The sequence below is a fragment of the Euphorbia lathyris genome, chromosome 6 (assembly GCF_963576675.1).
Source record: "Euphorbia lathyris chromosome 6, ddEupLath1.1, whole genome shotgun sequence".
Lineage (NCBI taxonomy): Eukaryota > Viridiplantae > Streptophyta > Magnoliopsida > Malpighiales > Euphorbiaceae > Euphorbia > Euphorbia lathyris.
In genome coordinates, this window is record NC_088915.1 from 32,536,452 (window position 1) to 32,608,540 (window position 72,089).

The 72,089-nt window shown below is 41.3% G+C and overlaps 1 protein-coding gene across 6 annotated transcripts; it reads right to left on the reverse strand.

The window, feature by feature from the left end:
• Nucleotides 1–9,839: 9,839 nt before the first annotated feature.
• Nucleotides 9,840–13,197, reverse strand: LOC136232299 (scarecrow-like protein 14). 6 transcript variants are annotated; one of them, XM_066021365.1, is made up of 3 exons: nucleotides 13,002–13,197; nucleotides 12,620–12,810; nucleotides 9,840–12,530 (listed from the first exon to the last, which is right to left on the reverse strand). In XM_066021365.1, the coding sequence occupies exon 3, from the start codon at nucleotides 12,431–12,433 to the stop codon at nucleotides 10,154–10,156; it is 2,280 nt and encodes a 759-aa protein (XP_065877437.1). In that variant the 5' UTR covers nucleotides 12,434–12,530; nucleotides 12,620–12,810; nucleotides 13,002–13,197; the 3' UTR covers nucleotides 9,840–10,153. The 6 variants fall into 6 exon arrangements, with proteins under 6 accessions (XP_065877437.1, XP_065877439.1, XP_065877438.1 ...); XM_066021367.1 differs by lacking the exon at nucleotides 12,620–12,810 and having other exon boundaries at nucleotides 9,840–12,448; XM_066021366.1 differs by lacking the exon at nucleotides 12,620–12,810 and having other exon boundaries at nucleotides 9,840–12,496.
• Nucleotides 13,198–72,089: the final 58,892 nt, after the last annotated feature.

The following is a 72,089-nucleotide window of genomic DNA, read 5'->3' on the forward strand; positions in this document are numbered from 1 at the left end:
GAAAATGTAAAAATGAAATTCCTACACAGAATGTGTAAAAATAGATAGAAACTGACTTTTATGAACTTTGAGCTGTCAAAACATTTACTTTTGAACTCGGGATAGACAAAACGGAAGATTGGAAATTTAAAATGTGTTGCTAAAGAGTAGGGATGTAAACGGGGCAAAACGGGGAATGCATTTCCCATCCTCATTCCTCGACTAATCGGGGATTTCCCATCCCCATAAGCTAAATGGGGTCAAACTTATCCCCATCCCCGTCCTGTGGGGAATCCCCATCCCCCAAAGGTCCTCATTCCCCATTTACAGGTGTTAAAAAACGATATCCCCATTCCTCATTGTAACAATTTGAATCACTGAGTATTGTTATTGAAATATAACTGAGTATATATACAGAGTACAATCCTTGTTGTAGTGAATAACTAATACTAGCTAACTGTATGGTTTGGATAAACTCTAGCAATAAACAATATATAAACAATATAGTGAATAACTAATACTAGCTAACTGTATGGTTTAGATAAACTCTAGCAATAAACAATATATAAACAATATAATCTCTAATACTCCCCCGTAGTTGATACGTTCGGAGGCCGAACGTTGAGACTATTTCGGAAGTCGTCGAAGAGTGGGGAAGGTAAACCTTTGGTGAATATGTCAGCAATTTGATATCTAGAGGGAACATGTAGAACTCGAACCTCCCATTTGGCTACTCTTTCACGAACGAAATGAATATCCATTTCTACATGTTTGGTGCGGTGGTGCTGAACTGGATTGCCGACTAAGTAGACGACGCTGACATTATCACAATAAACAATAGTGGATTTCTGAACCGGGCAGCCAAGTTCAAGAAGAAGATTTCGAATCCAACACGTTTCTGACACAACGTTTGCCACCCCGCGATACTCAGCTTCAGCGCTGGAACGAGATAACGTGGGCTGCCTTTTCGCGGACCAAGAAATGAGGTTATCACCAAGAAAAACACAGTACCCTGAATTGGAACGGCGTGTATCGGGGCAGCCTGCCCAATCCGCGTCTGTGTAGGAGATTAATTGGGTGGGAGATGAAGCAATGAAGCTGAGACCAAGATCAAGTGTGTCGTGAACATACCGAAGAATTCTCTTGAGGGCAGCCATGTGTGTGGTTTTTGGATCATGCATAAACAGACAAACTTGCTGAACTGCATATGATATGTCAGGTCGGGTGAGTGTCAGATACTGAAGAGCACCGGCCAATTGTCTGTATTCTGTGGGATTGTGATAAGCTGATCCTGAGGATATACTGAGCTTCTGTTTAGTGTCAATAGGGGTAGCAGCTGCATTGCAGGATCCGAGACCTGCTTTCTCAATAATTTCAGATGCATATTTCCGATGTGATAAGAATAGGGAACCATGTGATTGGGTGACAGAAATTCCCAAGAAGTAATGCAAAGGACCCAAGTCTTTCATTGCAAATTCCGAGCTGAGTTTGGAGATGATGGACTGCTGAAGACTGTCGGACGAAGTGACTAAAACAATGTCATCGACATACAAGAGGATATAGGCCGTGTCTGTGCCTTGGTGATAAATAAACGGAGAGCTATCGGATACACTGTTGGTAAATCCCACTTTAGTAACATATGCGGCAAACCGCTGATACCAGGCTCGTGGAGCCTGTTTTAGCCCATAGAGTGATTTCTGAAGGAGACACACATGATCTGGAAATTTTGCACTACGGAAACCCAATGGTTGATGCATGTAGACTGTTTCATGAAGATCCCCATGAAGGAAAGCGTTCTTGACATCCAACTGACGAAGATTCCAATTTTTTGGAAATTGCAAGACTGGGAACTGCCCGAATAGTCGCTGGTTTGACCACAGGACTGAATGTGTCACCACAGTCGACACCAGCTAATTGACCTGACCCGTTTCCAACTAACTTGGCCTTGTATCTTTCAAATGATCCGTCCGATTTCGTTTTGTGCCTGAAAATCCACCAACTACGAATAACATTAGCATTTTTAGGACGGGGTACAAGTACCCACGTCTTATTTTCAATAAGAGCCTCAAACTCATCAGGCATGGCTTGTGTCCAATTGGGATCACATAATGCAAGGGCTGGTGTTTTAGGTAGAGGAGATATGTTATGTGATGTGGAAGTGTGTAAATTGAGCAGGCAACGGGGTTTGTAAATCCCGTGTTGTGCTCTTGTGGTCATGCAGTGTACGTTTGGATCGGGATCGGAAAGATTGGTGGCTGATTGCTGTGGAACAGCGGTGGCTGTTCAATTTGAGGAATTAATGTCAGAATGGAACGGTTGTGTTGGGGACGAATGAGGGGACAGACGCGATGAGGAACCAGGGGACGCGATGGACGCAGGGGACGACAACGTGGAAGCCGACGGGACAAGACGCGAAGAAGGAGATACGGACGCAAATGGAGAGACAGACACAGGCGACGGGCAGCCTGTTTCGGAGGACGCGGACGGGATCAGACATAATGACGACAAGGTAGGAGGACTGGGCGACGTAGAGTCGGGGTCAATGGGAACAGGAAGGGATAATCCACCGATTTCAGTGTCGACGTTAGGAATAGGGGTAGAATTTGCGCTTTTGACAGCAAATGGAAAAACAGACTCGTTAAAGACGACATGACGAGAGATGATTATTCGGTTTTGGGATAAATCATAGCATTTGTACCGGCGATGATTGGATGGGTAACCTAGGAAGACACAAGGACGGGAACGAGCTTCTAACTTGTGATGAGAGGAAGACGAAATCAATGGAAAACATAAACACCCAAAAATACGTAAGTGAGAGTAAGTGGGTTCCCTTTGATAGAGTACTGTAGTTGGTGAATTGTAGCCCAATATTTTGTGAGGGTATATATTGAGTAAGTACGTGGCAAGTGCAAGGGCGTGGTGCCAAAAATTAAATGGAACGGAGGCATGATTGACAATTGTTCGAAGGACATTATTAATGGTTCGAATGGTGCGTTCAGATTTTCCATTTTGAGGGGAAGTGTATGGACACGAAAATCTGAATTCCATTCCATTAGTATTGCAAAATTGACGGAAAGAATTATTATTGAATTCACTGCCATTATCACATTGAAAGCATTTGATGTCACGTTCGAACGAAAGTGCGAAAAATGAGAAATACAGAATAGACTTGGGATTTCTTGGCTAGAGGAAAAGTCCACAAAAAATTGGAGTAATTGTCAAGAAATAAAACATAATAACGGTGACCACTGGAACTCAAAGTAGGAGATGTCCATATATCACTATGAATTAAGTCAAAAGGCATGGAAGCAGAATTAAAAGACGATTGAAACGGTAATTGAACTTGTTTTCCATTAACACAAGATGAACAAACATAAGCATTCCTAATCCTATTACACGAAATTAAATTTTTATTCAAAAGAGCGTCTAAAATTGGAGGTCCGGGATGTCCCAAGCGATGATGCCAGACATCGGAAGATAATGCAGTGAGAGCGGAAGGAGGAGAATGTGACAGGAGACTGCTAGACACAACTAGATAGAGATCCCCGGTACTATTACATCTCATGATAGGAGTCCCCGTCCATAAATCCTTCACAGAAAAACCGAAAGGATCAAAATTCACAGACACTTGATTATCAGTAGTAAATTGACGGACAGAAATTAGATTTTTGATCAATTGAGGTGCGTGCAAGACATTGTTCAATTGGAGGGGATAGTGTTTGGTGGCTAAAGATGCATTACCAGAACCACAAATAGGCACACAATTACCATTATCGACAATAATATTATTATTGAGGCTCGAATGAAAATAAGACTTGAGTGTACCTTTGTTTGCAGTCATATGGGACGTAGCTCCTGTGTCCATGTGCCATTGATCCGGTGGTGTGATGGTCATGGTGTGCATGGCCTGTTCAATATCTGTAGGGGCATAGCTTGAGTTTGCAATATTCAGATGAGCCCGTGGCATGTTAGGGCGCGGGTCGAGGATGCCGGGGTGCGACTGAGGACGACCGGAAGGTGGATGAGTTGGCCAAGGTGCCATCGAGAAGGGGCACGGTGGAGTGGCCCATGTCTGCTACGCCACCCAGGGATAGAAGGGAGCCCAAAACGGGTTGAACGGCTGACGGTAAGAGGGGCCGGTCGAGTTTCTATTGTGGTAGCGGCCCCCCCTTCCGCGATTGTGACGGCCGCCGTATCGCCCACCGCGATAGGGCTGCTGTGGCGCGTGATTGTGCGCTGGCCGATGGGAGTGGTTCGGCGGCTGTTCAGTGACATCGGAAGATGCCGATAGCACGACAGATTCGGTGGAGGGGCTGTTCTTTCTGGACTTTGATGTTTCTTCTAGGATCAACATAGAACGGTCTCTGTGGAAAGGAGGAAGAGGATCTTCGTGTCGGATTTGTGTGCCAACTGTGTCGTAGGCGTCAGTTAAACCAGAAATAAGTTGCAGGACCATCTGATCATTGGTAACAGGACAGTCAACATTCGAGAGTTGATCGGAGAGGGATTTGAGATGCTGACAGTATGATGAGATGTCGGAGAAATCATCTAGTTTGATTTTTGAGAATTCTTGTTGAAGGAACAAAGCACGAGAGTGCTTATTGTTAGAAAAAATGTCTTGTAATTTGGTCCAGGCTGCGGCTACAGACAAATCTGCCTCAATGATTGTGTGTAGTAAATCAAGGGAGATAGTGTTGTAAATCCATTGGAGGACAATAGCGTCAATACGTGACCAGAGAGCAGGGTTTGTGTTTTGTAGAGATGTAGCGGAAGGGTTTGGAGATGGAAGGATATGGTCGAAAACTTGATAGGCTGTAGCATGGAGTTTGAATAGAGCCGCCCAAGTCGGGTAATGGCCTTTTTCAATATCAAGGGTGATTCTGATAAAGGTGGAGATATTGGAAACAGTTAGGGATGGATGAGTGGTGGGAGTAGGATCGGAGTTGGGAGAGGTTGCGGTTGTGTTTGTATTAGTGTTGGAGTGGCCGGAATTGTTGGAAGCCGTGATGGTGTTCGTCATTTTAGGTGGAGGAGGAGGGTTGTGTTTGACGGCGGCGGCGGCTTAGGGAAGCTAGGGTTTCGGTGAGATAGGGAGAGGAAGGTAGGTTTAGGAAGAGAGATTAGTCTTTGATACCATGTAACAGTTTGAATCACTGAGTATTGTTATTGAAATATAACTGAGTATATATACAGAGTACAATCCTTGTTGTAGTGAATAACTAATACTAGTTAACTGTATAGTTTAGATAAACTCTAGCAATAAACAATATATAAACAATATAGTGAATAACTAATACTAGCTAACTGTATGGTTTAGATAAACTCTAGCAATAAACAATATATAAACAATATAATCTCTAATACTCATTTCTCATTTTCCGCAAGGAATCTTCGTTTATGTTAAAAAAAACCAGTATACAACTTTTTAGATTATAAGCATCAACTGCATCTGCTTCTTCCTATCCTTAAGCCAAGATTCCCTAGTAGGAAAGAACTATACACCCCTAGAAAGGGAAGCTAGTAAGGCATCAAGGATGAAAGACCGAGACCAAGTATGAGGATGGATGGGGAAGTAGGAGGGAGGTCAGTTTCTTGACCCCAGTTTCGTGTCCTGAGTAATGTAAAAAAAATTATGATTGGGTTGGTTATAAGTCCAACTTAGAGGCCTTTTGTTTGATCATTCTTCCAAACAAAGCGGACAATAAGGGCCTCCCTAGCGTCAGCGAACGATTTGGTGGATACTTCTTTGTTTGATTCGGCTTATTACGAGGATTCCTAGTCTGCTTGTTTCCACATTACCCATGGCTAAATAACACTTTTGGCTATCACAAAAGACTACGCACAAGTGCATTCTGCTGTAAGTCCAGGTAACTAGCCCTTTTTTCACTTACCTTCCCCAACAACTGTATCAACATATCCCTTTTTTCATTCTAAAATATAGATTCTTTTGCTCTTAATCTCCTACTTATAAAGGATTTAAGGGTCAAGTTTTGCATTTCTTATAGGAAGGATGCCCATTTTTCCTTAGGTATCTGAAAGTAGAGAAAACAAAACCTTTCTAAGGTAAAGCACAATTGTAGTAGTTATCCACAGTTAAGCCCTTCCTATTCTGTTCCCCTTACTCGTATATCAGCTTAAGAGGAGATACTTAAACAACAATAATCCTAATGAGAATGAGCACAATAAGATGACTCTCAGGTGCACTCTACTATGTATTCAGTGGAATGAGGTTTAAAAATGGTTTTAGAGTCCGTTTGATTTAACTATTGTTTATTGTTATAGTTTGTTGTTGGAAAAGTAAGGATTTGTTGTTTTTGGAAAAGGCTAATCTATACTATATATAATAGCGGAAGCAGAGAGAAGTGTTTTGGAGGCCTTTTTGATGAGTTGTCATCATAGTAAAAAACCAAAATGAATTAAAATAACAAATTTATATTTATAATATATTAAACAATTACTAGCCCATTAATTAAAATAATAAAAGAAAGTAAGAGTTACAGGAAGATGAAAAAACACAAAGCAAAGGAAATTCAAAAGTCACAAATAAGCTTCTATATAAAGCATAATAGATAGTATTCCACCATCATATTCATTGGCCATGATAGATAGTATCATATTTCTGAAGGTAATTATTCGATTTTTTCGTATGTTGTAGTTATTTTGTTCTCAATTGTGTTGTTGTTTTATTTTTATTAAACAATAGTTGTTATAATTTCATCTTTCAGATCCATTTCTTCCGTTACCCAGGTTCTGTAGTCATATTCATTAGCCACGATAGATAGTATCATATTTCTGAAGGTAATTATTCGATTTTTTTCCATATATTGTAGTTATTTTGTTCCCAATTATGTTGTTATTTTATTTTTATTAAACAATAGTTGTTATAGTTTCATCTTTCAGATCCATTTCTGTCGTTACCCCCGGTTCCATACCTCTCGCTACCTTATCCATGTTTTCTTTTTTATTTGTCTTTTTTTTCAAACTGATATCTCCAATTGAAGAAATCTGATAGAAATAGAAGATGCATGGACAACTAAAATCGAAAAACACAAAAGTGTCAAAAATTACAATAAATTCTTATGTTTCTCAAGGTAATTATTCGATTTTTTTTAATATATTGTAGTTATTTTTCTTATCAATTGTGTTGTTGTTTTATTTTTATTAAACAATAGTTGTTATAGTTTCATCTTTAAGAGATGAAATTCTATTTCTGCCGTTACTCAGGTTTCATACCTCTCGCTACCTTATCCATGTTTTCCTTTTTATTTGTCTTTTTTTTCTTTCAAAATGACTAAAATAAAGATTTTATATATTTGCATTCTTTTTTAGTATATGTTGCTAAGTGTTATCGTTTCGATTATTAACTCTGACTAAAACTTAGATTTTCGGCTTTATATGAACTCAATTTTTAGCTTTCATTGAAATTAGATTAATTTTTCTAATTCGGAACCTGGTGAAATCCACTCATTTTTTTAGTTTGATTTTATCTAACTGATATGGATTGTATTTTTATTTTTATGCATTTTGGTACAAATAGATATAAAGTTTCATACCAAAAATGTTCACTGAAGTTGGAGACATATTGAATAAAATATTAAAGAGGTATTGAAATATTATACTTACAATGAAGTTTATTTCAATTATAAATTATGTTATATTATTATTATTGTCAATAAGTTATTTTTTTCCAGTTCTTTAGAGAAAGAGATTGTAAACGTCTAATACACTTGATAAGATGTTTATTCTTGAAAAATTTGGATTATGCTAGATACGAAGGTAAATCAAACTAATTTTTGATGCTCAAAATCCTAAAAATGTACATTAATTATAGGATATGGAGATAATTGTTTTTGCAACATTGGGCTATATAGTTTTTAACTATTATATTGTAGTTTGTACAAAATTGTTAGTATTTCAAGAGTTTTTAACACATGAAAATGAAACATGATCATAGGACAAGTTGTCGAAAAATATTAAGTAACAAATATTATTATTTGAATCTCTTCAAATTCTCAAACGTTGAGCATAATGATTCTAATTAATAGAATTAATTTCATATATTAATTATAAAATATTTTTTTTTGTACAGAGTACTTACAATTATAATTTAATTCTATTTAACTAAAATTAATTTATGGACTTAATACTTCATTAAGAAAAAATAAAAAATTTAATTAGTGGGTAAAAAATATTTCCACTCTTCTCTTTATATGTTTATATGTTGACATTCTCTCTTTTTTTTTTTTTTTTAAAAACGAGAGGAAGATAGTTCTCTCGTAATTATCTTTTTTTGTCCCTTCATTTTTGTTTTCTATTCTTTTATTTGTTTTTCTTGCTTACAAAATTCAAGAATATATAATTATTAAAAAATGTTAATAAAGTCAAATAAGTGATATCTGCAAGCGTGACTGATATTCTATACAGTGAAAGAATGAAGAACAAATTAATTGAATGTCTTGACGAGATATTACAAGATGAAAATATGATAAATCATCACCTTAAGCTGTCTCAATTGGATATATTGGGTTATTATAGCAGAATAAATAATTGAATTCGAATACTTGGTGATCATGAAATTTCATCAAACAAAATCATTATCATCAAGATGTATTTGTGAAAAATTCTTATGAATTTTTTTTTATGTAACATATTGAATTGATAAAGTTTCTTCATATGCAATGTTACAAAAGTATTGACTGTAATAGTTTATAGCATAATATAGATGTTGCTTGCATTTTAACATAGGTTGTAATTATTTTGTATTGTAGATTTAATATTTAATTTTAATTGTAGTTTAATTCAATTTTTGTTTAACATAGATTGTAATTCTTTTGTATCGTAAATATAATATTTAATTTAAATTGTAGTTTAATTCAATTTTTGAATTTTCATTATATTCTAATATATTTCTTAATGAATCTCCTATTTTATTATTATTTCACAGAATTCCAGTTATAAAAAATATAAAAATGTCTTAAAATTACTAAAATGTACAAATCATTGAATTTTGTAAAAATAAATAAATCATTCACCTTTAATTAAAAGTATATAAAAAAAATTAATCAATTATTTTTAAAAATAATTTAATTTAATTTGAATTATCAATAAAAAATATATATTAATTTCAAATATACATAATATAAATTTTTTTCATCATATAACATGATATAAAATTACTTAAAAGTAAATATATTAATTTATTTATTTATTTAAATTATATAAAAGTTTCATATCCCGTGCATTGCACGGGTTTTCGACTAGTTTTCATGTATAAAAGGAAAACATCAGTTCCTAACAAAACAGCTAAAACTCTCATTTTTAATATGAGACGACAAATATGAGGAGAAAATAGAATAAACAAACATCATCTTAGTCTATTTAAAACCTACCGACTTTTGTTGAGAAAAAGTGATAAATTTCATTATTTGAACAATCACAATCGAGAGAAATTTTACTCCTAACATCATAAATTGTATAATTATATTCTTAAAAAATATGTATATGGTGATTCGTATAGGCAAAAAGCCTTATCTTTCATTTACATATCTTTCATTTTTTTGTTCAGTAAACCATTGATCTTTTATTTGAATCCATTAAGTCCCTTATCATTTACTTTTGGTCTTTTTAAGGCTTTGATGAGCAAAAAAAAAAAAATCAAATTTGAACATAAAACTCAATTAACAAAGTGTTATTAATTGCATTTGTATTTGAAATTATAAAAATATATATTTTTTACGGTTTAAATTAATGTTTTTTTCGTATAGTTTTTCTATAACCACATTACATATCCAAATCCAAAACTATTTTCAAAAATATTTTTAAAAAGTGAAAAAATACAAATTTGTAACAGAGAGGTCACAGATAACACAAAAAGGTGCTCTGAAATAGCATAAGATAGGATAACAGTATCCTTATATACAATAATAATAATATCATCGGCGTAGGTCTCAAACTTTCTATGCACTAGTCACTATAGAAGTTTCTCAGACACTATTACTAAGGATTGTCATATGGTGGAACTACAAAATCAGAATCTGTTATAATTTCCATACCTTCTAATGCAAGGTACACACAAAAAAGAGAAGCATAACTCTTATTTCTGGATCGCTGAAAATTCCAGGCAGCTAAGCTAAACCAAGAAAACACTGCTGCCTGCTCACTGCTTGTTCCTATTTTATGCAGGAACCCATGCTGAGGATGCATAAATAATTCGTCCCTTCCATCCCTGCAACATCCATTGACCATCTTCATCTACTACAAAATCATCATGGTACGTCGCTTTCAACTTACACTTCAATTTCTTCATCAGTTGTCGGTTCAAACTCAGCTGCTTCAACCCAGCCCTCATGTTTCGAATCTGCCATTGCTTGTATGTCTCCGGTCTCTCTACTCTTTCTGACCCCTCACATGCTATAACATTCAACGCTTGCCGACCAAAAAACTCTTTCTCAAACTTGAACCTCATTTCATCCTCACTCGACATATTCGTGTCGAATGCATCAAATAATGCTGAAAAGTGGAAAAGAGCCTCCCGGAACCTCGTGATGAAAAAAGGAGCATTGTAGGACCCATTCACAATTGATTGGATGAATATTTTTGGATTTATCTTTCTAATCAAGTTCAAAACAATATTCTTCGGATTGTTTACAACAACTGTCTCATCAAGTAAGTTCTTAAATCGGAACAGGCAATTCACAGCAATAACTTCACCACTTTGAATCTTCAGATCATCAATTTGTATAGTTTCCCATTTCTTTGCTACGGCGTTGTACTCGAATGGAACATTATGAAGCTCACAATACTTTGCCAATCGGCGACCAGTCTCTTGAACTCTTTCATCCGGACGGAAACCACTTTGCGGAAGCTCTATCCCTGTTATTCGCAGTTTGGGAGGTCCACCAACTCGTTTTGAGAGACGATAAATGAGAGCAGGCCACTGGAATCCATACAAGATACCAAAGTCTATTATATGAAGGGTGGTTGCTTTCTCAGATGCAGCCAAAATATTGTGGTTTGCAAAAATGATAGCCATCTTATTAAATGGGCAGGCTGATATGTAAGCTAGATAAGCTTTCAACATCTCAGAAGCTGATGCTTTCTCAGAAGACAAGGCAGTGTAAATCTGGGTTCCTGTGCCAGACAAACGTGCTTCAAGCCCATTAGCGAAGCAATGAGCCAATCTTTGAGACCCATCACCAAAAGGTGAAGAGTGCTGTCTGATCTGCTTAAGTTGTTCCTTAGCAGTCCTCTGGTCATCAGCAGAGACAGCTTGTGCACAAGAAATCAGAAGAGTCCTCAAGTCAACTACTTCCGTTTTATTTGCTTGTCTCTTAGCGCTAGTCTTGCCACTACTAGATCCATTTATTTGCCCTTTCGGGTGTGAGGTCTTGCTTGATCCATTCTGCGAATCGAACTTAAGAATGCATTCAGGGGGTCCACAGCGTTCTCCTGTACATACTAACACCTTGTCGAACATTTCTGCTAGCTCAGTTTCATCAACATAAACTGCAGACTGTTTGGTACTCCTTTCTTCCCTGAAATAGTCATCCTCCCGCTCATGTTTCTTTACATTACAAGGGTTGACCAAATACTCTGTCTCTTCCATCTCAGCCTTCACCACCACCTTGTTATCCTTTACCTTCAACTCTGCCATTGAAGCATTGTTTTCCAAGTCAATAACCAGTTGACTGCTCTTAGGAAGAAACTTATTTGCTTCCTCTACACCTCTCTGGAACTGCAATGCCAGTTCTCCCTCACTAAATATACTTGGCACCACAATCTTACTCTCAAATGAATCCACCACGTTATTACCATTACTTCCTAACCAATTATGTGACTTGAGCTGCTGTGATGAATTAGAGGTTGATTGGAAAACAAAATTTGTAGGAAGTGGTGTTCGCATGAATGATGATTTTAAGTCTCCAAGTTCACTATTCCAGTGTTGTTCAGCTGAACTGTTAGTATTAGAAGAACAACTGCTGATACAGCTACTATTGCTGCTATAACCACTTAAACTACTCAAAAACCCATCTTCAGGACTATCAACCAAGAATTGGTCACCATAAGACGAAGATTGATTCGGTGAAGATGGGTGCTTCTCACCAATAAGATCAAAAAGTGATTTCTCTGCAGCTTGAAGAGCCAAAGGGTCATGGAACATGCAAGGTTTCTCTTCCATGTCCTCCTCCATAAGCATCTGGTTTATGTAGTTGAAGATAGTCTCTGAGAAATCATTATCATCAGAAGGAGAGTCTCCATCCATGGTAGATGATGGTGTAGACTTACTGGGATTTGGTTCAAGCAAATCAACTGAGCTGTCTAAAACGTTGAAAGAGGGATCGTCTGAGAATTTGTACCCGTTTGTAAAGTTTGGATACTGATGCCTATCAGAGAAAAGGACCTCATCCTCAAACTGAAAACCAGAGAGTCCAGCAAAACCAGCATCTGTTCCCATTTGTAAAACCCTAAACTGAAGAATCACAACCAAAATTATATCCGCGTGTACTCCACAGTTCAACTACGAGCAGTTCAAGAACACAAAACTTCAAAAGCTACAAATTTGCACACCAAATAATTAACTCTTAATCACTTAATTAATCAAGGAAGATCAAATCGCAATAAATCATGCAATAATCAATACTTAGCCGATTCTCTACCACGCGAATCGACCTTCACGCGTCTACAAGATGGCCAAGTTGAAAAACTACAGATCTGAACACCATAAGCGAAGCTTCGGTTCAGTATAGAAAGAAAGCAAAACCCAGTTGCTGATCTCTATATTGTACACAATTAGAAGCGATCTCAACGCTAAAGCTAAAACCGGCCAAATCTCTGTACTAATTTAGGAAGAAAAAAAATGCGACAAAAAAATGTTAAAAGCTACACAGAACTGAAGCTCTGAGAACCCCCAAACAAAAAAAAAAAAAAAAAAAACTAGAAATCCAGCAGCTGATCGAAGAAAATTACAGTAAAAGAATGAAAATGAAAAACAGAAATTAAAACGAAAAGCTTGTCTGGCGTACCTGAGGAACAGAGAAAAGCCCACTTAGAGGATAAGAAGCAAAGCATTACAACACTTAATGGAGAGGAGAAGGATAATTTGTGATTGTGATGATTGATGGATCTCTTTTCTTTATCTTCACAGAAACTTCTTAGGCTCACAAAAATATCAAAACCAAGATAGCAAATGCACCGGCTATTACTTACTGACTCGGACAATCTTTTTTTCTCAACTTTTTCCTATTATTTACAAAAAGTCATCAAATTTTCCTTTTGTTTGTTTTCTGTTCAACTTTTTTTCTTTCTTAGAAGCACTTTATTATTATTATTATTATTATTATTGAAGGGATTATTACATATAATCTTAATATAAGAACGGTTTTCGAATTATCTCTTCTATCACAAAATTCATTGAGATTGATGGCAACGGAAGAACAACCCAAGTTGCGTTTTACCGATCACGAATCAACTACGACGAGACACATTGAGAAAAGATTAGATGATCCATGAACTATGAGCAATGGACTGGGGTAGAAAGAGGGGCGGTAGTGGTGGCTTGGATAGGAGAGGAAGAGAGTCGCATTTCTTTTTTCCATCTTTTCTAATTCATTATGAGATTAGTGTAAAGGATTAGAGTTATAGATATCTATTAATTACCACATAACTCTGATTTGGAGCGTACACGTCGGGAGTAAACTATTTGATCCAAGCTAATATTTCCAACATCTCTCACTCGCACGTGACGGAACATATTCTTCCTCTTTTCTCTCATTCTCATTTATACTCGCAAATAGTTTGTGCAACTGGTATACAAACGAGAGCTCTAGTTTTATACACTCGTTGGAGATATATAGCGTCTCGATAAACATTTATCAGACCCCATACTATATACTCGTTGTCGTCCTCTTGGTTGAAAAACATGGATCGTAGATATCATATCATATTCACGGTAATTCATTAGATCTCTAAAGTTTTCTATCGTCACAATTACGGACACGTGCATAATTACCTCGGTGGTGAACCATAGAACCTTAAAGATGTGAATACGTGAAAATTTTTCTTTCTTACTATATTCCTTCTATCATAATCTAACTCGTTTGTCTGGTTGGTATCCTATGGGCCGAATTATCCTATGGCCCTTCAGAGTATCCTTCCAAAGTAGCCACGTGTGAGCGGCCGCAGAACCCGAATTACCCTTTACTCCCTACGAGGGAGGAGATGGATTTCCGACAAATACGATTCCGTTTTTACATAACACTGTCACTTACCGTTTTTAAAGATGACGCTTATCGTGTCCCTTCCTGTGTATGCATTCTTTATGTTCTATACCTTAGCCTCTTATCATGTTTTAGACTAAGGTATTTATTTCAGAGTCGTCACCCGAATTTGATGCTCGAGAACATATTAAAATTGGATAGCACACAGGCTCACAACATGCTATCAATTCAGAGTTGGGTTCGGGACTTAAACTGTTATAAGAGTCTGATTAATAAACGTGTAGACTTGTCTTTTATTAAGATATCATATATTTCTATTCGAGTTTCAATTTAAATATCGTGTAATCGTTCGAAAGCGATAAATAAATACTGAAATATAAATTCACAAATGGCACCATTCTGCCCTAATACATCAAATCTAGCCCTAGGAATTAAATCTATTAAACCTGCAAGACAATAAATATTAGCTGCGAGTGCTTTGGGACCCGTCTTTCGGATTTAAACTATGACGCCAGACTCAATCAAATAGGACTTATTTATTCATAAGATCTAACACGTAGTATGCATTTATTCTGAAACCTAAATTAGATGTGTAGACAGATTTTAATAGAAATACCTAAAATACCCTTATATCGGGATTGATTTTATCTTCATTTGCATATTTGGCTGAAATGTATTAAATTTACCGAATAATGGAAAACTTATTCTACCCGGACAAGAAAACATGATTATGCCCGAAAAACTCCTTGTCAACGATCTAGGGAGATCCCCGATCGACGATGGGGATCCTCGATCGAAGAAGACATCTTCGATCGAGGAAAGACCTTTCAGGCAGACCTTCTGTTTTTAATGTCAGAACCAGAAAACAAGGGGAGAAGTGTAAAATTTAAATAAACAATGTGCAAACAATAGGGAACGAGCTTTTAAAACCCTTCAGATGTTACCTCTGAGACGCTTTTCCAATTTTCATGTTTAGTAGGCCGACGAACGCGTGATTGAGACCTTGTGCAGCAACCCGTGAAGCAAACAATTGAAGTGATAAAAAATGTGGTATCCCACATGCTTCGGTCGAAAACCTCCAAATCGAAGTACATTTGACCCAAAAAGGTCAATTTTGGAAGTGTAATGACTTCAGAATTGACGTTTAGTGAAGAACAGTTGTGAGAAATGTGTTTCTTTGATCTAAAACTTTGTAAATTGTCATGTTTGGGTGTTTGAACCTCTCAAGGTGTCGTGTTTTGGTAAGATTTGTGTAAAAACCTCACAATTTCACTCACTTTCAAATGCTTTCAAGTGTATTTTACTCTCTTTCTTTCTTTCTTCTTTGATTTTGCACTCAAAATGGGTTTTTGAAGTTCGCTCCCCTCACCCTCGGCAGTTTCTACCTTTCTTATAGTGGGAATGGGGAAAAGAACCGCCAGAAAACTGATTAAAAACTGCCTAAAACCGTCAAGGATCGACGATCGAAGACCCTCATCCTCGATCGAGGAACAGGTCTTCGATTGAAGATCATATTTTACTTCAAGTATTTTTTATTTCAGAAATGATAAATCAAGATAGAATAAAATGAAATGAACTAAAATGACTCAGAAAATGGGGCCCGGATCCTTAGCTCGTATCTCGCACAGCGCGTCATGTGAAGCCCACCTGCACCAACTATTAGCTAGAGTGTAACGTAAACTCATCACTAGGGCCAGAAAAAGTTCGTGCTCACACCATGTTAGATCATTTTTTCAAAAATAAGTTAAAGATCCTCAGGATAAAAAAAATATGTAAAACCATAGTTTTACAAAACACTAGAAAAGTTGAGATCTTAACTTTTCCATCATGATCGCAAAGCAAACCTGGTATGAATTCATGTGTTATGGTGTTCTAGCCTTTCCTTTTGAAAGAAGTGCATGTCTCATTAACACGAAAGCATCGGTTTAGATGTGTCCAAACACCCAGCCTTAGTCCACTACAGGTTAGAGATTATGTTCAGCTATAAAGACAGAAGGCCTTAAGTTACTTTTAACTTTTCCATTTAGATTATAAGTAATTCTTATAATACAAACGCAATGTAGCATGTATACTTATCATCTTGCTCTTTAATGAAATCACTTTCATAGTTCGGGCAAGATGACTTTTATTATCGAACAAGCTCTTGATATAGTTCAAGAACATCCTCATCCTTCCATTCATCACCACTTACCAAATTAAAGGGTAAACACCCATGTGAGCGAGATATTTCTCTATCCGACATACTCAATAGTATAACAGTAAGTGTTAATGAATAATATTTGCACTCGTGCATTGGACAGATTCAGACTTTATTGAATGGTCGTATCTCAAAATAAATGAAAAGTGAAGTATGCTTAGATTAGACACAAAAAAATTAAGATTTAATGTTTCACATAAACATCTCTCTTATGACAATGTTGGTAAGTGAATCTACGACCATATCATGACTCGATACATACTTCAGATTAACTTCATTACATGGAATTAGTTCTTTACAAAATGATACTTAGTCTTTATAGCCTTTAACTTGATAGGAAACATTTAATCCTTGCAAAAGTTGATAGAAGATTGAGTATGTAAGTTACTAATACTTAAATGGTTCACAAACTGATTTAACTACCTCTTGTATTGCAGGAAAGTATCACACATACTCACTCTCATGGCATATAGGGAAGCACAAGTTTTCTCACTACTCAATGAGTATGTCACCTTATCCTAACGAGAAAACATAGGTAGAAAATGGATTTTCTCACTGTTGTCCTAGCAAGTGCACTAGGTCCAAGTAATAAAGTGATAAGTAGATATCATCTCCATGAGGATAGAACAAGCACACTCACACTCCCATAAAAGTACGTATAGCCAAGTTTTAAAAGTAACCAATCGTTTAAGTTGATTTGAAGGTGGTTTGATACAGTATAATACATAAAACAAGCAAAGAATTGAGTTGAACTTCAGATGAGAAAAGAACAGGTACACAGCATACACAAAACGGTCTTAGAACAGGCACTCCACTCCTTGTTCATTAAGTGGGAACAGCTTTGGCGTAAAGTATCTTTCAATAAAATCGGTTGAGTCAGGTGTCCCTTGTTCCCAACATTCTTGAGAGACAATTAAAATAAGTCTCATTGAGACTAATGTATCTCTAAGCTTTAAGAACAGGAAAGCATTTAGCTAGAACAACTAAAACCTTTAACATGTAATTAATACGTCTCTGTTTCATAATTAAATGTGCTCAATGAAAGTTCAGCTTTGCAAAGAGAGTCTCCTCATGATTTCTCTGCTTAAAAACAGGTTAGCTACTCCTATTTAACATTAATTACTCATTGAACATCCAAGCCACATATACTTAATGAGTTTAGAGAGGAGTTAACCTGCCCTTTTTACCTGTTTCTGCTCTGCTGCATACCGGTTTAGTGAATTACTCACTCATGGTTGAATGAGATAAAACAAAAGTGTAATGAAGAAAATAACAATGCATTAAAACACATAAAACAAAGTTACACAACTAGGCTTCAGATCCGGAAATCTGAATGATCAACATACAAAATGAGGGCTCCTTAAATAGCCCGAAATTGTCCACAAATGATTGTTCAAGATAAAATAAAATAAAGAAGATATGGTCTGGCAGACTATTCTGACAGTCAGGAACAGTCTGCAGCACAGCAGTCCACCCATGCTTGATGATTTCTTCTGTGAGGGATGGTTGTTCTGCCTCCACCATTAATTCTTCTTCCGGAAAGGTCTCCAATAATTTAAGGATGATTGATCAAGGTCCTCGGGTACAAATTGTTCCCATGAGTTCTTGTTCTCTTCCTTGTTCTTCGCTTGTCCGCACTCCTTTCCTGCTTGTTCACCGTGTGGATTCTGCTACCGAATAGGCAGTTGCTTTATCACAAACAATTTGAGAAAAACAATGTATTATGAGAACTATATGTTGCATTATTGTTCGTTTATTCCCAAATTTGCTACAAAATATTATACACATTTTACACTCATCAAAATACCCCCAAAACAATGTATTGCTTATCCTCAAGCAATGTCTTTATAGAGATGTGTTGGTCCCTTATAACGTTGCAAGTATAGTTCCAAGGGGGGGTTAGGAACTATTTAAACTTTTTAATTCTTAGGGCAGACTTCTTTTCTTAAGAGAAAAGGTTTTAACAGCGGCGCTGAGTAATCAGTAAGATACTAGCTTAGTCAACTGGTGACTAGGTCTGTTTCTTGACTTGAGTCAGGAGATAGCACTTTAAGTCTATTCCTGAGCTCAGATGTTCGATGCGCACAACTCAGCTTGACCTCTTTACTTGGTCAGTTTTTGGTTATTTAAGCAAGCAATATATATAAGGAGTTTAAAGTAAGAAATGCGTTACTCAGTAGATTTATCCAGGTTCGGCTTCTTCTAAGCCTACGTCCTGTCCCCGGAACACGTTCTGAGATTTCGAATCCTCTACTGAGCTATTTAAAGGTAGAGCCTCAAACCTTTTACAATCTTAGCAACTGAGTATAACAAGAGTATCTTCCTCTATTCCTCTACTCAATCCTAATCTCTCGCTGAGTACTATAACCGAGTACTCAGCCTCTCCTTTTTAATCTCTAGAAATGATAAGTGTTTGTCCTAAACAATGATTGCTAAGACACCTTAGATGATTGAATAATCACTCTAGACTTTTACACAAAGATATGAAATGTAGTGTAAGATTTGCTTTGCTTTTTGCTTGCAGAACTTGCGTAGAAATTTGGTCAGCGTAATGGCTTGATCAAGTTCTATGTTGAATGAAGCTTCTGATGGCACTATTTATAGAGACGTCTTGAGGCATCGGTTATTTCGAATTTCGAAATAACCGTTGGAGGGAAACGGCTTCCTGTCGTTGTCATCCTGACTTGCTCAGAGCTCTCGGCCAATCAGATTTGAGTATCTTCTGTCCTCGGTCAGCTTTTGGTCAGCTCGACAGAATGTCTCTCCTTTTATGGTAAAGTCAACTGGACAGCATACTGTGTCGTCTGAACTTTACCCAAAGTGGAAACTCTTTGTCTGGAAGTTTTCCTTAGCCAGCTCCTGTCTTGTACGCTTTGTCGAATCAACTCAGCAGCTTCGTTCCGAAGTTGTTCCTTGAAGGTCTTCTAGATCCTTCTTCCGCTGAGTTGCGTTTTGTCCATAACGACAACGTTTTGACAAACGCGGGCCGAGTTGTATTGAACCGTTTGACTTGGGCTTTGACTCTTGTATTGGGCTTGGGCCTTTTAATCCTTATGTCTTATAAACAATTTAACTCAACATTGAACAAACACATTAGTAGAATAAATCAAAGCATTTAAACTTAGTGTGTTTAGAATATGTTTTTTAATTATACTTGAACAATTTTGTCAAATCAAAATTATATGGAAAGGTGTTTCAACAAACTCCCCCATTTTGATGTTGGCAAAACTATTCAGCGAGGAACTCAGTGTTGAGCTCCCCCATGATAGTTGACCTAATATAACTTAGCAAACTCCCCCGTAAGGGTTGAGCTACTGACTTAGTTTTACTCTAAACATTTAAAGGTTTAATCGAGTAAGTCTAAGGTCAGTTTTCAGATATAGGTCAGCTCATGGAACATATTCTATTTTACTCAGTGTTAAAGCGGAAGGTTTTATCATTCAGAGAGCGCTGAGTAATTTGTTGTTCAATGAGTTTTATAAGGCAATGTTTTATAAACATATAGGTCAGTGTCAAACATGTTATCAGCATTTGGTTCAATCAATAAATTTTATAAGCCTTTAAACATAGCTGATTTAATTGAAGATACATAATAACATAATACACAGCATCGTATAAAAATAATTCATAACTCAGAGTTTAAACAGAAGATGCAGGTATTGATATTTAATATAGGTAGTCAGTGTTTACAAACAAGAGTTCAAGACAGGCATAGAGACTACATACTTAGCCTATACTGAGCTAGCCTATATCTATTTCTTTTTCTTCTGTTTGGACTGACTAGACTCATGCTGTGTTCTCGCTTGTGCTTTCTCCCCTGTTTTGTCAGCATCGGGAGGAGGAATCCTAAAGCTATCGGTTAAGACGGCCCTGGTCAGTTCTGTGGACAGCGCTTTAAGTCTGTCGGTGCTTTCATTGACACCATCAAAGATAGCCACTCCATTATCTGAGACCTTGGCGGGTATGTTAAGCTCAGCAGCGCTGATCATGCTAACTTTGAAGGCTTGCGATTTGCCTATCCATGTAAGTGCATCGGTCAGGCCAGCAATGACTTGATGGAATGTTTTGAGTAAGTAGGTGTCATAGTATTGGCGCTGAACATTGCTGTGACGTATGTGATTGAAGGTTTGTCTGGTGATAGACAGCATTTCATTTTGTTTCATAGCGTCAGTATCCATCTCTTGCTTGTTCAGATTCAGCAATCGAACAGCCTCACCAATTTGCTCTACTGAGCACTGGGAATAAGAAACCATTTGCTCATTGGTTTTGAGTTGCTCGGTGTGAAGCTGAGCAAAGAGCATCTTTACTTCATCAGAAGTTGCATAGCGGGAGTTTGCAGCTGACAAGGTCTGAACTTATTGTTGTAGAGCGTTTAAGTGTTGAACAGTTGTCAGCTGGATCTCAGCTAGCTTTGCGATGGAATCCTGCTTAGCTTGATGTGCTTGAAAAGTAATGATGACATTCAGCAAATCCTTGAATCCCTTAACTTCGTTGAGAAGCTGAGTGACTTGGGAAAGCTGAGTAGTCTCAATAGTGGAAGACCCAGCAGCAGCAGGAGTAACTTGTTGAAGGTCTTTGATCAAAGCTTGCACTGAGTCGATTATTCTTTTGCCAGACTCAGTGGCATTTAGGTAACTTTGAGAGCCTTCAGTGACATCAGTATGACCGGTGGGAAGAGGAGTCAAGGAAATGACGTGGTCAGTGACTGGTAGTGTGGTTCCAATCTGCACTTGAGGTTCTGGTAGAACTGATTGATCGGCAGATATATTGAGTGGAGAAGAGGAAATTCGAATACTGTCAGTGCTGACGGGGGCAGATATGTTTGGAGTCAGCACAATGCTTGGAGGGACGGTATTGACAGTAATTGGCTCAACTTGACTTGTTGAGTTGGTGGAAGCATTCAAGTCGGCATGTTCCTTTTGGGAAGAAACAGAGGCTTGCTTTTCGATAGATGCTGATGTAGTAGAAGGTGGTTGTCTTTTGAAAAATTTCAGCTTAACTGCAGAAGGGTCCTGGGTTGGCTTCTGAATAACGAAGTCAGGAAGAGTTGGTTGTGGAACAGGAATGTCGCTGACTGTCTTCTGACTTGCCTTAACTAATCTTCTTCTGCGAGGAGGATTGTCAGCCAGAATAGATTCGCCTGAGTGAGATGGAAAAGTTTCTTCTTGTTCAACGTTAAGCTGGTCAGATTGCTCATGTACTTGATCAACATTGTGTTGGTCATGCTCTTGTTCTTCTCCAGCAGCCAACTCAGCATTGGCTTGCTCAGCTTCAACCTCACTGGTTGTCTCCTTATTATCCTCAGCGTCATCCTGACCGCTGGCCTCTTCTTCTTCATCATCTTCTGAACTTTCACCATCTAGTTCTTCCTCAACTTGTGCAATGAACTGGTTGTCCAGATGCACCTCTTCTTCTTATTCCTCAGTTACAGTTCCTAGACACTGTGTGTAGTGAGAGTCACCAGGCACAACAATATCAGTAGGGATATCATTAATGGGAGTCAGTGTAGAAGACTTTTGCTTCTTTTGAGGCTGAACGTCAGCATCAGTTCTGTCCTCAGTTTCAGGCTCATCTTGCCTGCTCCTTTTCTCAGCTGACTTAGGTTTCTCCTGACCTGGTTCAGCAACTGACTTAGGCTTCTTTGCCTTAGGCTCAGCCTTCTTTGAAGTGGTCTCAATAGCTTTCCTCTTGCGGGAAGCTGGAGCCTTAGTTCTTCTCCTTTTCTTCGGGACAGCTGTTTCCTCAGCTTGTTGTTCATCAGCAGCAGCAGTTTTTCCTTTCTTCAGAGGCTAATTGAACTTTAAAGCCCTCAGCGAGGCTGCTGTGATTTCAGATCCTCTAGCTTTAACTTCATCAGTTAGGTCTATCTGATGATCAATGAGGATCCTGGTGATGAGCGATCCCAGCCTTAGAGTTCCGGTACTCCTTAGAAAGCCAGCAATGAGGAATACTGGCATGTTGATTGGCTTATATGTCACCATATGCCATATGAAGCATTGCTCGAAGTTCGTTGCTGAGGTGGTGCAGTTGATCTTGGGGTAGATGAAGTAACTCAACAGATAGTGAGCCATCTTTTGGTGCTGACCCATAGAGGAACTGGAGACTTCTCCTAAGTGGCCTTCAGGTTTACAAAAGGTGACTACGTACCCAGTATTGTCCTGATCTCCAGATCTTCTCAGCTTTGCTCCTTCATTTTTCAACTTCAGCAAGTTTGCTAGATAGTCAGGATTTATGAAGATAGTCTTTTCTCTTACCACAGTTGCCAGACAGTCCTGGTTGTCATCGGCAACACGGAGGTTGTGGTAGAACTCCCTTACGAGGTCAGGATAAGTGTGATCCCTAATAGAGAACAGCTCGGACCATCCATTTTGCGCTATCTATTCGCAGAAGGGTTGCTCGGAGGTTACGAAGGCCTCAGATACCCATCGCGAGAAATCTACTTTCCATTCGGTAATGTTGTCGAAAACCTTAGTATAGGTTCTGGCTTTGGTCGGTTTTTCTTTGGAAGAAGTAGCTTGCCCAGTTTTTCCTTTACTCGGCGTAGTGACCTTGGTAGTTTTAGGGTGACCGGCACCGGAGATGTTGACGGAAACTTGAGTCATAATTTCAGAACAAGTTTGGGAAGCTTTGAGAGTTTTTAGAGAGAAAGCTTTTGCCTTAGAATTCGATAGGTGTAAAGAAGATAAAGAATGGGGATTTACCCATTATTTATAGCGGTGAAGTGTGGATCTTATCGAATCCATGTGTCAGTTTTGCCTTGGGATTGTCAACCGACAAAGATCCTGGCATTTATGACACATTCGGCACGTACGTCATCCTAGGTGGCTATTCGCGTGCTTAAGCATTAAGTGCAACGGATCTAACACTCAGCGTTTAGAATACTAAGCGTTTTGCATTCTGAGTGGTCAGTAGTATATGAAAGGATGATTTCTCAGTTTAAGATTTACTACTCGGTGTGCATATTGACTCAGTATTGATGTGTATTTTGTGTTAAGTACTCAGCATAACAATCACTCAGCATGCATTTGTGTAAATCATTCAGTATAGTAATTCACTCAGTATAAATTTACATTTTAGAACAGGAATTTACTGAAGAGGATTAAACATACCAATGGCTCCTCTCAGTATGCTGAACTGTTCACGAGCCAGTGGCTTTGTGAAGATATCCGCAAGCTGCTCATCCGTTGGGACGTAGGTCAGCTTTATCTCACCTTTGAGTACATGGTCTCTAATGAAGTGATGCCTTATGCTGACATGCTTCATTCTGCTGTGTTGAATTGGGTTCTTTGATAGATCAATTGCACTTTTGTTGTCGCATTTGACCTCAATTGTCTTTGTTTGAACACCATAGTCTTTAACTGTTGCTTAATCCATAGGACTTGAGCAACACAGTGACCAGCAGCAATGTACTCAGCTTCAGTGGTAGACAAGGCTACTGACGCCTGCTTCTTGCTGAACCAAGATACAAGACAGCTTCCTAAGAAATGACATCCTCCAGAGGTGCTTTTCCATTCTAGCTTGTCTCGACCATAGTCAGCGTCAGTGTATCCAATGAGTGTAAAGCCATGTGTGTTGGGATACCATAAACCTGCGTTCACTGAGCTTTGCAAGTATCTAAGGATTCTTTTTACAGCTATGTAATGAGATTCCTTAGGGTTAGATTGATATCTAGCACAGTAGCATACTGAGAACTGAATGTCCGGTCTACTGGCTGTTAAGTAAAGTAGAGAGCCTATCATACCTCGATACAATTTGCTGTCTACTGACTTACCATTCTCGTTAGCGCAGAGGACAGTGTCAATGCCCATAGGAGTGGATATTGGCTTGCAATTCTCCAAGTCATATTTCTTTAATATCTCCTTGGCATATTTAGCTTGACTGATGAAGATGCTATTTTTTCCTTGTTTTATTTGAAGTCCGAGGAAGAAGTTGAGTTCTCCCATCATTGACATTTCAAACTCAGTCTGCATTTGTTTGCTAAATTCCTTGCACATTGATTCGTTAGTTGCACCAAATATTATATCATCAACATAAATTTGAGCCAGCAGGGTATCTTTACCCTTTCTCTTAATGAATAAGGTTGTATCAGCTTTGCCCCTGACATAATTTCTAGTCAGCAGGAAACTGGTCAGCCTCTCATACCAAGCACGTGGTGCTTGCTTGAAGCCGTACAGAGCCTTTTTGAGTTTATAAACGTGGTTTGGGAATTTTGGATCCTCAAACCATGGAGGTTGATTAACATAAACTTCCTCGTTTATAACTCCATTAAGAAATGCACTCTTAACATCCATTTGGAATAATTTAAAGTTCATGTAAGATGCATATGCACATAAGATCCTAATAGCTTCTAGCCTTGCCACTGGGGCAAAGGTCTCACCGTAGTCAATACCTTCTTGCTGACTGTAGCCCTGAGCTAAAAGCCTTGCTTTGTTCCTGACTACATTTCCTTGCTCATCCAGTTTGTTGCGGAAGACCCATCTTGTTCCAATGGTCTTCTGACTCCTTGGATGTGGCACTAGCTCCCATACATCGTTTCTTCTGAATTGGTCAAGTTCCTCTTGCATTGTGCTCATCCAGAATTTATCTTCCTCAGCATCAGTGAAGTTCTTAGGTTCCTGTACTGAGACGAAGGCTACATTGCTGAGGTACTTCTTAAGTTGATTCCTCGTCATCAGGGTATTCCCAGCAGAATCAAGGATTGCACTCTCTGAGTGCCCTCTTGGAATCCTTATCTCTTTAGGTAGATTTATGTCTTGTGTTGTCTGTGTTTCAACAATCTCTGCAGAAGTAGATTGGTCAGTGAAAGTAATCTTAGGTTCACTCTTACTCTTGGTCAGTCTTTTAGTGAATGACTCAGCAGCTGGTTCTTGGTCAGTGGTTACTGAGTGTGGATCATCCTCGGTCAGTGGCTGGTATCTACCTGCAGGGTTAGTTTCGTCGAACTCAACATGTACTGACTCTTCTAAAGTTTGAGTTCGTTTATTGAAAACTCTGTATGCTTTGCTGTTTGTTGAGTAGCCTAGAAAGATAGCCTCATCAGCTTTTGAATCAAACTTTGCTAAGCTATCTTTGGTATTTAAAATAAAACATTTACAGCCAAAGGCACGAAAGTATCCAATATTGGGCTTTCGTCCTTTCCAAAGTTCATAGGGGGTTTTCTTGAGTATAGGTCTAACTAGAGCCCTATTAAGAATATAGCACGTTGTGTTAACAGCCTCTCCCCAAAAATACTTTGGAAGCCTATGCTCATCCAGCATTGTCCTGGCTATTTCAACCAGAGTTCTGTTCTTCCTTTCAACAACCCCATTTTGTTGAGGTGTTCTAGGAGCAGAGAAATTGTGGTCAATGCCGCTGGCTTCACAGAATTCAACAAACTTCTGGTTTTTAAATTCTCCACCATTATCACTTCGGATGTGAGCTAATTTTAGGTCTTTATCATTTTCAATTTTTCTAACCAAATTTGAAAATGTCTCAAAGGTCTCATCCTTGCTACTCAGCAAGATGACCCAAGTGTACCGAGAGAAGTCATCTACAATGACCAAGGAAAATCTTCTTCCACCCAGACTCAGCGGCTGGACTGGACCGAAGAGATCCAAGTGTAGTAACTCTAACGGACGCTTAGTTGAGACAATATTTTTGCTGTGAAAAGATTGTTTGGTTTGTTTACCAGCTTGGCAAACGTGGCATAATTGATCTTTTTCAAATTTAAGTTCAGGCAGTCCCTCAACCAATTGCTTTCTTGCTAATTTAGCCAGGAGGTCCATGCTTACATGACCAAGTCTTCTGTGCCATAGCCAGGAATTTTCTTCCTTTGATACTAAGCATACAGTTTTTGAAAACTTTTTCTCTAAGTCTAGCATAAAGACATTATCTATGCGAGGGGCAGTTAAAATTAACTCATTTGATTCACCCTCGTATATTTTACATCCAGTAGCATCAAATATAACTTTTCTCCCATTGTCACATAGCTGAGCTATGCTGAGTAAGTTATATTTGAGTCCGCTGACTAGGGAGACAGATTCAATAGTAGGATTACCTCCAATGGTTCCTGACCCTACTATCTTACCCTTCTTGTTGTCTCCAAAACTTACGCTTCCTCCTCATTTACGCTCAAACGTGATGAACTGAGTTTCATCACCAGTTATATGCCTCGAGCATGTGCTGTCAATATACCACATCTTTGACTTCTCATCACATCTCAGGCTTACCTGCATTGTAACTAGTTACTTTTAGGTACCCAATTCATTTTGGGTCCTTGCTTGTTAGGTGCAACAGGTAAAGCATCATATTTTATTTTATGGCGACATACTTGGACAGTATGGCCATTCTTTCCATAGAAGTCACAGCTGACCTTCTGTTTAGGTTGTCTCACTGACTGGTCAGCACCCCAGTGCTGAGCATGCCAGCACACCTTTGTGGTGTGACCTTTCTTCCCACAGAAGTCACACTGGACGTTCCGCTGGGGATTCCATCTTTGCTGAGTACCTTGGTACTGAGTTCTCAGAGGAATGTTTCTTTTATTTGTAACCTTTAATTGGTTCTGGATAGTTGTGACGTCCTTTCTCAGTTTCTTCGAAACTGATTGGACTTCAGAGACAGACTCATGTATGATCTTCATGTTATCATGCAAAGTTGAGTTGTCCTGAAGAAGGTATCTGAGGCCACTCAGCTTGACCTCTTCAACCTCAGTGCCTGCTGAGTGCTCTAATTTTCTTATTACACTTTTTGACAAGTGTATAGAGATCACTCAGGGCATTACCCATTTCGTTTCTGAGCAGAGAAAGTGATATTACCTCATTTGATTGCTCCTCGTCGTCAGATTCAACGGAGGGGTCAGCATGCTCAGAGACGCATGGCTCAGCAAGTTCGTCAGCCATGAAGCATATCTTCGCTGACTCGGTGGCCTCAGCTTCTGTTGATGAAGACTCATCACTGTCGCTCCATGTAGCCACCATTGCCTTTTTGCCGTTCTTCTTATCTTTCCTCAGCATGGGGCAGCTTGACTTTATATGGCCAGTTTGATGACATTCAAAGCATGTAATGGGCTTTGAGTTGTCTTTCTTGTATTTGCTGTCGCTGGAGTCAGCTTTATACTTATCAAACTTTCTGTAAGGCTTCTTAGAATATTTGTCATTCTTCCTGAAGAGCCTTTTCATCTTCCTTGTGAACATAGCCATCTCCTCATCATCTGTTGAGCTCCCGTCAGTGGATTCAGCTTTCATGACAAGAGACTTCTGCTTCTTGTCTTCAGATTTTTCCTTCACCTCAAAGTTTTTCATAGATATCTCATGGGTCAGCAATGAGCCGATGAGTTCGTCATATTTGTAGGTGGTTAAATCCTGAGCTTCCTCAACAGCGGTCTTCTTTGCTTGCCAGTCTTTAGGAAGACTCCTGAGTATCTTTTTGACTTGTTCTTCCTCAGTGAAGATTTTCTCAAGTCTCTTGAGCTCATTAATGATGTTGGTAAACCTTGCATTCATGTCAGATATGCCCTCATCATTGTTCATCTCGAACAGCTCGTACAGCCTCATCTGCTGGTTCACCTTGGACTCCTTTACTTTATTGGTTCCTTCGTAGGTGACCTCCAGCTTCTTCCAGATCTCTTACGCCGACTCACAACCTGAGATTTTATTATATTCTGCAGCATCGAGCGCACAGTGAAGCATATTAATAGCCGAAGCGTGATTTTGAAGCTTCTTGAGATCATCCTCTGTCCATTTGGCCTCAGCTTTTACAACTGTTAGGCCAGCCACAACTTCGATAGGTACAAATGGGCCTTGCACTATAGATAGCCAGGCACTCATATTTGTAGCCTGAATGAAATTTTTCATCCTATTCTTCCAGAAGGTATAGTTAGACCCGAAGAATAGGGGAGCCCGAGTGATGGACAGCCCCTCAGGCAATATCTGAGTTGTTTGGTTTCCTGGGAGAAACCGAGTACTGTTTTTGCCCATGGTAGGGATCAGCTCAAGGTTGTTAGAACTTTTACAGTGAGCTTTTAAGCTCTGATACCACTTGTTGGTCCCTTATAATGTTGCAAGTATAGTTCCAAGGGGGGGGTTAGGAACTATTTAAACTTTTTAATTCTTAGGGCAGACTTCTTTTCTTAAGAGGAAAGGTTTTAACAGCGACGCTGAGTAATCAGTAAGATACTGGCTTAGTCAACTGGTGACTAGGTCAGTTTCTTGACTTGAGTTAGGAGATAGCACTTTAAGTCTATTCCTGAGCTCAGATGTTCGATGCGCACAACTCAACTTGACCTCTTTACTTGGTCAGTTTTTGGTTATTTAAGCAAGCAATATATATAAGGAGTTTAAAGTAATATATATACTCAGCAGATTTATCCAGGTTCGGCTTCTTCTAAGCCTACGTCCTGTCCTCGGAACACGTTCCGAGATTTTGAATCCTCTACTGAGCTCTTTAAAGGTAGAGCCTCAAACCTTTTACAATCTTAGCAACTGAGTATAACAAGAGTACCTTCCTCTATTCCTCTACTCAATCCTAATCTCTCACTGAGTACTATAACCGAGTACTCAGCCTCTCCTTTCTAATCTCTAGAAATGATAAGTGTTTGTCCTAAACAATGATTGCTAAGACACCTTAGATGATTGAATAATCACTCTAGACTTTTACACAAAGATATGAAATGTAGTGTAAGATTTGCTTTACTTTTTGCTTGCAGAACTTGCGTAGAAATTTGGTCAGCGTAATGGCTTGATCAAGTTCTGTGTTGAATGAAGCTTCTGATGGCACTATTTATAGAGACGTCTTGAGGCATCGGTCATTTCGAATTTCGAAATAACCTTTGGAGGGAAACGGCTTCCTGTCATTGTCATCCTGACTTGCTCAGAGCTCTCGGCCAATCAGATTTGAGTATCTTCTGTCCTCGGTCAGGTTTTGGTTAGCTCGGCAGAATGTCTCTCCTTTTATGGTAAAGTCAACTGGACAGCATACTGTGTCGTCTGAACTTTACCCAAAGTGGAAACTCTTTGTCTGGAAGTTTTCCTTAGCCAGCTACTGTCTTGTACGCTTTGTCGAATCAACTCAGCAGCTTCGTTTCGAAGTTGTTCCTTGAAGGTCTTCTAGATCCTTCTTCCGCTGAGTTGCGTTTTGTCCATAACGACAACGTTTTGATAAACGCGTGCCGAGTTGTATTGAACCGTTTGACTTGGGCTTTGACTCTTGTATTGGGCTTGGGCCTTTTAATCCTTATGTCTTATAAACAATTTAACTCAACATTGAACAAACACATTAGTAGAATAAATCAAAGTATTTAAACTTAGTGTGTTTAGAATATGTTTTTTAATTATACTTGAACAATTTTGTCAAATCAAAATTATGTGGAAAGGTGTTTCAACAAGATGTTCCCTCTCTTCATATCAGCACTGACTTTCATGGAGGTTAGAACAGCTAGAAATATTTGCAATAGCAGGAGAAAATATGTAATCAGAAAGAACCTTATCGTTTCCAACTATCCTTGTTCACTTCTACAATGAATTCTAAATTTTAACATGTTTGACTTGCAGCCCGATCACCAAGCCCAGGGGAATGTGTTTGGGGTATTGATTATTTCCCTCCTGTAACCAATGCAAGAACAAACGTGTCCATTGAACTTGAGAATCGGTCTGTTTGACACTTTGTATAGGAACATATACCCTCATTGGGACTTTTGCGGGTTGTAATGGCGTTAGGGTGATTGGGTGTGTAGTGAAGGCAATTTTTTTGGCTAATGAGGATTGTCGAGCTTATTTCATTTTTGTTTTTGAGCCAGAACAGATGTGTGTGATTTCCATGATCGTTTTTGTGTTCTGTTGAACGTTTTTTTAGACAAGAGTGCTACTGATTCTTTTCTTTGTTGGCTTGTCTTTTCATTTTAGTTCACAACAGAACAAACTTTTAAATGAGGATTTTCTTGGCTCAAATTTTTTATGGATTCGACGGTCCTCTCGGGGTTCTTTTTGGGATTGAGGATGGTCTGGCGGTCGTTCAAGATGGTTTAACCAAGGAAAGTGTTGGGCTCAAATGGTTGTTCTAATGGTATGGAGAGAAGGGTAATCGTATCCTAATGCCCAAATCATGCTGGTATCGAGTTCCTTTCCTAAGGTCCGAACAGGCATCCAAAACAAGTCCTAGACTCCTTGTTCAAGATGCTCCTCTCAAGAAAAAAACAATGTCCGATTATATTGGCTCAATTCCTCACTTGATTGGTGTGTTGGACTCTTATATCTAAGGGTTGTTTCCCCAAATATGTTGAATTTCATATTCAATGAAGATTAAGAACAATTAGTCTTTATGAGTTTAGTTCTTTTGACCTTTATTAACTCCTTTATGCAAATATTCAAGCTAAACTATCCTTCATTATGGTTTAGTGTGATTGTTTAAAGGGGTAGCTTCTCTAAAAAAAACAAAAACTTGGGGGTATTTTTATCGTGCAATGGTTACCCCCAAAACAATCATGAATGGTGATAGTGCATAATATTTGAACAATTAAAATACCAACATATTAAGTTTCCTTCCTCCTACACAAAACATTGCATTGTCCCTAATGCAAGAACATGTATGGGAAGAAAATACACTTAGCCATCTGTGATATGCAAAGAAAACAGAAATAAGAACACATTACCAGATAAAAGAATCCACACGGCGAGAGAAGAATTAAGCTTCGGTAATGGGAGAGGAGACTTCGTCCTCTCCCTTTTTCATTGGGGTCTCACCATCATTGTTCTTACCATCGGTAGGGTCGGGGAACAGGTTCTTGGATGGGGATGGTGCTGCAGGGGTGCTGCTTGCTTGTTCTTTGGAAGGTGCAGGCCTGTTCTGCAATTCTTTCACTTGCGCCTGTAACTCAGCTATCACCCCATCATGAGCCTTAACCCGTTCACACAGGTGCTTATTATGTTCGAACAACTGTCCCACATAGTTCATCACCTGCCTCATGGAAATGTCCCCTGTGTCTACTGGCCCTTCTCCACTGTCAAGCATTCTCTGTTTGCTCTCCGGGTATGCCATCTGGATTGGTTCGACATAGCGCGGCTCCCCAGAGGCCTTTCTCTTTACTGATTGTTCTGCAAGTGGTTCCTCAACCACTAGGACCCAGTTTCGTCCCACTTTGTGACAAATGGAGAGCTTGTTCATGGCCTTGTAGTCGAATGGCTCCATGGTTTTAGCTAGAGTGAGAGAATGCTGGAGCGGATTAAAAAGTCCCACAGTTTTCGTGATCTTGGTGATGAAAGGGCCGTATAACAGGCATTTACTGGTTGTTCCCTCGATACCAGCCAGGTGCATGCCAACCCAATGTCCTACATTGATTCTCTTTGCATTGACCATACACCAAAGAACAAACAGGTCATTGCTGGGGATGTTGCTTTGGTTGGCCCAGCCGAATAGAGTTGCTGTCAGGTACTTCTGAAGGTAGCGCAAAGGGTGTGTTGACAACTGTGAGGATTTTGAATCACTAGGATTGTAGGAGGTATTTCCCATGTGTAGACACCGAGTCGGAGGACCTGTGACGAAAACCTGGAAACAAGACGGTGGAAGCGATTGATTCTGAAAGTTTCAAAAAGAAAAAAAATAAATAAATAAATAAAATAAATAAGTTACGGTCGGTCGCTGTTGTCGATCGGATAGCTCGCGAATGCTTAACGGCACGGTGCGAGTGCTTAGCGGCGGCTGGCGCGCGTTCGACGACAGTCGGACGCCCGCTCGACGACGCAAAGCGCGCGCTCGACGTCTGTCGGACGCACGCATCCAACCATGAATGGTACGCGCTCGGTGTCCGAGCAAGACACGAGCTTGGCGGAACGGGACGCGCGCTCGTCAGCCAAGAGGCGTGTGCGCCCGGCAGCGCGGAACACGCGTTCGGCGGTCACGATGCATGAACGCCCGACGACACGGAGCGCGATCTCGACAGCCGCGGGGCATGCACGCTCGACGATGTAAGACGCGCCCCGGCGGCCGTTGAGCCAGTGGCCGACCATTATTGGGCGGTAGCCCAACGTAGTGTTGGGCGGCCGCCCAACAAGCCTTGGGCGGCCGCCCAACAAGCCTTGGGCGGCCGCCCAACGGCTTTGGGCGACGCCCGATTTTACTCGGGCGTCGCCCATTGTTCCGGGACCCGTTTCCCTATAAAAAAGGGCACGGATCCCAATGAAAAAGGAGGAATTTTTGGAGCTTTCTCACTCTAAACATTTTTAGAGAGAGAAAGTCAATTTTTTGGAGAAAATATTTTTTTTCCCAAAAAAATCCAAATTTTCCAAAGTTAAATTTTTACTAAAAAAACACAAAAAACCGGAAAATCACGACTCGTGGAATCAATCGGCTTCGACTGTCAGATACCGAATTTAAGGTATTATCCGAGGACTAGACTCTTTTATTTTATTTAATTCATTCCTTTCCTTTATTTATTTTTTACGTTATAGTTCTTTATTTATTTATTCTTTTATTTTATCACGTTTTATTTAATTTGGCATATTTATTTAATTTTCATCTCGTGTTGAATAAAATTCGGTTTTGCCTTAAAATAGAAAACCTCGTTTTCATATCCCAATACAAACCGTAATCCGATAAAAAGGTAGTTCGGGTGTTAAAAACGTTGTAATTATAAGTCTCAATTTAAAAGAATTTCCGAATAATGTTTTAAAATAAAAACGTCGTTTTAGGAACTTCCGTTATTGACTATGACCCATTTTTGGTAGTTCGGAAATCCAAAACGATTGAATTAGACTTAATTTAAAGCTTTTGAATAAATCTGGAAACAATTGGAGTGCTGCTGTAATTTTCCGTTTCTGTCAGTAATTGCTGTTTACCGACGGATTTTCCGTCGGTAAATCTGCTGGAATGTAAAAAATGCTATTTTGGTCCCTGTTTCTTAACTTTTAGGCTTTTGGTCCCTTGTATATATATGTATATTTATGTAATATATATCTTCAAACTATTTTTAGACATTTGGTATATATAATTATTTAGGATGTTTATATATCATTTTTTATTCCATTTTTAAATATAAGTATATGTATATATATATATTTTTTCTTTTTCATTCCTTTTGGGTTATATTGGATTTTATTTTAAATGTTATTTACTTGAGCATTTTGGAGATAATTAGTAGATATTTTATGGATAATGGGTATTATTTTGATAGTTAAACTACATTATGTATATGTATACATATAGTTTTTGGGGATATTTGGGCTATATTAGTTATCATTAAATAAAATTATTTTGGGTGATAAATGTCATTTTCTTATTTATGAGTTTTATTTACTATTTTCACATATTTAAAGTATAAATGTATTATATTTAGTATTTTCATATATGTATTATATAGTCTCTTTTCATTAACTTTTATTTCATGTTCCCTTTTTTATTTAAAATGTATATATATATCTATATTATTTTCTTTATTCTTTTGGACCATTTAGGGGTCCATATTTCAAATGGGCTTTACTTGGGAGTGAATTTTGATTTAATGTGTTTATTATTGTAATTATATTAAAGTAAGGTTCCACTAAAGAAAAAAGGGAAAATTAAATCACAAAAAGAGTTTTTAATTTAATCATTTAAACTAATGAATTTTTAGAGGTTCCTAATGTAAATAAATAGTGTTTTCTTGACATTTCAAATCGTTTCTCAAAACATCACGCTTTAAAACCTTAGTCCGTTCCAACGACGGATTAAGCGAGCCTTGTAATTAAAATCGTTTTCATTGTAAATAATAAAGTTTTGAATCGTTTTCTTAAATGATTTGTACAAAATAAAATTGACTTGTATGTTTAACCACGTTTTCTTATTAAAGGTTTTTTTTATCTCAATGTTTTCAAACACTCGAGCCGTTCCAACGGCGATTCGGGTGAACTTCATCAAACGGGGTTTTAAAACGCACCTAAATCATTCCAATGGCGATTAAGGTGCGAACCATGTAAATAAACCCGTTTTGGGGAAATAAGTTAGTATAGAATTAACTCGCAACACGACATGTAAATCACATTGTAAATAAACCACTTCTTCCTTCCTCCCCTCTCTTTTATATTGAACTGACGTAAATGGGTGATTCTTTACTAAAGAGGCTTTTCAATAATATATACTCAAAACGGTTTCCAAAATGAGAAAGAAAAGGTTTCAAATGAATTTTAAACTTAAAGAAGTATACGATTAGTCCGTTATCGCCTAACATGCTGAGTAGGAGGTCGGTGGTTCATAACCGGGCGATGTCGGGGTACCTAGTAGCCTTTCTCCGGAAAGGAGCTAGCCTTCTCGGCTCATACCTAAGTTTCCCGAACCCACACCGGTCTCCCGTAAGGGATCGATGTTCATTTTCCCATTCGTGGGTGGCGACTCTTCCATATCTCCGAGCTCCGGTCCTGCCGTGCAGCTTGATTCCATGATTGGTTGCTTCGGCGCCAATCACCGCTTATGTCGCCATGAGGTGTCCACCCCCCGGTCCGCCCGGGAGATTAGGCCGCGGCACCTCGTCTAACAAGTGGCGACTCCGCTGGGGAAGCGAGAAATTTGATTCCGGAAGGCGTGTATTAAGCCCTTAACGGGGACGGATCGTTTTACTTCTTTTCGTATGCATTCATGTGCATTATTGCAAACCCTTTGGGTAATTTCCGTGAAACCTCTAGTGAGAGTCCATTCGTCGCTCGAAAGAGGCTAGTGTAAGTTCCCCCTTACAGTAAGGCGCCAAAGGGTCCCCATCCATTCGTTAGGGGCGAATTTGTGCGGTCCTGTGAGGTCCCGCGGTCAGCCGTGTCAGCATATAGTAGCCTTAGAAGTTTCCATAGGATCACCCGTTACTATTTTTGATGTGATAAATGAATCAGTTCGTGTTTTCAAACCGCCATGATACGTGTCTAAATCCTAAAGTATGTAAAGAAAATGAGACGATGCGTTAATATATACTCATGAATCGACATACTAATTACCCTAAAACATCGAAACGATTTGAACTAAAGACGACTTAGTTATCTCGTATGAATGAACATGTGCGACCCGCCTTGTCCCTTTCGGTGTCCCAACGAAGGCACGTGTTCAGGAAATGCGTTATGACGTAAGCACGTATTAGTATGAATCGGTTCGGTGTTAAGGATAGTTACATTTCGATACAAAAGACTATATTAACAGTAGCCGTTATTCACATTCTTTAGATAAATTGGGATAAAACGAGATCACGACGAAACGAAAACGAAGAACATTTCTATCTTGAACGACCCTATCGTAACGTGAAAAGTTTCGCACAAGTAGCCCGTCCCTTCCGAATAAAAGATGAGCTTTTACGTTATGCCTCGTGTCGTTCTTAAGAGAAATGGATGTGTCCGTACAGATGACTAAGAAAATAAAGAAAAGAAAAATGAACTAAACGACCAAAATCATTCCGAGTCTACGATATATGTCAATCTCAAGAGTAGTTAAAGAAAATAAACCAATGCCGTTGAATACGTGCCTCGAACGAGTGTATACCCTGTTTAAAACTTTGAAGCCGAATTAAGCCAAACCATATAATTGCGCCATATGGACGAGACTGCGGGTTTTGACTAACGACTCGATCATTTCGACCGTTACCAAAACTGCAAGAAATATGGCCCGATGTACGTGTTTGCTTAATTCGTGCCTAAAGGAAAGAGAACGGTGATGTCCTCGCTTTGAATAAGCATGCGATTCAACGAAACGTTGATTTTCTATAACCACACTAAGATGATATATCCCGTGGATTGGGAAGAACAACGAACTGTTGCTAGCCGAAAGGTTACCGTGCACTCAAAATAAGACTCGCCGTCTTTTTCACGTAGCTAAAATGAGCAAATGGATCCTCGACGCTAAGAACAAACGCGTTACGTGATGAGTCCGTTCCCTAAAATAAAATCCCAAAGTGATTCCATCACTAAATAAACACGTGGTTACGTCTCTCGATAGATCCAAAAGATCCCGTTGTAATCCAAAATCGAGACACGAACCCACGCGAACAAAAGGGAACGAGTCATTGACAATAACGAATGATTGGACTAGAAGAAAAACTCGTACCACGTCTAAAAACTGAGATGCGCTCAAAGGGAGTCAAAACCCGAATTAATGCGTCTCGCGAAAAGACAAAAGACGAGTTATTCCAAAAGGACAATCCAACTTGGTCGATTTCTTAGTCACTGAACGCGGATACGTCAAAAACGAACTGTATTGTCTGATGGGTGATTTACTTTTCCGCAATAATCGACAGCGTCACGCGTCCCCTGGACCGCAATGTGAGCCAAAAACCAAAATCCTAAGAAAGAGACCTGGACCGATGAGTGTGTGGAGGAATAAGGGCGGAAGAGAGATGTTGTGATACGTGTAAATAGAACTAACGTTTGTTCTTCTTATCTTATAATCGTAAATAAATAAACGCACACACCACGAATCATGCATATAAAATCATGCATACATACTAATGGATACCGTTCGCGCAGACGTCATCATTAAGCGGTTGTGGTTTCGCGAGAGTAATCGGCTTGTCAGACAGTTTGATCAGCTACGAGTAGACAGTTCCGAATCAGTAGTTGTGGCTTCTGAATCATCTTCATCCGGGTATACTCAGTCTTCCGTCAATATGTCTGCGACCGATGAAAAAGTGGCCGGATTGGAAAACTCTGTGAACAACATTAATGAGCAGTTAGCGGTGATAGCGGCCCAGTTAGCTAAGCTGGCCATGAGAGATGATAAAAATGGCAGTAAACACGCTGAGAATGAGGTGAACGATGGCCCTCGCTTTAGGAATGATGAGGATTATCAGGATTATATCCGAAAACAACTGGAAAAAGAGAAAGCTAAGGAAGAGGAATGGAAGCAACACATCACGCAGGATGTAACATCCCCAAAACCCTAACATATGAGTCTTCCCACATTCATATATATTTTCATGATTGAATACATACATTTTAGATTCATCTCATTGTCAGTAGAAGTTTTGTATGCATAATGCGATTATCGTGCGATTAGTAGGCGATTAGTGTGTCGTTAAGATGTAACGATTGGTTAATTGAGTTAGGACTTAAATGAATGAATTAATGAATTCATATGTCCTAAATTGATTAACTTACATTTGTGGAGGGCTGGATTGGAGGTTTGTGAGCAAGCACGAGGTGTCACTCAAGTAAGACAAAGTATGCCTCTTTGTTTTAAAAATGATTGATACAACTCATTTCTCCTCATTTCCAGCCACAATTTCGACCAAAACTTCAGCAAACCTTCCTTTGATATACCCTAACATCCTCCAAACAAAACTCTTCCAATTTCTTCCATTTTCAAGCCAAACAAGTCAAGTTAGGAAGCATACTAGGTGATAGACACAAGTTGAAGGTTAGTATGCTGTATTAGCTTGTTTTCTATGAGTTGGAGATTCTGAAAAAACCTAGGTATGATCATAGGATTTGTTGTGGATGAGTTGTGATTGAGCTTGTTGAGTTTTGGTGTTGTTTTCATTGGTTTTAGGCTGTCCAAATGAAAGATATGTATCAAGTGCCCTAAACAGAAATCTAGGGTATTGCTTTCAGTCATTTTGGAGCATGTTTTTCATATTGATATTGTGAGTCGGAAGCACATGTGTTGAGATATATGAGTACGTGAGTGAGTGTAACTCCTCCGTAGCACAGATGATTGTATTCCGAATTTAGTGAGCCGGAATACAGATTGGGCCCAAGGACCATTTTATATATATTGTCTAAGTATAGCAAGGCCTTTCTAAAATCAGTATTACTATTCTAAATGAATAAATTCTAACTTGGTACTGATGACCTATTTTGGTTTGTGCTCTTTACATTACTTGTATATACATATATGTGTAATATGTTTATTGAGTAGGCAGCTCACCCCTTGCCAACAGATTTTACAGGTTAGGTGGAGTTCTTCTTGCTTAAGGTCGCACCAGCAGTGTCAGTCCATTCTCATCTAGGCATTTTGGAGTCTTGTGAATGTACTTTTGTTTTGTAAATCCTCTGTGTAGGATAATGACTTAAACGTGTATTGTAAATTATAAATGCTTTCTCTTATGTATAATATGTAAAATTTATATGAGATTGAAGTTTATATGATTGAGAATTGAAAACATGTCTATGACTGATATTGTGTGAGATATCATGTGATCCAAATGAGGGGGTTACACAGGAGGTGCAGGACTTGCGCGGAGGAAGTTCCGGAAGTCAGGACTTTTATAACTTGAAGAATTGTTTATCGGCAACGGCTTTGCCTTTGAAATTTCGTCTCCCTGACATGAAAAAGTTTGATGGAACTGGAGATCCCACCGCTCACATGAATCAGTATGTTGCTGTCATGAAGCACACGATCTTGACTGAGGATCAGGTCCTAGGGCTGTTTAACACCTACCTAGAGGGGGATGCCCTCACATGGTTTCATGCATTGCCGATGGTCACGAAGAGGGATTGGAAGGAATTAGCGAAGTCATTCATCGCTCAGTATAGCTTCAATACCATGCTGGAGGTCACTTTGAAGGAGCTAGAGAGCACTAAGTAGCAGGCTGGGGAATCTTTTTCCGATTTTGTGAAAATATGGAGGGCTAAGGCCGCGGTCATGAAACAGAAGCCGCTTGAGCAAGATCAGATCCGAATGGTGGTTGGCAACACATTGCCATATATTAAGAATGAGTTGCGGTATATGCCTTTTACCGACTTTAATCAGATGTACAGTTGTGCTTTGACAGTTGAGGGGGATGGAGAGCCGAAGAAAGCTTATACCAAGTGGACGAAGTCTGGATATAGTGCCGGAGGGCCTAGCGCGAGTACGGAATCTGCAGCAGTGAAAGTGGTTGATCTTAATGCTATTGAAAAGAGGCGGTTCGCCAAGTTCGATCAGACCTACGCGAAAGTTTTCGAGCGTCTGCAGAAAAAGGGATTGTTGAAAGCCCTTACCCCGTATAACAAAGCTCAACCTACTCCGCAGATACAGGCTAGAGGGTATTGTGAATTCCATAGCAGTTATGGGCATACAATTGAGAATTGTGAGAGGCTGAAACATGAAATCCAAGATTTAATTGAGGAGAAGAAGATAGCTGATCCTTCATCAGCGAACCCTTCCGTTAGGCGCAATCCATTGCCTAATCATAGAGTGAGTACGATCGGAGTTGGTTTGACAGAAACTGTAGTGATGGAATCCTTCGAGGAGAATGTAGAGGAGTTGTTGGACTCCGATGAAAAGAGCAATGTGGGAAAGGGGCTGTATGAGTCCTTCCTGGGTGAAGAACAAGAGGATGAACCGATGGGGGAAGGGTCAGATGGTGGAGCACCGTATGATGAGGATAGTGCTGAAGAGACCGGAGAAGGGTCATCTCGGACTATTGTGCCAGATTTGGGTTTGTTTAGTGGAGGAAGGGATCCCGAGGCGCACTTGCGTGAATATATGCACGACATGTTTATTGAATCCTTCGGAGTAGATGAAATTGCCCAGTGGTTCCACCATTCGCTGGTAGGCGAGCCTCTGGAATGGTTCCATTCATTACCCGACTCTTGCAAGCATGATTGGGATCAATTGTCAGATCTATTTCTAGAAAAGTATCAAAGAGCTGAGGACAGAACTGCAGAGCGCTTTGTGATGCAGATTAGACCTATCAAGCGTCCGCTACCGAGGGTTAGTAAGTATAACGGCAATAAGGACCCTATGGAGCACCTTCACTTCTACTTGTCGGCTGTGGCACCCTTGGGTTTTAAAGAGGAAGAGATCACTAGCTTGTTTTGCAATTCATTGATGGGTGAACCGTTAATGTGGTATATGTCGTTGCCGATGTATGTTAAGACCGATTGGGCGGCAATGACGAAAAGATTTATCAAGGAGTATACAGTATGGATGCTGACGGAGCAAACCCCTGATTCCCCGTTGTTAGATGAGGTGCCGCGGCCTAATCTCCCGGGCGGACCAGGGGGTGGACAACCTCATGGCGACGTAAGCGGTGATTGGCACCGAAAGCAACCAATCGCGGAATCAAACTGCTCGGCAGGGCCGGAGCTCGGAGATATGGAAGAGTCGCCACCCACGAATGGGAAAATGAACACCGATCCCTTGCGGGAGACCGGTGTGGGTTCGGGAAACTTAGGTACGAGCCGAGAAGGCTAGCTCCTTTCCGGAGAAAGGCTACTAGGCACCCCGACATCGCCCGGTTATGAACCACCGGCCTCCTACTCAGCATGTTAGGCGATAACGGACTAATCGTATACTTCTTTAAGTTTAAAATTCATTTGAAACCCTTTTCTTTCTCTTTTTGGAAAACGTTTTGAGCATATGATATTGAAAAGCCACATCAGTAAAGAATCACCCATTTATGTTTATACATACACAGAGAGGGGGAAGAAAGAAGTGATTTATTTACAACCGTATTTAAATGTTATGTTTAGTATCTATTCTACATTAACTTATTTCCCCAAAACGATGTTTATTACATGGTTCGCACCTTAATCGCCGTTGGAACGATTTAGGTGCGTTTTAAAACTCCGTTTGATGAAGCTTATCCGAATCGCCGTTGGAACGACTCGAGTAATTGAAAACGTTAAAGTAAAAGCCTTTTAATAAGAAAACGTGGTTAAACATACAAGTCAATTTTATTTTGTACAAATTCATTAAGAAAGCGATTCAAAATCTCCATTATTAACAAAGAAAACGATTTTGATTACAATGTTCGCTTAATCCGTCGTTGGAACGGACTAAGGTTTTAAAACGTGGTGTTTTGAAGACGATTTGAAATATCAACCAAAATGACTCTATTTATCTACATTAGAGATCTAAGAAAACTCATTAGCTTAAATAATTTAATCAAAAACTCTCTTTTTGTGACTTATTTTCCCCACTTATTTAATGGACTCTCTAACTATTATAATTACATCAATAAACACATTTAGGCCCAAAAATTAATTTTTCCAAGTGAAGCCCATTTGAAACATGGACTTATAAATGACCAAAAGAAATAAAAAAAATAATATAGATATATATTTACACATTTTAGCCCAAAAGACATAAAATAAGAGTAAAAGAAAATATACTATCTAATACATATATAAGAAAGAATAATGAAAATAATATATTTATACTTTAAACATAAGAAAGTAGTGAATGAAATTCATAAATAAGAAAATAGCATTTATCACTCAAAATAATTTTATTTAATAATAATTAAGATAACCCAAATATACCCCAAAACTATATATATACATAACTAATATAATCCTAGTGTCAAAAAGACTATATGTTCATCCCCCAATATCTACTAATTATCTCCAAAAATGCCCAAGTAAATAACATTTAAAATAGAATTTAATGTAATTTAAATGAATAATAATAAAAAAGAAAGTAATATGTACATATACAAAAAATTAGAATAAAAATGGAATACCAATCTCCTAAAATAATTATATATGTTAAAGTTTTAAAACAATTTGAAAAGAATATATTACATAATTATACATATATATACTAAGGATTAAAAGTCCAAAAGTTAAGAAAAAGGGACCGAAATGGCATTTTTTATATTTTCGCAGATTTACCGACGGAAAATCCGTCGGTAAACAGCAATTAGTGACAGAATTGGCAAATTACAGCAACACTCCAATATTTTCCAGATTTATTCAAAAGCTTTAAATTAAATCTAATTCAATCGTTTTGGACTTCCGAACTACCAAAAATGGATCATACTCGAACACGGAAGTTCCTAAAACGATGTTTTTATTTTAAAACGTTATTTGGAAACCTCTTTTAAATAAAAAAACTTATAATTACAACGTTTTCGACACCCGAACTACCTTTTTATCGGATCACGGTTCGTATTGGGATGTCAAAACGAGGTTTTTATTTTAAAACAAAACCGAATTTTATTTAACACGAAACGAAAATTAAATAAATATGCTAACTAAATAAAACGTGACAAAATAAATAAACGACTAAAGGAATAAAAAACTATAACATAAAAAAAAAAAATAGAAGGAGAGAAATAAATTAAATAAAGAGTCTAGTCCTTGGATAATACCTTTAATTCGGTATCTGACAGTCGAAGCCGATTGATTCCACGAACCGCGAGCTTCCGTTTTTTAATGAAAATTTAGTAAAAATTGAACTTAGGAAATTTGGAATTTTTGAGAAAAAAAAATATTTTTCTCAAAAAAAATCCACTCTCTCTCTCTAAAAATGTTTAGAGTCCTCCTCCTCACATTGGGATCTGTGCCCTTATATAGGGAAACGGGTCCCGGAACTTTGGGCGACGCCCAAATAAAATTGGGCGTCGCCCAAAGTTGTTGGGCGGCCGCCCAACAATAGTTGGGCGGCCGCCCAGCAATGTTGGGTGGCCGCCCAACATTCGTTGGGCGATCGCCCAACAATAGTTGGGCGAGCGCCCAACGCAACGTTGGGGCGCCTGCGCCCAACCATCGTTGGGCGTTCGCCCAACGTTCGTTGGGCGTTCGCCCGACGTGGTTGGGCGCTCGCCCGACGACCCTCGGGGCGCGCCGTCGGGCGCACGTTTCGTGCCGTCGGACGCTCACACGTCGCGGCCGTCGAACGCGCGCTTCGCGCCACCGGGCGCGCACGCTCAATGGCCCACGAGAGCGCGCACCGTGCCACCAGACCCGGGCATTATTCGGACGTCAGGGGCGTGCCACTCGCGATGCGTCCGACGGACGCCGAACGCACGTCCCGTGCCGCCAAGCGGGCGTTCGACCATTGTCGTCCGCGTGCAGGATGCCGCTAAACACCCGTGCCCTGCCGTTAATTTTCTTTGCTTATTATTCTTTATATATTTTTCAAAACTTCCGGAATCAATCGCTTCGACCGTCTTGTTTCAGGTTTTCGTCACAGGTCCTCCGACTCGGTGTCTACAGTTGCCCCTACTTTTCTATTTTGACAGTGATGTGTGTGGTTTGAAAACGTTTTTGCTAACGTAACACATGCAATGTAAAACATATAAAAGTAAAAGACACGTAATGAGTAGGAGGAAACATACCTGACCTTTGCGCTGCGCGCTCCGGCGTTGCTCTCTGACTGCATCAGACTCTACTTCGGGCTGCACCCTAGTTCACGACCGCGGGGATAATGGCTAAATAGCTACCCTAGTTTATGACCGCGGGGATAATGGCTAAACAGCTACCCTATTTCAAGATTGCGGGGATAATGGCTAAATAGCTACCCTGATTTATGACTGCGGGGATAATGGCTAAATAGCTACCCCATTTTAAGATTGCGGGGATGATGGCTAAACAGCTACCCTAGTTTACGACTGCGGGGATGATGGCTAAACAGCTACCCTGGTTTACGACTGCGGGGATAATGGCTAAACAGCTACCCTATTTCAAGATCACGGGGATAATGGCTAAACAGCTACCCTATTTCAAGATTGCGGGGATAATGGCTAAATAGCTACCCTGATTTACGACTGCGGGGATAATGGCTAAATAGCTACCCCATTTTAAGATTGCGGGGATGATGGCTAAACAGCTACCCTGGTTTACGACTGCGGGGATGATGGCTAAACAGCTACCCTGGTTTACGACTGCGGGGATAATGGCTAAACAGCTACCCCATTTCAAGATTGCGGGGATAATGGCTAAACAGCTACCCTATTTCAAGATCACGGGGATAATGGCTAAACAGCTACCCTGATTTACGACTGTGGGGATAATGGCTAAACAGCTACCCTATTTCAAGATTGCAGGGATAATGGCTAAACAGCTACCCTATTTCAAGATCACGGGGATAATGGCTGAACAGCTACCCTATTTCAAGATCGCGGGGATAATGGCTAAACAGCTACCCTGATTTACGACTGTGGGGATAATGGCTAAACAGCTACCCTATTTCAAGATTGCGGGGATAATGGCTAAACAGCTACCCTATTTCAAGATCACGGGGATAATGGCTAAACAGCTACCCTATTTCAAGATCGCGGGGATAATGGCTAAACAGCTACCCCATTTCAAGATCGCGGGGATAATGGCTAAACAGCTACCCTATTTCAAGATCGCGGAGATAATGGCTAAACAGCTACCCTATTTCAAGATCGCGGGGATAATGGCTAAACAGCTACCCTATTTCAAGATTGCGGGGATAATGGCTAAACAGCTACCCCATTTCAAGATCGCGGGGATAATGGCTAAACAGCTACCCTAGTCTACGATCTTAGGTAAATATGGCTCAAAAGCAACTCCGGTCTGCGTCCATGAGTCAGATGGCTCAAAAGCAACTCCGATCTGCGACCGTGAGTCAGATGGCTCAAAAGCAACTCCGGTCTGCGACCGTGAGTCAGATGGCTCAAAAGCAACTCCGGTCTACGACCGTGAGTCAGATGGCTCAAAAGCAACTCCGGTCTGCGACCGTGAGTCAGATGGCTCAAAAGCAACTCCGGTCTGCGACCGTGAGTCAAAATGGCTCAAAAGCAACCCTGGTCTCTAAATCGACCGCAGGTGTGTAGTGATGCATATAGATGGATGAATGTAGCCTAGTCTATGGATGCATGTAAACACCTATGTGTGTGTGTAGGTGACTGTGCGTGTGTTTGAATGTGCATAAGTGTGGCTTATGTGTTTTGCTTTATGCGTATGTATGGACATGTGTGTATGCAAACTATGTACATGTGGATGAAATGCTCGGATGGATTCCCTTTTCATAGGCTTGGAGGATTTTTGTAGCTTCAGATCGAGAAATGATGGTTCGGGCCGTCCCCAAGGAGTGCGAGGATGAGGGCGAGGTTAAGTTTGAAACCAAGGGTTGTAAGGATGAGGATTTGGTCTTGATGAGCTCGTGTCAAAGGGGCTCTCGCTTTTAACCAGAGTTTGACGTATTCATTTTTTCCCTAATTTTTGCCTGAGCTGCCCTTTTCGGGTTTTCAACTCAACGGGATCTCTCCGATGTTCTCTATCTCTCCTTTTGCATGAACTGCCCCTGGGGGTTTTCAATTCATCTTTTCTATATCTCACTGATTTTCTCTATCTCTCCTTTTGCTTGGATCGCCTCTTTGGAGGTTTTCAATCCAACCTTTTTGTTCAATTTTTCTTCTCTTTTTCTTTCTTTCTTGATTGTGAATGATACCGGATAGCACAGGGGGTTTATACTCATGGGCCATTTCTATGCTAATCATTTGATGATGAGTTCATGCCCGATGCCTTCGTTAATGGAGAAGCTAGTGAGATGGATGTTGATCTGATTGTAGGGTCGTGCCCCCGATTAAAGTTACCGTCTTGGCGTAGGTTAGAAGTTGATGCTAGCGTATGCCCCTGCCAATTCGAGGTGAAATTTCATGAGCGCCAAACTAGGGATACTGCCGTTGGGAGTAGCTATGGAGGAGAGACGCTTCGGTCGAAGTTTGACCCTTGAGAGGACCACATAGGAGCAGAGGAACCAGACTTCATGGAGCATGAGAGAGAGGAATAGTCTTCTTCTTTTTTAGTTTTTCTTTTTTATAGATTTTGGATTGGTTTATGGGTGTTGGGGTGATTTCAGTTGAGATGGGGTGTCTATTGATGCGGGTGTTTTCATTACAAATGCAACCGTCTAGCTTAAATAAAGCACCTGGCAAAGATACATTGAATTGTTTATTGCTCGGTTTATTAACCACTGTCACCAAAGCATGCCCTTTCGGGTTTTCACACTTCAGTTATTTTAACTCTCTCCTTTTACCCCGGAATTTTCAAATAAGCGCCCCGTGGGGTTTTCACTTATTGGGGTGTCCCTTATTGTTGCATAAGCCGTCCTTTGCGGATTTTCAACCTATCGGGATTTTCTTTCTTTCTTTTTTTTTTATTTTTATGAGAAGGATTCCTCGGTTCCCTCGAGATCGATTAAAGTTCTGAACTTTGTTGCCGCCTTCGGCTTCCCTTGACTACGCATTTGATCTTTCTTCGTTACAGTGAGCTTTTCCCGTACATTTGATTACACATTTGTTGGACAATGTCAACCGCTCTTGCCACCTTGACGCCTCTTGGCTGATCACGTCAGCTTTTGATTTATTTTCTTTTACTTCCGATTGACTTAACTTTGCCCCAGGGCCTTTTTAGCATCATTTTTTTCTTCTTCCTTTGTTTAACTTTGAGTCATCATAGGTCTAACCCTTTCGTTGATCCTGGAACAAAATACTTTATCGCTGATAGGTTAGTTGCCCCCGCCTCGTTCTAAATGGCGCACTCCTGTACTTGTGTCCCCCCTTGGGGGAAGAAATCTTTATCGGTGCCTCAGTGTAAGTATGGCTCTGAGGGCTTGTTGCTTGCTCCACATTTTCTTTTCTTTTTCTCACTTTTGGACTTTGTTGATTGTCGCTCAATCTTCTTCTTGGCAAAAGCCGTTGAGAACCCTTCGTTTTATGGATCTACGTCTGACTTATCATTGTAGAGTCAGGGAATCGCTTCTCATGATTTATTTTGCTTTTTTTTTATTCTCTTAATTTTCTCTCTTCAGTGGTTAAGTACTGAGCAATAAGTATATTCTAGAGCTTATGTCCGTGCCATGATAGAAGCGGGAATATCTCAATTAAGTGGATATCAAATGTAAGTACGTATGTTTAGGATAAACTTGCGGAAATGAAATTTCATTGAATTCAAAAGGAGGTTAATAACATCTCGTGGAATAGAAGATAAAGTAAAAGACAAGGATAAAGACTACAAGTGCAATCCTCTCTCTTATACTACTTCAGGAAGCTTCAGGTTCTCCTGCTTCATAAGCGTCCTCAATCTAGAGAACCTCTTCTTTCGTTTATCCTGATCCGTGGTAGACCTCACCGTTCAAGGAACAAGTCGAAGACTTCATCCGCTGAGAAGGATCTGGGTCACTTATCTTCCCAGCTTCGATGAGATCTTGGATTTCATGCTTCAACTTCATGCAAGTGCTTGTTTCATGACCATATTTCTGGTGGAAGTGGCAGTAGCCCCTGCGTTTGACTAATTCAGTGGTTGGACCTCCCGTGGCTGGTAGGGGATGAAGTATATCATGCATTTGTAGACCCTCCAACACTTCTAATAAGGGTTGAGTGAAAGTGGAGAATTCCCTTCCCTCCCTTCTATACTGAGTGGGCGACGGGGGGCGAACAACCCTGGTAATCTCATGTCCCCGATGGTGTGGATCTTGTTGTGTTCGTGAAATATGGTGTGAGACTACCCTTGGTGGAGTGAATATTTATGGATTAACTTGTGGCGCGAGCTGGAACATAGGTTTCTCCACAATAGCTTTTGGGATCTCTGCGACCAGTGACTCACTCAGGACCTCCCTGACCAACCTTTTCAGCTCTATCTTGAATTCATCTGAAGCAAGGATATCGGGAAGAACTCGCTCGATTTCTGTTCTGAGATTGAAATCTCCTATCATCTCTTGGGAATTTTCAACCCCCTCATGCTTAGTATTCTCCGGATCATTAAGAGCACGTTTGAACTCATCAGAAAAGATGTATTTGGCTAAAGCCCCTTGCACACGGCTCTCAAGATTGTGGTTTGAATTGCTGGACTGGGCCATGAGTTGGGTTTCTGACAAGGAAAGAGAAAGGATCGGTGAGTGGAGCTTTTTAGGCATTATGAATTTTGATGATGCACGTGCGATGCGAATGCTAAAGCTATCTACTTGTGCCTCCTATAGATGGATGTATGATTTATGCATGATTCGTGGTCTGCGCTTTATTTCTTACAACATAAACACGATTTGACTGGAGCTAAACCCCTTTTTTCTTTTTTTTTCTTTTTACCAGAGCCGTCGGCAGTACCTCGATCGTTTGTGCTAACTTACCTGTTTGGAAGTGCCGATGCCTAAAACCATTTCAACTGTTATACACACCTTAGTATGAACCCTACAAGTTCACCTTACAATGCTTTACAAGATGCACAATGTTGAATGACGCTTGACACGACTGACACTTGTGAGATTGAGACGACCCTCATGATGAGTAAAGTTCCCTAGGACGCTAGGTATTGGAGGGGTAGCGACATGAGTGGTGGGAATGACATACTTGGTACATTGATACGACTCACGATCTAAAAAGAACAACCTAAGTAACCATGCACGAGGTGTATGTGAGGGATTGCCATCCTTGGTGGCAATGACGTACTTCGAAGATAGGCGGTGTTACACGGACTGATGTGACGCTCATGGTATGTCCGAGACTCAAACAGACCGTGATGGAGGCATGCGGGGCATTTGTCCATAGTTTACTTGGTATCGATACTGATAACAGGGAACCGTCTTTCTGGGAAACACAAGTTTCCTGAAACAGACCGACGTAGAGGGTGTGTCCTAAACTAGAAGCAAGCGGGATGAGACCACCGCATATGGAGTGTGGGTCAAGGGTTAGTTTAAACCCAAGACACGAATACGTAGGTGTACCAACGGAACCTTGGCGTGTTATGCAGAAAGTGGTGATGCACGGGACATGCCCTAAATAGGTTAAGGCATAGGGGAGGCTCGAGTGACATATGTGACGTGCGCTAATCGTCAGCTTCTCCTGGAAAGCAACTATTACGATGATGGGTATTATCTGACGGGATAACGAACACGGAATTCCCGACACTCGAGGTACGAATAGGATGCATATGTCAACGTACGAGGTACGTGTCAATTATTAACTCCTACTTGGCTCACTAGCATCTTGACATAGTGGTTTGAAACGTGGTGCGTTCAGGAAACACGATGACGTACTTGGTATGCCTTAGAGGTAGCCAAAAGGCATGATGGGAGTCCCACTTGATGTGCCCCCACGATTGACCTATACGTAACTCACGAACGATGTGATGGCTTGATTTTGGGATTTCGACCATTGTGGGGGAAATCCAACAGGCTAGGTACGAGACACGAATAGGGTACGCATATGACACACGTATTATCTGACCAACTTTGGGTGTGGATGAAGCACAGAGATGACTCAAGAGGTACCTTCTAACAATATTGGAAGTGTCAGCTAGACACGATACCGACATGCAGGGTGCGGTTCAAGGATTAACTTAAGCTAGAGACCCCAAATGCCTCAATGAATTTGCGGACATTGGTGCGTCTGGTAGAATGAGAAGTGTCCTAATCCGATCGAGGTATCAACGAGACAGAAACAATGACTTACCTGGTATATGTCAAAGGTTAATTTGTTTCATAGCGCAAACCTGACGATGATATGTTTTATGAGAACTCCTAATGATCTTATGTGGATATTTATGACGTATTTGGTCCATCACCGATATTTGAGATACCAACAAAGACACACAGGGTAGACGTCGATAGTTCGACTGGAACCTATCACTATGAACAATTTGAGGAGCAACGAAGGTGCAAACCAAGACCTTAGAGGTAAGTGCCAAACATTGGACTTAGACGCGGTACGAACAACTCGATACTACTGATACGAACGAGACCCAAATAACGACACATAGGGCATATGTCTCAGACTCGTGAATAAGTCTATTCGGAGTTTGGGGGCGCATGGACCATGGTACCAATGATGTAGGGGGAGCGTGTCGAGGATTTGACGATATAAACAAACCGCTGTTTGAGGCGTACTCAAGACATGAGTGACGATTTATAGGGCGTTCGTCAAGAGTTTGATATGAACCTCACGACATGAACGACTCAGCGTGTCAAGGTATGAGCGGGACGCTCGAGGCGGCCCGTAGGGTACGTGCCTAATGGTATGACTTGGACTCGATGACATGAATCACTCTATATGACAAGTACGTGCCAAAAGTTCAACTTGAACTTGTCGATACAAATGACTCGACATTGGAGATGTAAGCAAGATGCACGTGAGGACATATATGAACTTGCCCCAGATTCGACTTGAACTCAATGACATGAGTGACTCGACATTTGACATGCGAACTGGACGTACCGAACCGCGTATGGGGGTGTGTGCCATAAGCTTAACCCTGACTGGATGGTATAAACGACTCAGTTCTTGACATGTGAGTAAGGTGCGAGGGATGACATACGGAACGCGCGTCAAAGGTCGGTCCAGAATTGGATAGCCTAATGACATATTCGCGGACTGCAAATATTGCCGATGACAAGGCGACATGTAGGGCACGTTTTGACAAGGCCCAACGTATGACTAAAGCGCAAGCGGTGACATACGGGATATGCACCGAAAGCTGATACGTGTTCGAAGCACTAGTGTCACATGTTTTGGAATACTGACGTGTTACGATATACGGTGACACACCTGGTACGTCTCATATCGATTTGGCTATTTTGAAGATGCGATGGGGTGTCTCAAGAAGACCAAGGATGCGCGGGTTACCCTAGTACAATGACCTGTCAACATACAAGGTACGACCGAGGGTACCAATGGGGTGTGACGATGACCTACTAGTCAAGAGGTTAGTACAATGACGCATAGATTCATTAGATGTGACGAGGCAACATATAAGGCGCCAGTTAAAGCGCGGATGTGACGCCATGACTTCGTGTGAAGCGTGCGTCAGAGGGTCAATGTGAACCCGGGGGTCCGGACAGTGGGATGATGTAAATACGAGGGGACACTATGACGACCCACATGGCACACCTAAAGGTACAAATGGGAAGCGTGGACAACACACCAGTCAAGGGTTCGTTTTGGAGCTTCAGGGCATTGTCCACAACTCTGAAATACGGAGGTGCTACGTATGGACTACATCCCCAGATGCGAATGACGACAGGTAAACGAGATTCGTGTGAAACAGTTCACTCAACCCTAAGGTTCCGATCTTACAACCCCGTAACTTTGGAGTATAGGTGCACGGCGCGCCGACACACGTGGCATGTCTTAGCGTGCGAAGGTCATGATGGAAACCTACGAGGTGAGGGGCATGGATAATACAACAACGTAATTTGGAATCACCTGGGCATTGTGTATAACGTGGCGACATCCGTAGGTATGTCTTGAGATACAAAAGGGAGATGACGACGACCCGTGAGATTATGGTTCTATTTGAGATCAAGGTACCAGTCATAATCTTGAGATGTGTTGGCTAAGGCGTAGCGGCATACATGGTATGTCTTGAGGCATAGGTAGGACGTGTATGAGACATGTGACGAATGGTTAATTCGAGTCTCGAGGGAACCGACGCCGTGATAATGTTTTTTTTGAACAACTGATATGTTGTCAGTGACGTGGCGACACACCTAGTATGTCTTGAGTTGACCGTGCGGACAGTATACGGGACCTGCCCCCCGATGCGAATGTCAGGATAAGCGGGGTATGACCACCAAACAAGCCTAACCATGATAGAGGAATACGGGATACATCACGACATATGGGATATGTCTCCGGATGACGTAAACACCATGGTGAAGGCGCATGTGACATGTCACGATGCACCAGGTACACTCTCTAATGGTATGAACAGGATGATAAAGATATGTGCGGTGTATCCCCCACAAAGCATAACATGGCGAAGACATAGGGAATACCTTAGGGTCTAAAGGTGCTCCCCCGGACTAATATATGAGACACATCATAACATGCGGGGTAGACCTTTTGATGGGCATGCGAGACATGGTAAAGACGCGCGAGATATATTGAGATATATGGGGCATGTCTTCCGTTAGGCACCTAGCAAGGCGAGAACTCAAGTCATGATATACGGGGTATGTCTCTAGACTAGCGTATCCGACATGGAAAACGCATATGCGACTTATCGCAATGTACGACTTTGACAATACCCGGATGTACGCGGTGCACGGCGGCGCATCGAGTACACGTCTTGACTAGCGTATAGCTGACGTGATGGAGACGCATAGGACACTCCATGATATGGAAGATGGGACGGGGTAAGGACGTATGGGCTACGTCACAGCCTAAATGGTATGCCTTTCGTCTAACATACATAACATGGTGAACAAGCACCTGATATGCCCTGACATATGGGGCATGCAACTCATGCCCCTTGCTTGGCGCAAGGAATGAGGCGAAGATGTACATGATGCGTTATGACACACATGGTACCCCTTCTGACCGGTGTGTAATGACGTGGTAGAGACACAAGGAATGGATCATAATATACGAGGCACAACAGGGAAAGGACATGTGGTATACGTCATAGCATAATGGGTACGCCCCTTGATCGGTGTCTGAATGATTAATGGAAAATGCATGGGGGTGCGTTACGTCCTCAGGGGTACGACAAAGTAAAGATGCAAGGAATACATCACCACATGACAGGTGGGACTCCTGACGGGTGGACGCGTGATGACACGACACAACAAGGACATAGGGGATACGTCACGAGAGAACAGTACGCCTATTGACAGGGTAAGGACATATTGGAGGTGCCGTGACATACGGGGTATGCCAAAACCAAGGCGTAGGGGATACGCTATGACATAATGGTTATACCTTCTGACTGGTGCCTACGATACTGGAAAAATGTACGAGGTACGCTACCATACACATAGTATGCTAACGTGAAGACGTATAGGATACGTCACGACATAATGGACATGCCTCCTAGCTAGCATACAAACGACACGGTGAAGATGCGCGAGACGTGCCAAGGTCGCCTAGGATACGTCCCAACACATAGGTATGACAAGGCAAAGACGTATGGGATACGTCACGACATAACTAGTATGCCTCCTGAATGACACGCGATGCTGGGGTCGACTCTTTCTCACTTTCCTAATAAACACGTCCTAAATCTATGAAACCTAGAATGGCTGCACGCAATGCGGTTAGCATGCAACGCTCTATATGGTATGATTGCAATGATTCGTTAAGCATAGAACGCATTATAACTTAAATCTGACTCGACTGATGTACAACAAGATATAAATCTATACAAACAAACTAGTTAGCGAAAATCGTACATAACGCGTAATTAGATTGCAATAAGAAAATGTTAGATAATAATCACAATCATCACATCATCTCTCTTCCATCCTTATTCCTCCACACACTCGCTGGTCCAAGTCTCTTTCCTAGGATTTTGGTATGGGCTCACATCATGGTCCAGAGGATGCGTGATACCGTCGATTATTGCGGAAAAATAAATCACTCATCAGACAATACAGTTCGTTTTGATGTACCACGTTCAGTGACTAAGAAATCGACCAAGTTGGATTGTCCTTTCAGAATAACTCGTCTTTTGTCCTTTCGCGAGACGCATTAATTCGGGTTTTGACTCCCTTTGAGCGCAACTCGGTTTTTAGACGTGGTTCGAGTTGTTCTTTTCAGTCCAATCGTTCGTTATCGTCTATGATTCGTTCCCTTTTTATTCACATGGATTCATATTTTTGGATTACAACGGGATCCTTTTGGATCTATCGAGAGACGTAACCATGCGTTTATTTAGTGATAGAATCACTTTTGGATTTTATTTTAGGGAACGGATTCATCGCGTAACGTGTTTGTTTTTAGCGTCGAGAATTCATTTGCTCATTTTGTTACGTGAAAAGATGGTGAGTCTTATTTGAGTGCACGGTAATCTTTCGGCTAACAACAATACTTTATCCTTTCCAATCTACGGGATACGTCACCTTAGCGTGGTTATAGAAAATCAACGTTTCGTTGGATCGCGTGTTTATTCGAGGCGACGAATTTAGGCGCGAATTTAAGCAAACACGTACATCGGGCCATATTTCTTGCAGTTTTGGTAACGGTCAAAATGATCGAGTCGTTAGTCAAAACCCGCAGTCTCGTCCATATGGCGCAATTATATGGTTTGGCTTAATTCGGCTTCGAGATTTTAAACGGGGTATACACTCGTTCGAGGCACGTATTCAACGGTATTGGTTTATTTTCTTTAACTACTCTCGGGATTGACATATATCGTAGATTCGGAATGATTTTGGTCGTTTAGTTCATTTTTCGCTTTTCTTTTCTTAGTCACCTTTTGCGGACACGTCCATTTCTCTTAAGAATGACACAAGGCATAACGTAAAAGCTCGTCTTTTATTCGGAAGGGACGGGCTACTTGTGCGAAACTTTTCACGTTACAACAAGGTCGTTCGAAACAGAAATGTTCTTCGTTTTCGTTTCGTCGTGATTTCGTTTTATCCCAATTTATTTAAAGAATGTGAATAACGGCTACCGTTAATATAGTCTCTTGTATCGAAATGTAACTATCCTTAACACCGAACCGATTCATACTAATCCGTGCTTACGTCATAACGTATTTCCTGAACACGTGCCTTCGTCGGGACACCGAAAGGGACAAGGCGGGTCGCACATGTTCATTCATATGAGATGACTAAGTCGTCTTTAGTTCAAATCGTTTCGATGTTTTAGGGTAATTAGTATGTCGATTCATGAGTATATATTAACGCATCGTCTCATTTTCTTTACATAATTTAGGATTAGACACGTATCATGGCGGTTTGAAAACACGAACTGATTCATTTATCACATCAAAAATAGTAACGGGTAATCCTATGGAAACTTCTAAGGCTACTATATGCTGACACGGCTGACCGCGGGACCTCACAGGACCGCGCAGATTCGCCCCTAACGAATGGATGGGGACCCTCTGGCGCCTTACTGTAAGGGGGAACTTACGCTAGCCTCTTTCGAGCGACGAATGGACTCTCGCTAGAGGTTTCGCGGAAATTACCCAAAGGATTTGCAATAATGCTCGTGAATGTATACGAAAAGAAGTAAAACGATCCGTCCCCGTTAAGGGCTTAGTGCATACCTTCCGGAATCAAATTTCTCGCTTCCCCAGCAGAGTCGCCACTTGTTAGACGAGGTGCCGCGGCCTAATCTCCCGGGCGAACTAGGGGGTGGACAACCTCATGGCGACGTAAGCGGTGATTGGCGCCGAAAGCAACCAATCGCGGAATCAAGCTGCTCGGCAGGGCCGGAGCTCGGAGATATGGAAGAGTCGCCACCCACGAATGGGAAAATGAACACCGATCCCTTGCGGGAGACCGGTGTGGGTTCGGGAAACTTAGGTACGAGCCGAGAAGGCTAGCTCCTTTCCGGAGAAAGGCTACTAGGCACCCCGACATCGCCCGGTTATGAACCATCGGCCTCCTACTCAGCATGTTAGGCGATAACGGACTAATCGTATACTTCTTTAAGTTTAAAATTCATTTGAAACCCTTTTCTTTCTCTTTTTGGAAAACGTTTTGAGCATATGATATTGAAAAGCCACATCAGTAAAGAATCACCCATTTATGTTTATACATACACAGAGAGGGGGAAGAAAGAAGTGATTTATTTACAACCGTATTTAAATGTTATGTTGTGTATCTATTCTACATTAACTTATTTCCCCAAAACGATGTTTATTACATGGTTCGCACTTTAATCGTCGTTGGAACGATTTAGGTGCGTTTTAAAACCCCGTTTGATGAAGCTTACCCGAATCGCCGTTGGAACGACTCGAGTAATTGAAAACGTTAAAGTAAAAGCCTTTTAATAAGAAAACGTGGTTAAACATACAAGTCAATTTTATTTTGTACAAATTCATTAAGAAAGCGATTCAAAATCTCCATTATTAACAAAGAAAACGATTTTGTTTACAATGTTCGCTTAATCCGTCGTTGGAACGGACTAAGGTTTTAAAACGTGGTGTTTTGAAGACGATTTGAAATATCAACCAAAATGACTCTATTTATCTACATTAGAGATCTAAGAAAACTCATTAGCTTAAATAATTTAATCGAAAACTCTCTTTTTGTGACTTATTTTCCCCACTTATTTAATGGACTCTCTAACTATTATAATTACATCAATAAACACATTTAGGCCCAAAAATTAATTTTTCCAAGTGAAGCCCATTTGAAACATGGACTTATAAATGACCAAAAGAAATAAAGAAAATAATATAGATATATATTTACACATTTTAGCCCAAAAGACATAAAATAAGAGTAAAAGAAAATATACTATCTAATACATATATAAGAAAGAATAATGAAAATAATATATTTATACTTTAAACATAAGAAAGTAGTGAATGAAATTCATAAATAAGAAAATAGCATTTATCACTCAAAATAATTTTATTTAACAATAATTAAGATAACCCAAATATACCCCAAAACTATATATATACATAACTAATATAATCCTAATGTCAAAAAGACTATATGTTCATCCCCCAATATCTACTAATTATCTCCCAAAATGCCCAAGTAAATAACATTTAAAATAGAATTTAATGTAATTTAAATGAATAATAATAAAAAAGAAAGTAATACGTACATATACAAAAAATTAGAATAAAAATGGAATACCAATCTCCTAAAATAATTATATATGTTAAAGTTTTAAAACAATTTGAAAAGAATATATTACATAATTATACATATATATACTAAGGATTAAAAGTCCAAAAGTTAAGAAAAATGGACCGAAATGGCATTTTTTACATTTTGGCAGATTTACCGACGGAAAATCCGTCGGTAAACTGCATTTAGTGACAGAATTGGCAAATTACAGCAACACTCCAATATTTTCCAGATTTATTCAAAAGCTTTAAATTAAATCTAATTCAATCGTTTTGGACTTCCGAACTACCAAAAATGGATCATAGTCGAACACGGAAGTTCCTAAAACGATGTTTTTATTTTAAAACGTTATTTGGAAACCTCTTTTAAATAAAAAACTTATAATTACAACGTTTTCGACACCCGAACTACCTTTTTATCGGATCACGGTTCGTATTGGGATGTCAAAATGAGGTTTTTATTTTAAAACAAAACCGAATTTTATTTAACACGAAACGAAAATTAAATAAATATGCTAACTAAATAAAACGTGACAAAATAAATAAATAGCTAAAGGAATAAAAACTATAGCATAAAAAAAAATAGAAGGAGAGAATAAATTAAATAAAATAAAGAGTCTAGTCCTCGGATAATACCTTTAATTCGGTATCTGACAGTCGAAGCTGATTGATTCCACGAACCGCGAGCTTCCGTTTTTTAATGAAAATTTAGTAAAAATTGAACTTAGGAAATTTGGAATTTTTGAGAAAAAAAAATATTTTTCTCAAAAAAAATCCACTCTCTCTCTCTCTAAATGTTTAGAGTGAGAAAGTTTTCTTCCAAAAAGCCTCCTCCTCACCTTGGGATCCGTGCCCTTATATAGGGAAACGGGTCCCGGAACTTTGGGCGACGCCCAAATAAAATTGGGCATCGCCCAAAGTTGTTGGGCGGCCGCCCAAGGCATGTTGGGCGGCCGCCCAACATTCGTTGGGCGATCGCCCAACAATTGTTGGGCGAGCGCCCAACGCAACGTTGGGGCGCCCGCGCCCAACCATCGTTGGGCGTTCGCCCAACGTTCGTTGGGCGTTTGCCCGACGTGGTTGGGCGCTCGCCCGACGACCCTCGGGGCGCGCCTCGCGCTGTCGGGCACGCGCACCCCGCGGCCGCCGAGCGCGCGTTTCGCGCCGTTGGACGCTCACACGTCGCGGCCGCCGAACGCGCGCTTCGCGCCACCGGGCGCGCACGCTCAATGGCCCACGAGAGCGCGCACCGTGCCACCAGACCCGGGCATTATTCGGACGTCAGGGGCGTGCCACTCGCGATGCGTCCGACGGACGCCGAGCGCACGTCCCGTACCGCCAAGCGGGCGTTCGACCATTGTCGTCCGCGTGCAGGATGCCGCTAAGCACCTGTGCCCTGCCGTTAATTTTCTTTGCTTATTATTCTTTATATATTTTTCAAAACTTTCGGAATCAATCGCTTCGACCGTCTTGTTTCAGGTTTTCATCACAGGTCCTCCGACTCGGTGTCTACACCCGTCTTACCAAACGCCTGATGCGGTATTAGCGATGCCTAGGTATGGTGGATACCAGGATCCTGTTGAGCACGCGAGGTTATTCCGCAATCATATGTATGACGCCGGATTTCCGCAATGTGAGTTGCATGAACATTTTCCGGAAACCTTGATGGGTGAAGCCTTATTATGGCATCAAGGTCTATCAAAGGAAGAAATGGGTCATTGGATACCGCTTAGAAGTGCTTTTGTGGCGAGATATGAGATGTATGTTCCATGGACGGGATCCCTGGACGATCTGGATAGGATTAGGCAATTCCCCGAGGAACCGTTTGTGGATTATACTAGAAGGTGGAGGCACCGTTATGAGCAGTGTCATGAAACAATGAGCGATAAGGTGCAGCTTATGTGCATACAACGAGGTGCTATTCCGTTGGCAGCAAGAAGGATGAGCAGAGTGTCCCTCCGAGATTACGACAATTTGATAGGCTGGGCGTTGTATGGATCGACGGATCCCTTTTACTTGAATCCGAATGTTCCTCACGTCATGGATTTAATGGTTGTGGAAATTTGGGAGAGTTCTTCGGATGAGGAAGATGCCAATCGGAGGGTTCCTATTAATATTTGGGACGAATCGGATGATGAGCCGGAAATTGCGGTAATGACGAGATCAGGCCGTGTGGCCAAGGGGAAGGCACCTATGATAGCAACCGAGATTGGAGAAGGGTCGGCTCCTAAGCCCGATGACCAAGTTCTTGAGCAGTTGAAGAAGACGCAGGCTAAGTCCACAGTCTGGGAAGTCTTATGCCATTCTAAGTACCATCGTGAGAACCTGATAAAAGAGTTGCAGAATCTGGTTATTTCCACCGATACTGAGCCGACAGCGCTAGTGGGAGCGATTATGGCCCGAAAGAAGGCTGAAATCACATTTATCGACGAGGATCTCCCAGAAGAGGGGAGGGCTTATAATAAGCCTTTGTACATCCGAGCAGAAATCAACAGGAAGAAGACTAGCTGTGTGATGGTCGATGATGGATCGGCCATTAACGTTTGCCCGCTGAAACTCTTATCTAAGTTGGGAGTAGAAAGAGGGGACCTAACGGCCTCGGAAACTGTGATAAGGGCTTATGATGATAGCCGTAGGCACATTGAAGGAGTCTTCAAGGCCAAGTTGAAAGTGGGGCCGCATGAAGAAGAAACTGAGTTCACGGTGCTGGATATCCCGGTAACCTTTGCTGTATTGTTGGGACGCCCATGGTTCCACAAGTTGGGAGGTGTGCCCTCCACGCTCCATCAGATGATCAAGTTCCCCTTCGGGGAGGAGATAGTGACAATCAGAGCTGAGAAATTGAGCTCGGTGGCAGCATTGGGGATTGAGCCTCAACTTTTCTCCGGGTTCCAAGTGTCCGGGATTTACGAGTCAAGCATGACCACCGATGTGGTGAAGATGATGAAGGGAGGTTTCATCCTAGGAATGGGCTTAGGAGCACACCATCAGGGGTTGCCAGAATTTCCGGACTTTAAGAGTCAGAAAACCCGGAGGGGTTTAGGATATGAGCAGGGAGGTCCGTCCAACGTGAGTGGTGAAGGAAAAGTGGGCCTAAGGAAGTACTTCGTGAACGAGGGGCATGGAAAGGCGTATTCAGGGACCCCCAAGGCATGGACTAGCACAGAAGGGAAGATTCTGCCGGGGTTCAAAATCTTCAATGATGTTGCCGACTAGGGCAAAGGAAAGGCGAGCTGCTTTGTCGAGGAGATTATGATGCTAGAATTGAATGCCGAGGAGCAAGTCATCACTATTGAAGCAACTGCAGGAGCGGGAGATGAGCCTAGTACCTCCAAAATTCATGAGAAGTCCGAAGACCCTGATGATGAAAATTGTATTACTGCTTTGTTTGAATCAGAGGATGTAATCACCCATGCTATCAATGAAATGAATTCTGATTTTGCTTACTTGCTTGATGTTGATCATGATCATTCCATGCATTCTCATTCATATAACATGCCTACATTTGAAATCAATACAATAGAAATGTCAACTTTCAATCTTGGTACGGATGAAAATCCTAAACTTATACAAATTGCTCAAGAATTAACTATTGAAGAGAGAAAAGAATTCGAGAGAATAATTAAAAAAATACGAAATTGTATTCGCATGGACATACGAAGACATGCCTGGAATTGATCAATCTATCGTGACTCACCGCATTCCAACTTACCCCGAAGCAAAGCCTGTAAAGCAGAAGCTCCGACGTATGAGACCAGAATGGGCAGATAAGATCAGAGAGGAGGTGAAGAAGCAGTTAGAAGCAGGATTCATCGAAGTGATCGACTATCCCCCTTGGGTCGCAAATGTGGTGCCAATCGCAAAAAAGGACGGCAAAGTGAGGATGTGCGTTGATTACAAGGCATGCCCCAAGGATGAGTTCGCATTGCCTCATATCGACGTATTGATCGATAGTGCAGCATCGAGCGTCTTACACACGAATGTGGACGGTTTCATGGGCTACATGCAAGTTCAGATGGCCGAAAAACACAAAGCAAAAACCTCGTTCACAACTGAGTGGGGAACATACTGCTACAAGGTAATGCCGTTTGGTTTGAAGAATGCCGGGGCAACTTACCAGCGAATGGCCACAGCACTATTCCATGATATGATACACAAGGACATAGAAGTCTACGTGGAAGATATGATGGTCAAATCAGAGACAAGAGAAGGGCATTTTCCCGCGCTCGAGAAGTTTTTGGCCCGAATTGCAGAATTCAAGCTAAGGTTAAACCCGAAGAAGTGCTTTTTCGGCGTTTCGTCAGGGAAAATCTTAGGCTATGTAATCGGAAATAAGGGAATCGAGGTGGATCCTGATAAAGTGAAGGCTATACAGGAGATGCCGGCACCGAAGAATGAGAAAGAAGTGAGAGGGTTTCTGGGGCAGGTTCAGTATATCAGTCGATTCATTGCAAGACTCACCGCAATCTGTGAGCCCATCTTTAAGTTGCTACGGAAAGACCAACCCACGATTTGGAATGATAAGTGTCAGCAGGCGTTAGAGAAGGTCCGGGATTACTTGTCTAATCCGCCAATTCTGAGACCACCTAAACTGGGAAAACCGCTGCTCCTCTATATGGCAATTGAGGAGCGATCTATTGGGGCAATGTTGGCTCAAGAGGGAGACACCGGTGTGGAGCACGCGGTGTATTATTTGAGTAAGAAATTCCTGGAGTACGAGCTCAAGTACAACATGATCGAAAAGACATGTGTGGCAGTAGTATGGTTGACAAAGAAACTGCGGCACTATTTCCAATCGTATAAAGTGATCATTATTTCTCGGATGGACCCCGTGAAGTATCTATACCGATCTCCATCCTTAACGGGGAAGTTAGCCAGATGGTTGTTGCTTTTGTCCGAGTTTGACATTGAATATGTGACGAAGAAGGTTATCAAAGGGAGGGCCGTGGCAGAATTTCTGGCCAACCAACCCCTGAATGCAGAGGAAGAAGAGATAAGCTATGATTTCCCCGATAAGCACTTGAACGCAATCGAAGTTATACCGTGGAAAATGTTCTTCGACGGAGCAGTTAATTCGAATGGAGCCGGAGTAGGAGTACTACTTACCTCACCGGAAGGAGAAAGGATCCCGATGGCCAAGAAGTTATCCTTCCCTCTCACCAATAATATGGCCGAATATGAAGCGTGCATTTATGGTTTAGAGTCATTAGCGGCACTGGGAGCGTCATATGTCGAAATTTGGGGTGACTCAAAGTTGATCATCGAACAGGCACAAGGAAACTGGGAGGTAAGAGAAGAAAGACTACGTCCGTACCTCGATCAGCTAGAAGGGTTGGCACAAAGATTCAAAGAATGCCGTTTCTATCATATTCCTCGAGCATAGAACCAGGCGGCGGATGCCTTGGCCACTTTGGTGTCAGTTTGGGACAATCCCCGGAACCTTGCTTCGAAACCGTTGGTATTGAGAAGATCTCACAAACCGTGCTACGAAGACGTAATGCTGTTAGGGGCAGATGAAAAACCATGGTATTTCGATATCGTGAACTTCATGAAGAGTGGAACATATCCGGCAGAGTCAGAACCTAGGGATCAAGCTGTGATTAGAAGGCTAGCTCGTCAGTTCGTCATCCACAACGACTTGCTTTACAAAAGGCACATTGACGGATTACAATTAAGATGCTTGGATGCGGGAGAAGCCCGCGAGGCAATGGAATCAGTACATTCAGGAATTTGTGGAGCCCATATGGGGGGAGCAGTACTAGCTAAGAAAATTATTAGGCAAGGCTTCTATTGGCTCACCATGGAAAGAGATTGTAACGAGTATGCAAAGAAATGCCATGATTGTCAAATCCACGGCGATTGCAGTCATCTTCCGGCCATGGAACTACATGTGCTAGCACCTATTTGGCCATTCGCTGCTTGGGGTATTGACATCATCGGCGAAGTAAGACCTAACGCTTCAAATGGACATAAGTTTATTGTTGTCGCCATCGATTATTTCACCAAGTGGGTAGAAGCAGAGTCGTTTAGCAAACTGGGATCCAAGCAGATGAGAAAGTTCATTGAAAAACACTTGATCACCAGGTTTGGAGTGCCTCCTCACATGATTACGGATAACGGGGTCTAGTTTCAGGGGGAAGTAAGGAATCTTTTCCGAGAATATGGCATTGAACATCACAGATCTTCTCCGTACCGTCCACAAGCTAATGGGGCAGTAGAAGTAGCTAATAAGAATCTTAAGAGGATTCTCGTGAAAACGATGGAATCACATCGGAATTGGCATGAGCAGCTCCCACTCGCATTATGGGCTTATCGCACGACAGTCAGAACCTCGACTGGGGCAACGCCATTCTCCTTGGTATACGGAACAGAAGCAGTCCTGCCGATTGAGATCGAAAAGCGATCGTTGAGAATCGCAGTGGAAGCAGAAATCCCCGAGACGGAATGGGTGAAGAGGCGACGTGAGCAGTTGGCGCTAATTGACGAAAAAAGGATGGAAGCGCTTTACCATGTACATTTATACCAGAGAAGAATGGCTCGGGCTTTCAATAAAAAAGTCAAGACCAGTCCTATCAAAGAAGGAGATTTGGTGCTGAAACAGATTTGTGTGACGCACACCGACCCTAGGGGCAAGTTTAAACCTAACTGGGAAGGTCCATTCGTCGTGAAGAAGATACTAAGCAAAGGAGCGGTGAAGTTAACTACCATGGACGGCATGGAATTCTCCGAACCTACCAACCTGGATAGGCTTAAGAAATACTTTTCGTAAAAAAAAAAAAAAAAGAAAAAAAAAGAAAAATTCCCGATAGGTTGAAAACCCGCAAAGGGCGACCTATGCAACAACGAGGGAAATCCCAATGGGTGAAAACCCGAAAGGGCACTCATTTAAAAATTCCGGGATAGTAAAAGGAGAGGAGAAAAATCGCCGGGATCCGAAAACCGAAAGGCGGGTCCTGGTAACAATAGTTATAACTTGAGCAGTTACAAAAACAATGTATAAGAGGCTAAGTATTTCTGTTGTTTGTAAATAAATAAAGGCGTGAATATATTTGACGAGAATGATTGGAATTATCATAATCTACTGAATGCATGGTAATATGAATCATGAGTTATACATTTCCTATCTTACTTTTCATAAAAAGCCTACCTGATATCCACCCCACTCCCTATACATCAGCTATATATCGGGGAAACTCTAATAAAAAACTACAAAGCAATACATAACGAGCCTAATACGGAGGGAAGTCCCAATAGTCCTCAAAATCTCTCAAGTGTGATGCCCGCTCCGCAGATAGTGCCTCCTCGGCAGCTCGCGCTCGCTCATCAACAACTCGTGCTCTCTCATCGGCGACTCGTGCTCTCTCCTCGGCAGCAAGGCGTCCGATCGACTCATCACGCGCCCTCTCCTCGACGGTAAGGCGACCCTCAGTCTCCCTCCGCATCACCTCCGACCAGTGGTCATTTCTCTCCTGATACACCTGACCGATCCGGGCGTCGGCCTCCCGCACCAACTCGCTCTGCCTCCGCTCGTGGGCATGCAGATCGCTCTAAAGCAAAAGAAAGGAAAAACAGATAAAAATAAGAAGCAGCGTAGGCACGAACATAAATCATACATACATGCATACATTCCACTACACTAAAGTAAAATAATGATACATACCAGGTGATCGGTGCAGCGCAAGCTGAGGTGATCTCGGAGATAACCAGACAGCCCCACGTAATCCGTACAGGTCTCTCTCGTAGTCAGAGAAGCGTCTGAGGGATCAAATGGAACCCTCGAGGAGAAGATGGGAGGAGCCGCCTCGAATCCCGTATAAGCGGCCCCGAACTCGTCATAACAAATCGTGGCAAAGTCTCTCCCGTAGTCTGGTAGGGGCACACCTAGGGAAGACCTCTCCGGTCGGGCAGCGCTAGAGGACTCACCGACATAGTAGGGCTGCTCGTACACAGGCGTCTGAGCTCTAGTGCCGTCAAAGAAATCGGATAAATAGGCACTCCTCCAGGATCCCTCCTGCAAAAAACACACAATAAAAACCTCTAAACATCTCATGAATGAAATGGTAAAATGAGAAGGGGGCGGAACCACTTACCGGGACCTCCTCCTGACCAAAGACTGCCGCAACAGCCTCCCTCGAAAATACATCTGCCACCGGATCCACCTCCATCGCTGCCGCCGGGGTATCCCTCGCGCTCAGCAGAGTAGATAAGTAAAGCTCGCGGCCCCCGGCGTGAATCCACACCGCTCTACCAACAAACCGACGGGTCAGGTCCTGACGAATGGTCGATAGGGGCATGGTCCGCACCGCGAACATAGAAACGGGAATCTCACCCGGTGTCCAGTGGGCGTCACTAACTCCGGTGATGCCTCGGTCCCCCAAATACCATGCCCGCACGCAGGGGCCGGTGAGCACACACTGCTGCTCCTGGATCATAGATACATAAGTATAATCGGGACCGAAGTCGAGGTCGTCCCACCTGAACTTAATCTAAAAAATGCACAAAGAGAAAGTCAGAAAGACTCAAACAAAAATCTAGCACGACTAGGCAAAATCTACCTGTCTGAGGGTCAGCGAGTCGATCCAATCTAGGAGCCGCGGCACCATCCGACTCCTCTCAGCGCCCAAGTCAAAATCTCTCCATTGGGTCATGAAAGGCGGCCTCGGTACTCTCGGTCGAGGTCGAGACCGGCTAGGAAGGATGTGCCTCTCATACGCCCACACCTGAGGTAAAAACAAGGACTAGGAGTGTGAAAAACGCGAAGAAGATAAGACGGGCAAGTCAAGAAGGCGTCACGTACCAGCAGAGCAAAGGTGTAACCACCGAAATCCTTGCACTTCCGGCAAGTCAGATCCAAAAACTTGTAGAGAAAGGCTAAGCCTGCCCCCGCCCAATCATAGGAAGCCGCCGCATCCAGATCGCTGAGTGCCTGAATGAGACCCGCGTGTACCTTCCCGCCCTTCGTGCGGAAAATCGTCTCACTCAGAGTATATACCAAGAAGCTACGAACCGCCAAGTCGGTATCGTCGGTCTCACAAAAATCTCGCCGACTCAAAAGGCTCGCGGTGGAAATAAACTTCGCCGGAGTAGATTTGGCGCATGGGCGAACCCCCGATCCAATCAAGGCAGCGAGCCTAGCAAGGTCGACCCGTGGTCGCATCATATCGAAATGAAAGGGAACGGGAGTGCTGCTCCCTCGTAACCCTGTCAGCAGTGAAAAATCCCTGGGCGAGATGGTCATCTCCCCGAAAGAAAGGTGGAAAGTGTGGGTCGAGTCAACCCACCGCTCACATAAGGCGCGTAAGCCAAAATGATCACATACCCCGTTGGTGCGGGGCAACGCTGTAATAAAAGGCTCGAAGCCCAACTCGCGCACGCGGGCTCTCGTCGCGGCGCCCAGCCTAGCATACCACGAGTGAATCTCGGCGGTGGTCCCAGAAATCTCAATAAACTAGAAAGAACAAGACAAGAAAATTTAAATACAGTTCCTAAAGCATGCAATTAGTGAGGACGCGTTAAGATTAGGCATTCTTTCATTATCTAACCTAGAGACATCTGGTCAATTAGGGCCAACTTTCTGTGAAAGTCTCTCCTTTAGGGTCGCTCATGTAAGGTTTAGTTAATTCTTTAATCCACTCTCGTCCGCATTGACAAGGAGCATAGGTTAAGTTTATTATTCATGTGCATTAGTTAAGTTTTCACTATTCATGTGCACTATTCACGTTTTTACTATTCATGTGCATTAGTTAAGTTTTCACTATTCACGTTTCTACTATTCACGTGCACTATTCACGTTTTTACTATTCACGTGCATTAGTTAAGTTTTACTATTCACATGCATTAGTTAAGTTCTCGCTATTCACGTGAATTAGTTAAGTTGTCACTATTCACGTTTTTACTATTCACGTTATTTTTACTGTTAGCATGCATAAATTCGTAGTGTCACTATTCACATGCATATAGCGCGCATCCTCACGCAGAAATAAATAGGTGTTACTTGTAAGTCAAGGAATTCATGTTTTCTAGCTAAAGTCCTCTAAGGCAGTCTAAAGGTTAGCATGCAAATCATGTTCGGATAGGAATACTAAAGCCTAGAGTTTGAATCAAATAAAAGTGAGAAATTACTTACCTCGTTGCAGTGTGTCCGGCTCAGATGCGTCGTAGGGTCGCGGAAGGGCTCCACTCTATCTAGGTTTATGTAAACCTCGTCCATGCCTCTAGTGCCATCCCATTCATCTAAATCCATCCCGAGAATAATCCAAATCGAAGTCTAGAGAGAGAAAGAAGAGAGAGAAGGTGTGGGGTTGAAATGAAACCCCACCACTTTATATAGGGAGAGGGAATGGCATTCCCGTAGATAGTGAAAAAGGTACGATTTGACATAAAGGTAAAAAGTAAATAATTAATTACTAGGTGCACAGACCTCCGATTTGCAGTCCGTTTCAGCCTGCATTTCTCCCAGACAGCGACCAATATTGTCAAGACATGAACTCTAGACAACAGTCAATTTTTACAGAACAGTGACACCAGGCAAAGTACAGACGACAGTCAACAGAAAAACGATCATTAGTCTATATCATTTCAGACTAAAACACGTTCCCATTAAACCTCCGAGACAATAGCTCCAGTGAGAAAATACAGACAACAGTGTTGTACGAAAATCCAGAAACAATCCTCGCTTTTGAGCCATCTTACTCACGGTCGCAGACCTGAGTTGCTTTTGAGCCATCTGACTCACGGTCGCAGACCTGAATTGCTTTTGAGCCATATTACCCACGGTCGTGGACCAGGGTCGCTTTTGAGCCATATTACCCGCAGTCGTGGACCAGGGTCGCTTTTGAGCCATCTGACTCACGGTCGCAGACCGGAGTTGCTTTTGAGCCATCTGACTCGCGGTCGCAGACCGGAGTTGCTTTTGAGCCATATCACCCGCGGTCGTGGACCAGGGTCGCTTTTGAGCCATCTGACTCACGGTCGCAGACCGGAGTTGCTTTTGAGCCATATCACCCGCGGTCGTGGACCAGGGTCGCTTTTGAGCCATATTACCCGCGGTCGTGGACCAGGGTCGCTTTTGAGCCATCTGACTCACGGTCACAGACCGAAGTTGCTTTTGAGCCATCTGACTCGTGGTCGCAGACCGGAGTTGCTTTTGAGCCATATCACCCGCGGTCGTGGACCAGGGTCGCTTTTGAGCCATATTACCCGCGGTCGTGGACCAGGGTTGCTTTTGAGCCATCTTACTCACGGTCGCAGACCAGAGTTGCTTTTGAGCCATCTGACTCATGGTCGCAAACCGGAGTTGCTTTTGAGCCATTTTACCCACGGTCGTGGACTAGGGTCGCTTTTGAGCCATCTTACTCGCGGTCGCAGACCTGAGTTGCTTTTGAGCCATCCCATTAACGGTCGTAGACCGAAATTGCTTTTGAGCCATTCTTACCCATAACCAACGTACGCTAGATTCCGAGAAAAGAACATTCGTCGACGGCCGCTCCAGAGGCGACGACGGAAGGAATCAGAGAACGACACCAGAGCGCGTAGCGCGAAGGTCAGGTATGCTTCCTCCTACTCTTTACGTGTCTTTTACTTTTATATGTTTTACATTGCATGTGTTACGTTAGAAAAAAACATTTTCAAAACACACACATCACTGTCAAAATAGAAAAGTAGGGGCAACTGTAGACACAGAGTCGGAGGATCTGTGACAAAAACCTGGAAACAAGACGGTGGAAGCGATTGATTATGAAAGTTTCAAAAAGAAAAAAAATAATAATAAATAAATAAAAAAAATAAGTTACGGTCGGTCGCTGTTGTCGATCGGATAGCTCGCGAATGCTTAACGGCACGGTGCGAGTGCTTAGCGGCGGCTGGCGCACGTTCGACGACAGTCGAACGCCCGCTCGACGACGCAAAGCGCGCGCTCGACGTTTGTCGGACGCACGCATCCAACCATGAATGGTACGCGCTCGGTGTCCGAGCAAGACACGAGCTTGGCGGCACGGGACGCGCGCTCGTCAGCCACGAGGCGTGTGCGCTCGGCAGCGCGGAACACGCGTTCGGCGGTCACGATGCATGAACGCCCGACGACACGGAGCGCGAGCTCGACAGCCGCAGGGCGTGCACGCCGGACGACGTAAGACGCGTCCCGGCGGCCGTTGAGCGAGTGCCCGATCGCGTCGGGCGGAAGCCCAACGGTAGGCGGGCGCGAGCGCCCAACCGCGTCGGGCGGACGCCCAACGGCAGTTGGGCGCGCATGCCCAACCTCGCGTTGGGCGCTCGCCCAACAAGCCTTGGGCGGCCGCCCAACGGCTTTGGGCGACGCCCGATTTTACTCGGGCGTCGCCCATTGTTCCGGGACCCGTTTTCCTATAAAAAGGGGCACGGATCCCAATGAAAAAGGAGGAATTTTTGGAGCTTTCTCACTCTAAACATTTTTAGAGAGAGAAAGTCAATTTTTTGGAGAAAATATTTTTTTCCCAAAAAAATCCAAATTTTCCAAAGTTAAATTTTTACTAAAAAAACACAAAAAACCGGAAAATCACGACTCGTGGAATCAATCGGCTTCGACTGTCAGATACCGAATTTAAGGTATTATCCGAGGACTAGACTCTTTTATTTTATTTAATTCATTCCTTTCCTTTATTTATTTTTTACGTTATAGTTCTTTATTTATTTATTCTTTTATTTTATCACTTTTTATTTAATTTGGCATATTTATTTAATTTTCGTCTCGTGTTGAATAAAATTCGGTTTTGCCTTAAAATAGAAAACCTCGTTTTGATATCCCAATACGAACCGTGGTCCGATAAAAAGGGAGTTCGGGTGTTAAAAACGTTGTAATTATAAGTCTCAATTTAAAAGAATTTCCGAATAATGTTTTAAAATAAAAACGTCGTTTTAGGAACTTCCGTTATTGACTATGACCCATTTTTGGTAGTTCGGAAATCCAAAACGATTGAATTAGACTTAATTTAAAGCTTTTGAATAAATCTGGAAACAATTGGAGTGCTGCTGTAATTTTCCGTTTCTGTCACTAATTGCTGTTTACCGACGGATTTTCCGTCGGTAAATCTGCTGGAATGTAAAAAATGCTGTTTTGGTCCCTGTTTCTTAACTTTTAGGCTTTTGGTCCCTTGTATATATATGTATATTTATGTAATATATATCTTCAAACTATTTTTAGACATTTGGTATATATAATTATTTAGGATGTTTATATATCATTTTTTATTCCATTTTTAAATATAAGTATATGTATATATATATATTTTCTTTTTCATTCCTTTTGGGTTATATTGGATTTTATTTTAAATGTTATTTACTTGAGCATTTTGGAGATAATTAGTAGATATTTTGTGGATAATGGGTATTATTTTGATAGTTAAACTACATTATGTATATGTATACATATAGTTTTTGGGGATATTTGGGCTATATTAGTTATCATTAAATAAAATTATTTTGGGTGATAAATGTCATTTTCTTATTTATGAGTTTTATTTACTATTTTCACATATTTAAAGTATAAATGTATTATATTTAGTATTTTCATATATGTATTATATTAGTCTCTTTTCATTAACTTTTATTTCATGTTCCCTTTTTTATTTAAAATATATATATATATATCTATATTATTTTCTTTATTCTTTTGGACCATTTAGGGGTCCATATTTCAAATGGGCTTTACTTGGGAGTGAATTTTGATTTAATGTGTTTATTGTTGTAATTATATTCAAGTAAGGTTCCACTAAAGAAAAAAGGGAAAATTAAATCACAAAAAGAGTTTTTAATTTAATCATTTAAACTAATGAATTTTTAGAGGTTCCTAATGTAAATAAATAGTGTTTTCTTGACATTTCAAATCGTTTCTCAAAACATCACGCTTTAAAACCTTAGTCCGTTCCAACGACGGATTAAGCGAGCCTTGTAATTAAAATCGTTTTCATTGTAAATAATAAAGTTTTGAATCGTTTTCTTAAATGATTTGTACAAAATAAAATTGACTTGTATGTTTAACCACGTTTTCTTATTAAAGGTTTTTTATCTCAATGTTTTCAAACACTCGAGCCGTTCCAACGGCGATTCGGGTGAACTTCATCAAACGGGGTTTTAAAACGCACCTAAATCATTCCAATGGCGATTAAGGTGCGAACCATGTAAATAAACCCGTTTTGGGGAAATAAGTTAGTATAGAATTAACTCGCAACACGACATGTAAATCACATTGTAAATAAACCACTTCTTCCTTCCTCCCCTCTCTTTTATATTGAACTGACGTAAATGGGTGATTCTTTACTAAAGATGCTTTTCAATAATATATGCTCAAAACGGTTTCCAAAATGAGAAAGAAAAGGTTTCAAATGAATTTTAAACTTAAAGAACTATACGATTAGTCCGTTATCGCCTAACATGCTGAGTAGGAGGCCGGTGGTTCATAACCGGGCGATGTCGGGGTGCCTAGTAGCCTTTCTCCGGAAAGGAGCTAGCCTTCTCGGCTCGTACCTAAGTTTCCCGAACCCACACCGGTCTCCCGCAAGGGATCGGTGTTCATTTTCCCATTCTTGGGTGGCGACTCTTCCATATCTCCGAGCTCCGGTCCTGCCGAGCAGCTTGATTCCATGATTGGTTGCTTTCGGCGCCAATCACCGTTTGCGTCGCCATGAGGTGTCCACCCGGGAGATTAGGCCGCGACACCTCGTCTAACAGCTGTTCTTATGTTCATTACTCATTAAGTCTTCTTTCGTGACTGCTCCCAGGTAGAGGTTAAAGGTTTTGAGTGAGGTGAACATATCAAAACCCATAAGACGGAACTTGTACTTCATCTTGTCATCTGGGTTGGTGATTTTGGTGTCTGCTGAGAACGTTGCCATAAATTCCAGTGTCAGTTCTTTATAAGTTGGCTCATTGATGCTACTGAACTCGAGCAGCCCAGCTCCATCCAGCAGGTCACGAACGTTGTCTTCCAGTCCCAAGGTGCGGAGGCTCTTCCATCAAATTGTTCTAGCAGCTTGAAACTCCATGGTCTTGAACAGTTCATACCTCGCTTTCTCCTTAGGGTTTATGAAGCTGGCCAACCGATTTCATAGATGTTCGCCTTGATCAGAAGATAGGCTGGTGTCGGAGGGAGTACCCTTCTCTTTCTTCACCAGACCAGTTCTTGTGCTCCTCGGCATTTTTAGATAGGAATGGTGATGGGGGGAAAGTTTTCCGGAGGTTTGAAAGATGGGAGTTTTGAAAATATTGTGGTGGAGCACCGGGAATGTGGTTATTTAATGGGTAGGTGGAGTGGAAGTCGAAAGGTTCCGCGAAGAAAGAGGGGAGTGGGCAGTTTCTACCATAACTGTTCTGGGTCTTTTGTCCTCTTTTCCCCTTGCACTAATTGGTCCTTTTTCGACTTTGGAGGGCAGAATGGACTTTGTATCACCTGCATGTCAGTTGGCTGCTCTGCACATTTTATCTTCATTAATTATTAGCATAATAGAGATAAAATAAATAAATAAAAAAAACTAACACATTAACACAATAAAACAAAAATGGACACATTGTTCTCCAATTGGTGTTTGGAGAGGACACCAGTGAGGC

Coding starts and splice junctions, on each gene's coding strand:
- LOC136232299 (XM_066021367.1), bottom strand. CDS start 12,433: ATGGGAACAGATGCTGGTTTTGCTGGACTCTCTGGTTTTCAGTTTGAG.